General features: G+C 38.9%; 1 protein-coding gene across 2 annotated transcripts; it reads left to right on the forward strand.

The window, feature by feature from the left end:
• Positions 1 to 2001: 2001 nt before the first annotated feature.
• On the forward strand, positions 2002 to 42088 carry fndc1 (fibronectin type III domain containing 1). 2 transcript variants are annotated; one of them, XM_026142269.2, is made up of 22 exons: positions 2002 to 2169; positions 8260 to 8454; positions 9683 to 9751; positions 14913 to 15158; positions 16514 to 16612; positions 16802 to 16919; positions 17059 to 17246; positions 17831 to 17938; positions 18269 to 18457; positions 19177 to 21840; positions 21954 to 22069; positions 24812 to 24923; positions 26027 to 26371; positions 27063 to 27137; positions 28083 to 28241; positions 31899 to 32135; positions 35029 to 35137; positions 38310 to 38389; positions 38684 to 38713; positions 39210 to 39371; positions 39945 to 40067; positions 41395 to 42088. In XM_026142269.2, the coding sequence occupies exons 1-22, from the start codon at positions 2097 to 2099 to the stop codon at positions 41508 to 41510; spliced, it is 5613 nt and encodes a 1870-aa protein (XP_025998054.2). In that variant the 5' UTR covers positions 2002 to 2096; the 3' UTR covers positions 41511 to 42088. The 2 variants fall into 2 exon arrangements, with proteins under 2 accessions (XP_025998054.2, XP_025998060.2); XM_026142275.2 differs by lacking the exon at positions 27063 to 27137.
• Positions 42089 to 51407: the final 9319 nt, after the last annotated feature.

The raw sequence follows: 51407 nt of genomic DNA on the forward strand, positions 1-51407 counted from the left end.
ATATGAAAGAATTCAGTTTAGAGCATAATGCAACAAACTTGACAAATGACAAAAATGATCAACAAAGTAAAGACACAATAATGACAGAACTGGGACACACACTATACTTTAACACCTACTGATATAACTACTAGACAGTGAGTCTCTGTGGATACAATAAATCTGGTGAGATGGCCCAGTATTGTATCATAAACAAACAAAAACTTGCCTCTTCACCGATTACGGGAGTTCCTGGCATAAACAGCCTCAGGCGTGTGTATAACAAGAGAGAACACATTTCTACCACAGTCTCTCTCTCTCTGGTGTGAATGAGTGACAGTCTGTAAGTATCTTTTGTTTAAATTATGTATTGCGGTTTGCACTGACTCATGTATGAGAGAGATAGAGAGATGAGTAATAAAGTAACTAATACTGAAAAAAAAAAACAATTTAATCTGTGCAAATGATCCAAAGCCAGCAGCGCTGCAGACATCAAAGCTGCTTCTTGTTATTATTCAATTTTCAATCTTATTTTTTTTAATCTGAATTTTTGTGCCACTGCTTCCTATTATCAAAGTGTGGTTAAAAACCGCGCCCCTGGCTTAAACCCTTTAGTTCTCTTGTGTTTTCCTCGGGGGAGGGGGTCCAACCCCGTGTTAGAAAGGTTCTGGATGAATAACTTTGATGTAAAAGACATCAAAGTCATTCATAAATTAAGTCACATGCAAATGATTGACATTGTTTTCCAGTAGTGATATGAGCTTTAGCCAGCAGAGGGAACTGTTGGAAAACTGTTGGCTGGGCCCACACTGGTACAGATGGACATAGAGATGTTTTCATGACAATACCAATGGAGACACTCATTAAAATAACTGTCAGTTCAGTCAGTTTTACTACCATATTGTCGCAGGCTGTGCGGGACATTTGCTGTTATAACATTAAAGGTCGAGGGAATCTACAGCAGAACCCAGAAGATTTCTAAGAAATCAGAGAAGCTCTCTTATTAAAAAATGAGTAGAAAATCTTCCTGACTTCAGTGTGGTGGGCACATTGGAAAAGAAATAAACAATATATATTAATAGTTCAGTTATAGAGAAAAATGGATATAAATCAGTTTACTGTAACATGACATCACACTTTTTTTTTTTTTTTTGAAAGGCAAACGGTTCAGATTATATCCAAAACAACAGTGGATAAAAGCCATAGTATTGCTAGGTCAGTGTTTACAATACTCAACAATTAGTTCCAGTTTTCTCCTCAATGCCTCCTTTTATTGACAACAACAGTCTGCTCCATCTAGTGGTTAAATTAATTCTTCGGAAAATTGATGTAATTATGAACTTTGTCTCCACTGATTAGATCATCATGTGATGGAATTTTACTTGGCCCACGATTCTGTTCTCTCACACCTGGTGCACGGATGGTGTCATGGAAAGGTTTAATCCTGGGGTGGATCAGGTGGGCTGGAAGAATAATACCGATAGTCGTATAGACGAAACTTGAGAATATCATAGAGGTTTAAAAGGTAGATATTGGCTTTATTTTTTTAATTTTATTTCTTTTAATAGATTACTGATCCGTAGGTCTGTTATAATCTAGTACTTCTCAAGTCCTCCCATTTGTTTCATCTTTATACCTGCTTCCAGCCTTAAAGCTTTGGATGCAATCATCCTGGTTACCTCCAGAGGGAGACATTTTCTCATTTTCTCTCTTTCATATTAGTATTTTATCCAGAAATTAATGATTAGCTTAACTTCATGGAATTTAGAAAAAAAATATCTAAGTCTCCATGTTTGTAATCAGCACTCTGGCCTCAGTCTGTATGTTTTGTTTTGTTTTTTTGTTAGTTAGTTAGTTAGTTAGTTAGTTAGTTAGTTTTCCTCTTCATAACATTTTATGATTTGAAAAGCAGCCTCGAAATACTTGTTTCAAATCACAAACGACTAATGAGGCATTAATAGTGTGTTTGTGTGCAGGTTTACCGATGTAAACGAGAGGCAGTTCACGGCGAAGTGCAGCATTCCCATCGGCAGATGGGAGGGAAGAGGGCTGATGTGTCCCAGCCCTCTGCATCCAGCTGGTGCGTCGCACCACAGCAGTAGTTCGCCACACTCACCATGGCTTTAGCCACAGGCAGGACGCTCGTGGCACTATTTCTTACGCTTTGTGGGCCAGGATGCAGCTGGGCAGGTAAATCGTTGATTTACTATTTCATAAGCAGGTGCAAGTAGAGCACTTACGTGTATCTGATTATCCAGGTACTGTTGCTTTCTTGTCCACTCGTGAAGAGAAAGTTGAACTTATCAAAGAGGTCACGTGCCTTGTGATTGGATATTTAAAATGCATTCAAAAGAAGCTGTCATATTAACAAGTTTAAACAAAAGGAATCCTAGAATGTGCAGGTATTTGCATGTGTGCACGTCAGTGTCCACGTTTCCATTTGCAGAAAACAAAGTAGATTAAGTGCATCATATTTAACTCACTGGGACGTTTCATTTCAAGCGTGCAGTTTGAGTCATTATCAGATGTGAACGATTTCGTTTAAATGAGAGCTATTAGAGAAAATATGAAGTGACAGCATTTTTCACCCATGAAACTTTGTGGGGGGAAACTATGATGCAGGAGAGTTATGGAACAAGTCCTTTCCTTAGTGGCCACATCCGAAAGTAACTGTGATGCATGGTTAGGAGATGATGACAAATTTCTGGCGACATCATGAAATACTGTGAGTGGTGGCATATTAAATATGGAACTAATTCAGCTGAATGTGAAGATAAATGGCTTTAAAGTGGACTTTGATTAGTGACTAGAAGTGAAGGAGTTGATTTGAGTCACATCATCCATCAGCTATAGTCAGGAATGGCTGGACAGTGAAGCAGATTTTGAACCCAGGACACTATGCAGGTTTTTTGTTGATTCATAGGCTGGCAGGATTTTACTAGAAAGGCGCAGTGATATATCAGATGTGCAGCGAATTTTTGACAAGCACAGAGAGTGCAAACCACAGCTGCACATATGTTTTTGAAGTTTCTTAAGTGCTGTTTGTAAAATCAATTTTCAGGGAAAGTATTCCACATCCTCCAGACAGTGAAAACATTCAAAATATCAAACGTGCCACAAAGCCCAAGGAGTTTCACAGAGGACAAAGGTAATCTTTTTGGCTTGGGCTTAAAGGCCAGACTTTCCTTCACCCTCCCTTCCTCCTCGATTTTATTCAGTTCACTTATTTTGTCAGTTGATCTGTAGACTTCTATATGCCTCCTTCTCAAATGTAAGCGCTGAGCGCATGAGATCACTGCTTTCACTGAATATAGGCAGCTGCCATTTATTGTGGTCCTTTCTCTGAGTCACTTTCTTTTCCATCGTTTTGGAATTCTTTTCAGAGCGTCACATTTATTCACTTCCACATATTTACACCTGGGAGCCCCTGCAGCTACAGCTCACTGTAGATTGGACCAGTTTTGAGTTAAATGGCTTCCTCTCGGGCCTCTCGACAGTAGTTGTTAAGAGAGAGGATAGTGTTACTCATTAGCTTTCTCTGCTCACATATCATCAGCCCGTCACTCTGAAATTATTCACAAAAGAGGACGAGTAAGCTCGTGGGGATATCTGAATACCTCTACAGGGGCAGTGCAGGAAAAACGAAATCTGCCTATCAACTTCTGGAATTTACACAAACTGTGTGAAGAGCACGAGGGACAGGGAGTGAGGAGAAGGAATCATGTCCTTGCAGGTCACTGGAATTTCATTATTCTGCTCCAGTTCACATGTCAGGATTCTTCAAGGGAGACTACATGCAAGAGTTTTAGGATGAGGAGTTTCATAACTTCAACTTTTTTACTTCAGGAAAATAGAGACTTGCTGAGAGGCTTTTTCCCCCCTGCATATTTCTAATATTGCTAATGCTTTCCGTAATCTTAAATCACCTGACCCTATGCCCCTGCTCACCTGCACCTCGGCTGCATATCAAACCTGCCAGCAACAGCATGTCTCGTGTCATGATGTCGTCTCTGGGCACTGTTCCACTTGCTTTAACAAGTACCACCTGGCCTACGAGCACCCTGTCAAAGCTTGATTTGAGCATATTAGATGTGCAGCGAGAAGATAGACAATAAACCAACACTATGAGGCGTCAGACCTCATCACTAACTGCTTTGAATAATTCCTTAGAATAACTTTGGAAAGGTTTTTTATAAAAGCAAAGTCACATGTGAGCACCAGCACAGAAAAGCTAAATATGCTGTTAGATCCCAAATGTTCTGGCCTGCTTCTGATTGTAGATGTCATGTGCCATAAACGTTTTGGATATGGATGCGTGTAACCTGCCCAAAGCTAAGCGCTTACTCACTTGAGGCTGTCGCTTCAAATAAAATCTGTCCTCAGTCACAATTCAGTGGCAAATTAAGCTCAAGTAAACACAATAAACTGGTTGCAGAAAGTCAGGCAATTCAGCGATTGGTGTGACTGACTGCAGTCAGAAAGCAGTGATAAACTTTGGGCACAGTCTCAGTCTGGTGTGTTGGCTTTATCACAGAGTCGATTGCAGGAGAGAGTTTACTGGTCGTTAGAGGTGAGGCAGTGGTGAACTGGTAAAAAGAGAAATGTAGCACTGGGCAAGATTTCACACCTCCCACATAGATGAATGTATGTTCACACAGGCATCTGAATTCTTTTAAACGTGCAAATTCCACTTATTTTCTTAAGACTAACTATCAAAGAAAACGATATTTAGAGTAATCTTGTGGCTTTCTGGGAAAAGCCGGCAGTGACTTGGATAAGAAAACTGATATTACACACGTTTCTAAACACCATGTGGAAACACTTGCGATACGAGCTCTATCCAATGGTTGAAACATCTAAAGACAAGAGAAGCAAGAAAATATTGTGTTATTTAACTCCCTCGGGTCCCTGAACACATAAACACGAAAATAGGTTTCTTAGTCTTGTAATTAAATCTGCAGATTTTTGTCGATTCGTGTATTCTTTCAAGCAGAGCACAAATGCAAAAGACACGTCTTCCAACTTCCCACAAGCTCCAACAATTGGGTGGTTTTCTCCACAATTTTACACCATTTACAGCAATTTTTCGCCTCCAGCCAAGTACAGTTTAGATAATTTGTTTGTGGTGCTCTCTCAGTATTTAAAACTTACATTCAACAGCATCTTTTCAGAATACGTTTTTCATTTATTCTGTATAAAACACAGAACCCACTGTGAACAGAAAAGCCTTTCAGTAAAAACTGCTCACAGCATGCTCTGTTTATTATCAAAAGTTAATGGGACATTGTTTCTGAAAAGGCACGCTGTTGTTAACTCTTTTTTTTCTAATGCAATATTTCTGCTTATAAAAATGGTGTTTATATAAGTGGTATCAGAAACTTCAGAAAAAAGCTAAAAAAAAATATGGACAAACAAACCCAAAACATGTGCAAAATGTTCTTTTCTTTCTTTTTTGTGTTATTTGAGTGGTTCAAGCACATCTATTTTAAGCAACTTAAACAAAATACAGTTGAGCAACTGGACTTCACCTCAATCTTGAGTTTTAACTGTTTTTACTGCTATATAAGGCTCATATACCCACAACACACATGTGCAAAACTTGTGCTAAAATGATTAAAACCCTATAGCAAAGCAGATATGTCTATGCCACCTTTATCTGGCAATTCACTAGCAACTCTTATTGTTGATGGGAGTTTGTGGAAAGTGACATTTATTAGACATTATTAGCGAATTGTTTTGGGGTGAATGAGAGGTCAGGACCTGTGATTTTGATGCAAGGTAAGGTAAAAAAAAAAAAGTGTTCTTGTAAAAGCAGAGCAGACTGCAGGTGCTCCAGCACAAGTATTTTATAGAACAGTTTTGCAGCAGTCATTTGACCTCAGGGCTTACCTCCATGTGCTTCTACACATGCTCATACATGTCTGTGCGTACCTGTGTGTGACTCTTCAAGGGTGCATGTGTACCTCACGTCCTGTATCCATCTAACACAAGGGCCCATGCTTTTCTAGACACACAAGCATAAAAATGAAAAAGGCAGTGACATAATGACCTCAGGCCCTGCCCTCATTCTTAACATAGTTAATACTTTCCACTGTCTAACTCAATCATACTCTATCCATCTTTCCATTTCACATTCACAAACACAGCACAGACAGTGCTATTATATTACTGCACCAGTCTCCCATGGCAACTCCCTGAAAGCAAGCCTTGCTCTGTATGATTAGGATTGGTACAGCCACTATTGCTCAGCTTCTTCCCAACGTGTTTATTCTTGGATATCATTTGTGCATCTGCTGTCTCTGAAGACGTCTTGATTTAATCTGGTTTGCCCTTGGATCAAAAATTTCCTGAGAGGCCAAATGAAGGCTGTCTGGACAGAGGAAAGGATCCCATCCTATGTAACACACAGCCTTATTAGAAGCAGCCTGCGTCAGTGGGGATTGTCATGCACAACTGATGAAGCTTAGTCCACTGTAAGACTGAAATAATGAGTCGACTGTGTGTGTGTGTGTGTGTGTGTGTGTGTGTGTGTGTGTGTGTGTGTGTGTGTGTGTGTGTGTGTGTGTGTGTGCGTGCGTGTGTGTGTGTGTGTGTGTGTGGTGTGTGTGTGTGTGGGTTTTTTTTTAACTTAGATCACAAAATGATATAAGCCATTATCTCAGGAGTTGGTGATGGCTGAACTCAGCAAAAACAAATAGGAGACGATCTTTCAGCACAGGCTAAAGTCCTGAAACAACGCTAAAGGGCTATGAACAGCTGTGACCATCTGGATAACAGAGCTCAGGAGGCCTAAGTAGCAATTATATCTAAATGTTAAAAAGTGAAGATCCAGCTGGGAGAGGTGAATTTGTGATGATACTAAACCAAAAGTGCTCATGTAAACCTCTGCAGGGGAAAGCCAAGGACATCATGACTGTAGCATATCATCTGTTTAGCAAATGTTCCAATGTTATTAGGATCTTTCGATTTAAAGCTGCTATATTTTTAAAGAAAGAGTGCATTAATGGCCGTGCATCTCTGAAAGGAGAATCTGTTTGTGGTGTTTTATGATACAGTTTTGGTTTGTTCTTGCTGCTCTCAAATTTATAGCAGCAGCTACAGACAGCTGATTTCACTAAAAACTGAGTGCATGCCACCTGCTCTGGATTGATTGATTGATTGATTGATTGATTGATTGATTGATTGATTGATTGATTGATTGGTAATTTATTTCAACATGTGAACAAGGCTGGTGGATCAAACAGCAGACAGATAACACAGCGTACGCAGTGAATTTTAGAGCTAAAATTTCCCTGAGAACTTGGTGGACAGCAGACCTGAGTTGAAATAGGCCCATTAGATCAGCGTTTATTGGGTGGATAAAAAAAATACACGAAATAATAGAAATTGTTTGTTACCATTGATCCATGAAAATATAATAATTGGTCAGTTCTGTACTTCTCCGAATAAAGTTTTTTGTATATTTTTGTTTTTTAGTCATCAGAATTTAGATTTTATGAAGTACTAATTGTGATGTCACATTTGATGATCTGAGTGAGATCTGAAATCTGACCGAGAAACGGAGGACACTGGGCAATTAGAGCCAGTTACCCAGCTTTTGTATCTTTTCCGTCTGTAGGCCACACGAATGCAACCAGTGGTTTGCACCTTGTTGTTAACCCTCTGTATTTCCAGTCATGACAGTGTCTCTTGGTTGCAGACTTTGACGATGGTATGCCTACCCCCTCGAGTGTTTTTGACTGAATTAGATGGTATGAAATTGTTCTTATGAAGTTGTACTTAAAGTGAAAAGGCATAAAATACAAATTCAAAACTTTGTATTTTCAACTTCAGATACGATGTCCTCTTCATTTGTCCCGAGATAACAAGGGAACAGATCTGGTCTGGCCATTAAACTGGCTGTCAGTCATGTGTACAGTTATTTTTAAAAATGGTGAGCTGTGTATAAAAGCTATTGTAATTTTTATGCAGTTATTGCAAAGTCTGCAGCGAAGTCTGTTTCTTTGTGTATTTGATTATAGATGTGATGCTAAATATACATAAAATAGAAACAATATTGTATTAAATAATACTTGAAACCTGCAAGAAAGACTTTGGAAAATGTTTCCTGAGTTTGTAAATTCGGTTATAGAGAGGACTATTTTCTTAGGGAGATTTATTTTTGCCGAATTCATGTTTAATGCACTTCCACATTTCTTGCATGCTAAATGCTAAATAAAAAACTCTTTTAAAAAAATGTATGCCCCTGAAATGTATCTTAATGTGGTTTTTGTGTTGCAGCAGAGAAACTCCCACGACCACAAAATGTGAAACCAACATCTGTGGAGAAGGGCCTTAGGGAAAGCTGGGAGCCGTCTATCCATCTGGATGGAAGACCTGTGGACCGCTTCATGATCAGCTCCAGTAAACCCACGAGATCCCATCGATTCACTAAAGCGAGCAAGGACAGTCGCGCTCCTATGTTGGAGGATGTAGGTAAGAAAGAGTCAATAAAAGTTCAAAAAGAGGAGGATGAGAATGTGAGATGTTAAAATCAGATGGTCACGATTCCATAACCATGTTGAAGTTATGCCTGTAAGTGAACTGGAACTAATGGTAAGTGCTGGTAGAGCTGCTAGACAAAAAAAAAAGTAATCCAGGAGAATATAAATGGACACAGAGCATACAAATAAGGTTTGCCTTAAACCGTGAAGTGAGCTCTGAAATCTCACAGTTCTGCATTTTCTCAAGATAAATGCCAAGAATGAGACAAGGAACAAGAAGCAAAGTAGACACTCAAGACAGTGAGGTGTGTAAAAGTGCATGCGTATGCTAACTTGATTAATGATGATTAATCTCTATATGTGGATTAGTTCATAATTGGATGCACTGTCCTAAAAGTTTGCCAGAGGGAAAGCACACCAGGCCATCGTCATCCTAGCTCAGTAGACAGTGGTTGTTTGAGGCTTTAGAGAAGGGGCTTATTTTTAGGTTTTAATAGCTTCTTTTGGTATTTTCTAATCCCACATTGTAAAACTTAAGGTCTTTATCCTTCCATATACATACATACATACATACACTTTGTGTTACTGACTGAGTCCAGCCTGCTTTTGTCATTATTTCATTTTCCTCCATCCTTGGCACCATGCTTCATCAAAGTCTGCAGCCAACCCAGCCCTGCTCCTATAATCCTGTGTTGTGGCCACTTACTCTGTGCATGTGTGTGCGCGCAGCTTATGTGTGTCTGGTGGTCGTTGTGGTGAAGGACTGGGTGGTGCCAACTGATGAAGTCATGCATTGTCTGTGTTTTCAAAAAAAGTGTCTACAGATGCCTGTGTGTTTGTGTTCTTGTGTGTTGCCCAGTACAACTTCTGGTGGCCGCTGTGGTCTCTCCAGCTCCAGCACTGTTCACCGTAAATCTCAAAAATCTGGCAGCCGAGCTCAGTCTCAGCTTCGCCTTTCCAGAAATTCCTTGCAGATCATGTGTTGTTCCCTCAGCAGCATGAGAGCAGCATCAGCTGTCATAAATAACCCCATACTGTTTGCTTCAACATCATTAATGTGTCTGGAGCAACAAAGACAAAACGTCGACCTGATATGATATAATATGATATAGACTATGTAAACAATATTTTAAAAATCAGTTTGTTTTTCTTTTTATCTACAGAATGAACTGCTTCCTTACTAGTTGATATATCCAGATATCCTGTGTTTTTGTTTCTAGACCCTGAATGGGTTAACCTGGATGGCTTTGCTGTGTTGGGCGGTGCACCTGTCAGCAATTTATCAGCAGGTAAACCTAATCAGAGGGCATCATTACCAACATTACATGACAATGGGTTAAAAGCACGAAGAATTGTCTTGAATTCTCTTTCTTCAGGCAATAATCACCCTTTTCTTTATCCCTTTACTTGGTTCTTCCCCACGGGATGAATAAAGGGAAACACTCATTTGTCTCTGACGCCCACATTTCTGTCTATTTAGATAGATGTGTTTTTCTTGTAGGTGAACCATATTTTAAATCTGTTTTAGAGAGTGTTACCTTTAATGACATATGCCACAGTTATTTTTTTTTAAAAATTACCTGTCAGAGATTTCAGTAGACTGTGAAATCACAAGAAATCAGGAACAGACACATTGCTGGAAGCCAATATTGGCAGACTATTTAGAAAGTGAACACTTTGGGTTGCGGGTATGAGTGCCCTGTCAAGCAGGCCTTACTGATTTATCAGGTAAGTGAAAACTAACTGCAAACAATTTTGGTAATTAATTATAAGAGTAATTTATCAAGGAAATGTATTAATAATTGGTGTTATAACATTCTCAAAGGCTGTTAATGTCATTGTGTGGTCAGTCCAAAACGATGTAAGCAGTAGTGATAGCAATGCAAACATATGGCCCTCTAGGACTTATTTGTACAGTTCTGTGCAAAAGTCTTGAACCACCCCATATTTTTTTGCATTTTCCTTCCAAGGAGTCAGACTTTTTCTTTTCTTTAAGTGTCTTGAGTATTAGCTCTCCAAATTTTTGATGATCATTCAAATTTCTTTGTTTGGACATTGGCTCCTTCACTTGTTTTTCAAATCTCGTACCTAACCCTTTTCACACTGAGGAGCAACTTAGCAAAAAGACCTGAGTGATACATCTGGCCCTGCTGTATGCCAAGCCTCATCAGACGTAGTCTCAGTGGAAGGGTGGCTGTCAAAAAACTATTATTAAGGAAGGGAAACAGGGAGAAAAGGCTGGGGTGTGCCAAATTACACAAGAATTGGACTAAAAGTCGATGGCAACAGATCTTATTGAGCGATCAATTGAAATTTGAAATTTGTAGTTTAAATTATCGGCAGTACGTATGGAGGAGGTCAGGAAAGAGGTACAATAGACAGCGTCTACAGTCATCTGTAAAACATGGTGGAGCTTCTGTTGTGGTTTGAAGCTGCATTTCAGTCAGTGGTGTTGGAAATCGTGTCAAAATTGCAGAAAAATGTAGAAAAGTATGATCAGATATTGATCAACCATACAATATTATCTGGAAAGCATCTAATTGGCAACAGCTTCATTTTTCAGATTGACAATGATCTCAAACACACTGCTAATGGGGTAAAAGACAGAAAAACACCAGTGGAACACATTCAGTCATGGATTGGCCTCCCCAGAGCTTTCCTAAGAGCCGTTGTGGTCATTCCAATATTAATTTTCAAGCTTGGTGGAATTCTCCAAACTTTACATGTATTGTGCATGCATGTGCATATTTGCACGTTTCGCTGAATCTCTGTATGCTGTCACTATTTTCCATTTCCAAAGTATAAAAAAAATTAGTGGTGGCTCAAGACTTTTGCATAGTGCTGTACTTTTTTTTTGTGTGCAGCCCAATGTGATATTTGAGCTTATGTCATGTAAATGCTCATTGGTCTAATCAAACGTAGACATGCATCATACTGTTCCAGTGGACAGTTTAGTCTCTCTAAACCACTTAATCGTGGCAGGGAACGTGGAGAAACTCTTTAAAATTCCCTATTGAAAGGATGGGAAGCAGAAAGGAAACCCAGGGCCTTCTTGTTGCAAGGCAGCAGTGGTAACCGCAATGCTAGTCTGGAGTTTCAGTTTTATGTGTTTGAGGCAGAGCTGCTCCAGGAACATGAATAATCATATTTGTTGATTTACTTTTGGGAATGGAGACGCCTGGAAAGGCAGAACAAAGCCAAATGAAAAGTAAGAGCCAAAAGGAGAAGTAGCTAATGTTATAAATCTTCATTTACTATCAGCTGAGAGCTTATTAATAATCTAATAATCTAATTATTAATGATAATTGATAACTCGTTCCATGCCATTTACCAAGCATAGCACTAGAGCTAGCACACTTCCTGCACACTGACATTGTTATATAATGGCAGTGTATACCATCCTGAAGTTTTTTTTAATGCTTTAAATTTACTTTATATATGAAAATAACTGAAATGAGATCGCATGTGTGCAAACTGAATGTTCCTCTTTGTTTGATGAAACAGTTCAATTGTAAAAAAAAAAAAAAAAAAAAAAATCAGCATGTTAACATTTATTGAGCTTCAGTAATGAAAACAAATAACAATAGCATGATTAGAACAGGACTATTAATCAGTCACAGGCGCTTATCAAATGTTAAAGTGCTGCCAGGCAATTTCTGGTAATTTACAACTGCAATTTGATATGCGTCTTTTGGGATGATACTAATTTGCTCATCTAATTTATAAGTCATCTAAGGTACACAATGACTTAGCAGTCTGGTATGCTAATACATAAACTATGGCGACAACATTGGCATTAGCACTGTATATTTTCACTACAGGCTAAACTGATTAGCTCTGCTGGAAGGAACACTTTGCCATTGACTGGGAATTGTTTGTATAAATTAAACTGTGGGTAAAGTGAGTAAGTATGAGACCAATTTGTTTGCAACATTTAGACTTCTTTTTTTAAGGTTGCAAAACGTCAAAGTTTTTGAGGAGCGTCCAAGGACATAACGGAGACATTCTTGGGGACCTCAGTCTGAACACTGAGGTGTGCCTCGCTCTGTTTTTGCTATGATATGCCTGTCTGTCAGCAGGCAAGCCTCATAGCACCTCGGTCCACTGAGCTTCCAGGAAAAGACATAAGGGATCTGGCATTACCAGCACTGTCAAGTCAGTGGTTTAGTGGTTCGTGGCATTGTGACCTGGGCCAAATTATGTATTGTGACAGTTTTCCAGACAGAAAAAAGGGAAGACTGATTAAAACCAAATGGGGATATTTCTGTTTTAAGCTACTCTTGGTATCAGAAGAAACAAATGGAAAGTGCTTGGGATGAAAATTAATTGTCAAAGGGTCATGGCTAGTTGCCATATGGTGAACAATGTTTACAAAAAATACAAAAGCTATGAATGAGACACTTTAAAGTATTATTTTTGGGGTATTTTACGCTTATAGGATTAGTGCAGGTATAGGTAGAAGAACACAATTTTTGTTAGCACTTAAACCAATAGACCTGTTAAAAATAGCTAATTGTGTGTTGTAAAACTATGCATACCCTTACTGCTTTCACTTCAATTATAGGGTAGGCAGCAGCAATGTGCTGCAAATCGAAGGCACTTGATTAATTGATCATCGGCAAGTGTGAGCACTGTAAGCGTGAGCACAGAAAGCAGAGCATAAGAACAGAAATATTGGCAGCTTGATAGTCTGGAGAGTTCAGGCATCACCCATGATATTAAACAACCAGTTGTGGCTGTCGATTATAAGGCCATTTCCAGACAATTTGAAATCCATCATTCTGCAGCGAGAAAGATTATTCACAAGTGGATATCATTCAAGACAGCTGCCAGTCTTTGCAGGAATGGACATCCCAGCCAATTAACCCCAAGGTCGGAGAAAATGCAAAAAACCCAAGAGCTACATCTTAGACTCTACAGAACGAAAACACTGAACATGTATGACTTGTTTGGAAGGTTGCCAGGAGAAAGCTGTTGCATCTGAACAAACCACAAGACTTCTGTAGCAATGTACTTTGAACAAACCACACCAAAGTGGAGATGTTTGACCACAATACATAGCACCACTAGTCTAAAGCATATCTGTACAACCACCTCATGCAAACTGTCAAATCACGGGGGTGGAGGTGATGATTTGAGCTTGTTTTGCAGCCACAGGATTTGGTCCCCTTGCATTCACTGAATGGACCAGGAACTCCCCTGTATAGTATAGCTGCTGAATCATGGGATGTACTTCATTTTTAACAGGATGTATATACTGTTATGAAAACTCTCTTGTTCACATTTTTGTATGCTTTTATTTGTTTACAGTTTTTTTAAAGCCTTGTTAAACTGAAAAGTGTAGTGGGAAAGACCAACACAACATTTGTCCACATTAAATCTGTGATTTGAATCACACATGACACAAATTCTTATTCTGATTTCACAGTTCACTTACTGGAAATGTGTGAAAACACGCAAAGCTGACAGGAAAAGCAAGAGAAGGATTCAGAATGGGGTTAGGGCATTATTAAACAAATAGCCAGTACTGTCTGAATCCAAAGGGAAGACATTCATTCAGCTGTGCTGGCAGTACAGACAGGAGATACAGACATTAAGTAATAAACAGAGTGATCCAAGTTGATCCAAGTTGAACCAGAAAAAACCCCAAACACATGTATTTTCTTCATGGTCTTCTATACATTGTGTTTCCTCATCACATCTTCTTTGTCCCCTAACTACAAAACTCCTTCTTTTTAAGTCACTTTTAGATATGGTGGCCTCATGTAGACACCTATAATCTAATTTGGCTCACTCTACATGTTTAATAGAAAATAAAGTCTTACATTAAAGTATTGATTAAACCTTTTTGAAATGCATCATGTTCACCTTTTTACATCAGCTGACTTATCAGTACTCCCCCAGCTGTGCACGCAGCTGTCCTGATGGGAAACAGAGTGGACCTTTTCCATCTGAAAGTGATTATGGTAAACAGAAAAGGGAGGAACAGATGGAGAGAATGGAAGAACAAAAAAGAGGGAGGGGCAGATGTTTTTTGTTTTTGTATTGGAAATGCTATCGCTAAGCACTGCAGCCAGATGAGAGGGATTGTCTGACTGTCTGAGTCAGTGTCTGAGATGTTGTCCAAGATGGTTTGGATTGAAGCGGGAAGCAGAGCACCAGAAGTTATAGCAGATGACAGGGTACATGATGCAGTTCTTCAGCATTTCCCTTCTGTGACAACTGGCCAGGCTGACAGGCGGTGTTGGATGAGTGTGACAAGTAATTATGTGTTTATCAATAAGCGGATGTGTCTTGAGTGGAAAAGTTATGTGGAAACATTTTCCATGGAGGATAGTTTCAAAAAGGCCCCAAAGGCAAACTGAGCACAAAAACCAGATTATGTACATTGGGATTTTAAAGTTAAAATGAACAGTGCAGTCTGAATTTTAAATTTATTATATCCATCAGCAGGTCCAGTAAGATCTTCACAAACAGTGGTGCCCCGAAATCACTCCTCCGTAAAACGGGCAACCAGGATGGACAGGAAGGCTCAGCTGTCGCCTAATGTCAGAACACACAGGAGGGCACCTCAGTCTTCCTCTGGTCCCAGGCAGCCCGAGAGAGTTTTGGCAGGAGTTCCTCTGCTGGAAAGGAGACGCCAACACTACGCCAAGCCTCAGTCTGATCAGAGAAACCGACTCGCACGCAAACTAAGTAAGAGGGCCATTATTTTATACTACTGATCACTAAATGAAATGATGAAATGAACAAAGCTTTAGGTTTTAGTCAAATATGATGCTGAGTAAGAAATGTCAACATGTCCTTATAGTATTGGAAGATACGTTGTGGTCAAACGTTTACATAGTCATGAATTTCATGCTCATTTTGGACTTTTAATTTCCTTGAACTTTTCTTTTTCCAAGGGTAGAATGATTTTAAACCAGACCTCTTAAAAAAACAAGCATTGGGTAGAGAAACTTGAATTGATTTTGGATTTTCTCTAAGCCACACAGTGCCAAAATTACAGATGCAGGCTCAAATACATACATACACACAACTAATATTTGGTTAAATGCCACTTAGCAAGTTGCACCTTGACCGGACATTTTTGGTAGCCATCAACAAGCTTGTGGCATTATTCTGGCTGGAGATTTGATCACGCCTGTTAGGAGAGTTGATAGAGTTTAATTAAATAGATTGGTTTCATAGCACAGAGTGTAATTTACAAATTTTCCTCATTATTTCATTCACTTTGTGTAGTGCACCAGCACCACTGGCAGCAAAACAGCTGCAGACCATGATACTACCACCACCATGCTTGACATTTTGTACAGTGTTTAGGTTTAAGAGCTCTTGTTATTGTGACCAAATAGCTCAATCTTTATCTAATGTGACTATAAAACCTTTCTGCAGGAGGCATTTTGGCTTATACATGTGGGCAGCTGCAAATTTTATTCGAGCCTGAAGGTGTCAGTTTTGGAGAAGGGGTTTCTTTCTTGGTTATGACCCTCTCAGTCCATTGGAGAAGCGGTTTCTGTCTCCATGGTGATGGAAACTGATGATCTAGGTGTTTGCAGTTGTTAAGAAATGGTTCCAAGAGACCTTCCCAACTTGTGGAAATCTACATATTGGAGCCTGTACATAAACTTTTAATCCTGTGTGGATTAGAGAAAATCCAAAATCCAATTAAAGTTGTGCACTTACTGCTTGTTTTTAAAGTATGTAATAGATGCTTTTGAGTCATTCTACCCTGGAAAAAGAACAGTTCAAATAAATGATTAAAAGCCCTAAATTGCTATGAAATTCATGCCCATGATTACTGTATGTATGTATCTTTGACTGTGACTTTAGGTGGCACACAATAATTTCCTGTGGCAAAGATTACTGAAATAAACCAGCAATAAAAAGGTTAACAACATCTAGAAGGCATTTGGATTTGTCCTAGTTTCTTATTTATTTGTTTGTTTCCTATTGAAAATAATTTAGCTAAGAGGATACATTTTTTGTACTATCTTTAGTTTCCAGAGTGTAAACCCTGGCCGTGCCTGGTATCCCTTTTTTATTCATAGCGTCTGAGTCCGTTCATGTGGTGTCACTGCAGGCACAGAAGGCCCAGGGTCAGAGCAAACCTGCCAACAGACCAGTCACAACCAAAACAACCACACCAGGTACCTGCAGGTTTATAGAGAATCATTCTGTATGTCTTTTTTTCATAGTAGATATAGAAAATCTGCAAAAATTCTGCAAAACTACCTTGCCAAAGTTTAGAAGAAGTCAGGGGATGATGTATATCCAGTGACTTTAATATTCGTTTGGATCCAGACATTTGGGTTTTTATCTCTTTGTGTGTTGTCTAGCTCCACCTGAACATGAGGCCCAGGACATCAGTGTCAGGGTCATGTCTCCTAAATCAGTTCTCATTTCGTGGGTTGACCCTGCTGTCGAGATGGAGAAAGTTGCCCCTGGGGCATCCAGGTGGGCCCTGTTAAAGTGTCAGTTAACAAGGGGGGAAAAAAAGAAAAATGATGACAAGTAGAGAAAAAATAAAACTGAAGTCTAATCTTTCTCAATGGAATAAGGCATTTTCTTCATTTTCTTTTTATTCTTAACTCAGATCATACACAGTTAGGTACAGGGAGAAGGGTGAGTCAGCACGCTGGGAGTACAAGGAGAGCACGCAAAGGAGAATTTTGATAGACACCCTGTCTGCTGACAGCATGTATGAGTTCTCTGTCAGAATCTCTCAGGAAGAAAATCACAGCAAGTGGAGCGACTCAGTCTTTCAGAGGACTCCAGAGTCAGGTATGTGTTGACTCTGTTTGCTGAGAATTACTTACATGATATCTCATAGTGTATGATGCAGTAGGAGTCTGTAACTGTGTGAAAGAAGTGAAGGGTTATAAAGAGCCAAAACCACTGACTTTTTTTTAATAAAATGAAAACAGAAATGATTTTTTTTTTTTTTTTAAAAATACAAAAGGCAATTCATTCTTGCACAACCCTTTTAAGCTTCTTTCCTCATACCACATCTCTTCACATTCGCTGCCTATTATTCCTTTTTGATATATCAGCCTAGGTTTGGCTGCTGCGCTCCCATTATTGAAGCTTTTATACCACGTTTCAGCTCCTGAGCTGCAGTTCATTGGAATGTCAACATTTACTGCCTGGCTCACAGTTTAGGTCTCCGTCATACACAATCTCAGGGGGCACGATCTGACAGTGTATGGCAGCAATATTTTCCTCAGTTGTAGCCTTCTGGCACAAATATCCTTACTGTTTTTACATGCTTTAAGCAGCAATTTCCTCACCCTTTATACTTTCTGTTGCCTATGCTACTTGTTTTCCATCCTGTCTTTCCATTCACTTTTACTCTTCACTTTCACAAGCACCATCTGGGCCACCTGAGAACTTTGAGGTCAAGCCATTAAGAGGAAAAGGGACTGCTGTTGTAGCAACATGGGATCCACCTGAAGAGCCCAATGGGAGAATAAAAGGTCAGACCATTATAATGAAACTATTGTTATTATCATGATGGCAAAACATAACAATTATTCATTTTCGTGCCATGATTACTCCACCTACGTTGGTGTTCTATGTTGGCCACGGATCTTTCACCCAGTGACAATATTTGCATTGTTTATGGATGTGTCCTACAAAACAAAGTGCAGCATGCTGATGTCACAGGGCTAATCTTTGCTGTGAGTTTACTGTCACTGTTGGAACAAATAAAGAAAGCCAGCTAATGCTTTCCAGACATGTTGAAATAGCATCAGTATTTTCTCTTGAATGATCTCACTACCTTTCCAAACTTCTCTTTCAAACAGAGTTCATCTTGACTTATGTCCCTGCCATGAAGCCTTTTGAAACAAAAAGCGTGAAGTACCATGGAAGCACCACGACAGCCACCATAGATAACCTCACACCTGGAGACCGTTATATTTTCACCATTAAGGCCACCAATAGGAAGGGACAAGGACCACAGAGCAAGACCTTCAGTGTCGCCATGCCAGGAAGTAAGCATATTTGATAATGTAATTATATAGTCACTGGGGAAAACAGTCCTTGGAGACTATGCCACATGTGGCACAGCAACTTTGGAGTTGTTGCTTCAAAGATGGGGACCAGGTCTGTGACCACTTACAGTCAGTTGCTGTCTTCAAAACAACCTTGTCTACCCTTTTGCCATCTGTTGCAAATCTGTTGCTGTCTGAATACACAGAATTTCACAATAATCAGAAATTTACATAACTACTTATGGCCATAGTCCAGCCAGAACCTTATAGATTTAAAACATAAATACCAAAAAATTTCCACAAATAGTAATATAGTTGCTGCAGGACTCTCAATTTAACTGATTTAAATTAAAATTTTGTAGGCACTTGATAACCAGGCTTTTGTTATAGGGATATAACCAGAATGCAACCAGTTTTCAGCAGTTATTTCCAAACATTTGCCAATCTGTCTTCCAACTGGTCCAAGTCAGATTGTGCTTTTTGGGTAACAGGTTGCCTTCCACTAGGCAGTTGAATATGGTTGACCTCTGGGTATCTTGCAATTTCATGCAATCATTTGCTGAAAGCAAAAAAAGATGTACCGCCTAGTTCCTAGTTGCAAGGACGTTGCTGTCCTTTTTCCTCCTGTTGTGATTGAGCTATTAGGCATATGTGTGCATTTGAGCTTGAGACTTGCACATTCTAAATTTTCATTGTCATTGTTATTTTTTGTCTCCTAGCAGGCAGCAGTGCTGCCTCAGCATTTTCAAAAAGCAAGGACAGCCGCAGGACTGGCCACACGCCTTCCAAACAAGATACCGACCATGATGACATCCAGTCAACAGAAGTGCCAGAAATACCAACCATACAAAAGCAGCCACTCCCTGCTGCACCTGTCAACAGGCGTTTTCGTCCACTTTCCCAGACACGCTCCTATCACAGCATCTTCTCTTCCGTCAGGGGGTCAATCAGGAGAGCAGGAAACAGAGGCTCTAACAGAAGAAGGGCTAAGAATGATGAGGAACAGGAAGAGGAAGAGGAAAAGGAAAACAAAGTACCCACAACACCACCTCCAGTAGAAGAGACTACAACAATGGAATTTGTACCAGAGCCTAAAGATAATGATGTTTCCCCTGAAACTGAGGATGAAGATGAATATGATGAAGAGCCTCTGACTACTAAAACCCCCTCCCTCAAAGTTTTAACACCTTCTCCAACTAAACCTGCATTTAATCGACTTAATCCACCAAGAAGAAGGCCATTTAAGATTAGGGTCCATCAAAAAGCAGGATCCAAGGATGCATCCACTGATTCATCTTCATCCTCATCTTCCGCATCATCTTCTTCTTCTTCTGCTTCATCATCATCATCATCCTCTTCTGCTTCATCATCTTCTTCTTCTAATTCTAATTCCCCCACCTCCACTTCTTCTTCTACCTCTTTGGATTCCTCCTCATCTTCCTCATCATCCCCTTCTACGACCTCACTGTCCTCTCCCTCACAAGAATCTGCAGCAAGCAGAAAGGACTATGTAGCTCTCACATATCCAGAGTCGAAAAACACCTTTGAAAAGTCCAGCATAACACATGCAAAACCCTCCACATCACTTGCAAAAGTGAACAGTTCACAGCAGACACACGTTACACCTGTAGGTAGAGGTTCCACTTCAGCAGGACGCGCCAGTGGCACTGGTTTTGGTTCTAGATATGGTTTAGGCCGAAGATACCCTGGGAGCTTGTTAAGAGGGAATTCTACCCGAATGTTGAATGGTTACAAACCTGCTGTCAACTCACAGTCGAGTTCTCCAAGAAGAACTCAGAGTCAAGTAACTTCAAGCATACATAGTTCAGCAACGTCACAGGCCACTTTACCGGAAAACACTCAAAACCACGAAAAGTCAAGCACTCTCAATCCATCAACATCAAAGTCAAAATCAGGAGGGACTTCCAATGGTGAAGATGTCTTGGAGTCCCATAATTCTGACAAGTCACGTTCTACTTTAGAATCTAGGTCTCATGGCTCGACATCTTTGCAAGTGACAAATCCATCCACTTCACAAAGAAATGCGAACCACCCTTCCACTGCAAATACATCAGGATTATCTCAAAGAACTTCACAAAGAGAATCTCACAGTTCTGCAAGATCACATGACACACACAACTCACAGAGTTCTCACACATCATCTGAGGGAGACACATCAAATGTGGAAGGAAATGATGACACTAACTACAAAAACACAGAAAGAGAATTAACTAAAGTTGAGGACTCTGCTTTAACTACTAGAACACAACCGACAGAGAAGCCAATGAAGAAGGACAAGGAAAAAGATGAAGGAACTAAAGAAAAACCCCCAGTTTCCGCAGGTACCAGAGTCAGGCCTTCATTTGCTGAAAGATACCCTTGGCTAGCTAGTCGTTACCCAGGAAAAGTCATTTCAAGTGCAAGGATAGCATCTCCAAGACAGGATAGTAGAGTTCCTTTGACCAGGATGTCATCTTCTGTTGGGGCTGGCAGACCGGTTTTGAGGGGGACAACTACCAGGGTCTCAGGGGCTACAGGTGCTGCTGGAGTGCCCTCAGTACAGGAAACCAGTGAAGATCCAAGTGCTTCTTCTACTCGTGACTCACTAAAGAATGGTTTTGGAGCCAGTTCGGTTAAGCCATCACTGATCAATCAAAATGTAGGCTCTGGCGGCACTAGAAACCCAGCTACCTCATCTTCATCATCTTCCTCTTCACCATCCATCTCTTCAAGTCCTGATCATCATCATCACTCCTTAAGTGGGCACAGAGACTCTGGTGAGCCAAGCCATAGAGAACTTACAAATGACAAACATAGCAATGAGGATTATCTCAGTGAGAAGAATGGGGAAAATGATAAAGTTGCCGATCCTATAGAAGCTCAAGAGAAGCCAGCAGAGTCTGATAAAAATGCAGAAGACAATGCAAGTGTGGATACAGGAGAAAGTTCATCCAGGACCAGACCTGGCACTTCCTCTGGAGTCCCTCTAACTAATCGTCGACCTGGTGTAGGGGTGAATGGAAGGGTACGCTCTCCTCTCTTACCAAACAGGCAGTTTGGTGGGTCTAGGCTTCCCCTAAGAGTACAACCAGCACAAAACTCTAGACTGGGCTCTTCAACATCTGACTCTACCTCATCATCATCTGATTCAGCTTCTTCCTCAAATTTACCCCAACCAGTACTGACCTCAGAGAGTGACATTAGCAGTGACACTACGGTGACAAGGACAGGGGGATTGATTGGAGGCAACTCCCACTCTACATTAACCTCATCATCCTCATCTTCATCTCGAGATAGCTTTAGGAACAATGGGAGTAGGCCTCGCTATTCCATCAGAGGGAAACAAAATAATGGCAGAGGAATCAAACCTAGCAATGGAAATGGTAACGTTAATTCCTATATGCAATTATGTGAAGTTTTTGACGTCAGTTTAACTCACAAATGTTTTAAATAATTTTATAACATCATGCCTCTGCTTATGTTCTGTACCTGTCAGGTAAAAATGGACGACCCAATCTGACAGCAACAGATGATAAAGAGTCCTCTTCCTCTCACGGAGCCAGCAAGGCCACTGGTCAAAGGTTTATCACTGGACCAGATGGAACAAAATGGGTAACTATATTTAATACACTAACCTTAGTTTTACCTGTTCCTGACTCTTTGAGCTGAAGTATGTCCAATATGATACTTGTTGTTACAGTTTAGAGACCAGGACAGATCATCAGAAGGAACTGAACATAATTTATTGATATACAGAATTCACTTATGCTATTTGGTGATTAGACTCTGAGTCTGCAAGGTAGAATGAAAGATGATCATGGTATTAAGAATGGAGGCTGATTGGTTTGAAGGAGGCAGGATGAAAGATGATTGGACTACAGCAATGAAGTCAGCATGTAATGAATAGAATAGCAGCCAAACACTTGGGGAAACCAGACAACTGAGTGAATACAAATCCTCCTTATTAAACTTACACAAAAGCTTAATTTATAACAGTCAACAAATAAAAATGTAAAAAGTAAAGAGTTAAGAAGAAACACATTTTACCTATGAAGGTTTTAAGTAGTGATGTTCCTAGAGGCTAATTTGATAGCCATTTGATGGAGGGAAAAAAATCAGACTAGTCAACTAGTCTAAAAGACACAAAAAAGGCCTCAGATAACATTTGAAACTGAGCATACTTTAAATAGACAACTATTACGTTCCTTGCTAATCAAATAATGTTATACAATAAGTACTGTTGAAATGTTCAGCACTTTATATTGGGTAGCACATGCACACAGTGTCAGATTAGTATGACTAATGTTAGTGCTGCTTGTAGCAGAAGCTCTGGTTTCTTAAGTGGGAGCATCCACATGTTGGTGCAGCCTGTGGTTACACATTGGTTGGTTATATTTATTTTTTTACATCAAAATATAGGAGATCTACATCTCAATGTCAATCATTAACAACTTCTGTTTATGGAGAGAGTGGGAGGGTGGGGTGTAGCCATCAGTTAGTGCTGTAAATTCTTTCAGCCAGTAACTGCCATTACCGAAATTAATAAAATAAGAATATTGCATGCAACCGACTAGTATTTCTGGTGCTGACTAGCAAGGGCAGCGACTTTCAAACATTTAATCGATTAGTCATCAATAGCCTTAGTAATGAGTCTTGACTTGTTTGTCCACCAGAGGCCATTCTGCAACTTCCCTGTGGCCCGATCAAAAGTTTAAGATCACTTGAAAAATGGCAAAAAATCACATTTTGCATGGTTTGATCTTAACAAGATTCCAAGTAGAGCTCTGACCTGCAACAAGAAGAAATGGGAGTGAGACTAAACATTTTTTGTGCGTGCAATTTATTGAGAACAATAAAATTAAACTGAAACCAACTGTTTTAGAGCTGATCAAAAGTTTAAGACCACACCTCCACAAAACACGTAACCCCCCCCCCCCCCCCCCCAAAAAACAGAAATCCAAGTTCCATACATGAACTCAGGAATGAGTAGCTCCACCGTTATTGTTGATCACTTCAAAAATTTGTTGCAGCATGCTTGATGCAAGGGTTTCCATGAGGTGAGTGGGAACATTTCTCAAAGTGGTAAAGACGGATGCACGAAAGGCATCTACTGTCTGGAACGGTTGTCCTTTTTTGTAAACTTCCCTTGCCATCCATCCCTAAAGGTTCTTAATTGGATTTAGATCAGGGGGACATGCAGGATGGTCCAAAAGAGTGAATTCTCCTGGAAGAATTCCCTTGTCCTGCGGGCATTGTGTACTGTAGCGTTGTCCTGTTGAAAAACCCAGTCATTACCACACAGACGAGGGCCCTCAGTCATGAGGAGTGCTCTCTGCAACATCTGGACATAGTCAGCAGCTGTTTGACGCCCCTGCACCTTCTGAAGCTCTGTTGTTCCACTGAAGGAAAAAGCACCCCAGACCATTATGGCACCCCCTCCACTGTGGCGTATAGAAAACATCTCAGGTGGGATCTGCTTGTTGTGCCAGTAATGTTGGAAACCAACAGGACCATCAAGGTTACATTTTTTCTCATCAGAGGTTAAAACTTTCTTTGACCTTTCAATGTCCTATGTTTGGTGCTCTCTTGCAAAGTTCAAATGATCAGTTCTGTGGCGTTCAAGAAGACAAGGCCTTTGAAGACATCCCACCTCAGCAGTGAGGATGCGCTCCGAGAGACCCTACCTGACAGAAAATGTGTCAGTTTTAGTTTATTGTTTTCAATAAATTGCATGCTTTAAAAAAATGTTTTGTCTCACTCCCATTTCTTCTTGTTGCATCTTGAAGCTCTACTTGAAACCTTGTTAAGATCCAACCATGCAAAATATGATTTTTTTTGCCATTTTTCTTTTGACTGGGACTATATTTTTGTTAAAAATAAAAAATAAAGCTATTAATTTAGACTAAAAACTGGAAACAGAGTGGTGGTTAGACTCGAGGAGTTTACCCACCCATTTACGCAAAATGTTCTGGGACTGAACAATGAAAGTACAATATGTTTGTTGTTCAGAAGTGAGATGAGATGTAACATAAGCTGTGTCTGTGGTTAGAATTCGTCACCTTTGTACTTTGTACTTCGGCTGATATTAGTTTTACTCTCAGAAAAAAAAGTAACAGAGCTAATTGTTCAAAAAGCTGTCTTTCAAAGTAACAAATGTGGAAAGTTATTCACCTCTTTAAAAAGTCTTCAAAATTCCACAAGTCAGATGTTCCCACTTAAACTGTTTACTGTATGTCTATGTTTATGAGAACCCGTTTTGAATAGGACTATGACTTTCCTAAGCATCACAGTCAGGATGAAGCGTACTCCTCACATGAGGCTCCATCAATTTTGCAAACATGTTTCTTTCTTTAGGTGGTAGATTTGGAGCAGGGGATACTTATGAACGGGGATGGAAGAGTTCTCCAGGACTCCCAGGGCAAACCCAAAAGAGTGGTCCTCGGAGAGGATGGACGCACTATTTTTGGTGAAATACTTAAGCCATTTTTATCTTAACATCTACAGCTTGGACAATGTATTTAAAAAGTGCAGTGAGTCCATTATTGGCTAGATACAGACACAACTTTTGTATGTTTGCCTCTGTACACTGCCACAGTGAATTTTAAATCAAACAATCAAGATGCGATTGCATTACAGTCTTCCAGGTTTAATCCTTTGGGCTTCATAAATATTTTGCAATAATAAAATCATAAAATCTTTATGTACTGAACTAGAGTTTGCAGCCAAAAGCTTCATGGTTTCCATTTTTAGTGACCATTCTGCTGGATCAGTCTCAGAATCATTAGTGAACATCTGTTGATCAGTCTACATTACACCTTAGGAGCAAAACAGGATGTTTTGGCGCAGATTTCAGGAATTATAGCCAGTTTTATACACAGCCCCCTATTTTATCAGCTCAACTGACTGACAAGAAGTTTCATAACCAGATGAGGCCTGTCATGTACAGTATGACATGACAAATGAAGCAAACATAATGTCTGAAGTTCATCCAAAGTTGATTTTGTATTTTAGAGTTTTTCTCTGTAATTTTAAATATAAAGCCACAAGAGACAACAGTTATAAGCAATAGAGTATAGGGTTATAGGAGTATCCAAATAAAGAAGAGTACTTAACGGATCATAAATTATTTGGCATGTAACTATGTCAAAAACACTTTTAATCAGGCAGGCGTACCAATGTTGAGGTCTACAGTCAGAGATGCATCTGTCAGATTATTATTTATTTGTTTGTTTATTTATTGGTATTACTATTGCAGAGGCAGAACTACAAGAGCTGTATTGTTGTGGACTTGACTGCTTAATGAAATATCAGCTGAAAGTGCTTTAGAAACTTTGACCATTGTCAGCTGTCTGGATGCAGGTTAAAAACAAAACAGCTGTAGAAAAGCATTCTTTCACACCTGCTATTTTTTAATATTTCACAGTTATCACAAGCTTAATCTTTTTTTTTTGCGTTACAAAAGAAACTCTGGTATTTTGCACCTTTATGCATTTTAGTGCAAATCTGGTTTGTATTGAAGACACAGGCATTAATATTCAGCTTCATTTCTACCCAATCACACATCGCCAGATCACATGGGTAGTCCTCTGGTAAGCCAGGACGGTATTGCGCTGTTTGGCCATGGGAGAGATAGTCAACCTGTGATCAATCCAAAAGACAAGGTCCTCATGGTTGGAGGGAAACGTGTACTTGGATTGGATCGGCCTCGCCCCAGGACCTCCACCACCACCACCACCACTACTACCACCATGGCTCCTACTACCACACCTGAACCCACCACCACTGACTGGACCACAGAGGAGTTTACCACTGGATTTCCATACCCAACCTGTCCACCTGGGACCTTTTCCAAAACAGATGAATATGGTTATCCCATTCTGGACTCAGATGGAATCTTGGACTGCTATCCAGAAGGTATGTTTTTAACTGAAAATTCATATGCTGCAGACATTGTCATAAAATGCTCATCAAAACAGAAATATGTACAGCAGGAATAGTAGAATATACTCCAGTTCACCTACGTACACTATTGTTTACTTAATAGCTTTTCCACAGAGCTGAAGTCAAGTTCAGAGCCAGAATGTTCACATAAAAAACTATGACTTCACTAAATCTCTCAGTTGTATTATTTGTCATGACCATCTAGCCCAAGGCCAACAGTGCTTCCCGTTTGCAGCCACAGATCCCACTATAACCCTTTAAATGTGTATATAAACGTGTGATCGGGTCAGTTTGTGTGTCTGGATGTATAAGTGCCTGTGAGTGTCTATGTGAGACCACAGAAACCACATGGACATCTGGAGGCTAACTATAGCCAGAGTCCTGCTGGTTTAAACACACTATGAAACCATCAGTTGTGCATTGCATTAATGTTATTACACAAACAAAATCAAAGAAACAGACTTAGACAAATGCATAAACACAAAAAAGTAAATTATATAGATGCATACAGAGTAATTTGAAAATATTCAAGCTATACCAACAACACTATACTAGACGATCAAATTTGCAGATTATAACATTATAAGCTAAAATAAAATGCACTTCGAAATGTGTCTGCAGTCATGTGATATTGATGCTATAGCTTGTTCTACTTCTCTGACAGAGGACTCCTCAGGAATGGAAATGGACTTCATGCTTACAATGACCAGGGTGCCTGATGCTTTAGTTCTTAAGAAAGGTATTGGCTGAGTTTGGCTTCGGACCATCATAGCGCCACTGGGCTGGGACCAACTAAACTGCACTGTATGCTCACTGTTTGTTGTCTGTTACGCTGCACTGTTTGTTTATTGTCTGTTTATTTGTCAGTGCATCTGTTTGCAGGCTATTCCCATCTCTTCCCTTTTCCTTGCTGTGTCCTTCTTTGTTTCTCATTTTGCTTGTTTTGGTCACGGTTCATTGCTTGGATTTAGGATATTTTCCATTACACGCTGTATTTAATCACTTTTCTTCCTGGATACACACTGCATGTAAACTGACTTGCTGAAGAGAATGCAATGCACTTGCATTGAATTCAATGTTTTAACATTCTTTTGTAATGTAATAGCTGAACTCAAGCTCGAGCTGCAGAGGTTGGTTGCTGTTAGCAGTTGCACTTTCTTATTTTATTACAGTAAATTTTGAGATCTAAAGGAATCAGTTGCATGTGACATTCTTAGGTTTGCTACAAAGGTCACAGTAAGTGTTGCAGTATTTTCTTAGCATTTCCCTGCCGTGCCTCATAGCTGGTTGCATGTGTGTGGACCATGATGTAATGCTAAGGTCCACTGGTGCAGCGCAGGAAAAAAATATGTGATGAAAGAAGAAGCCCACTGAATCCCGCCACATTGGTTTGCTTTGGAGACTTTTGAAACAGTTGTTGTCTTCAAGTCTCTCTCCCCACCCCCCCCCCACCCCCATCCCCCTCCTCTACTTCCCACATGGAAAATATGGGTAGCAAAAGTACAGCTTTGGGTGTTGGGTCACACATCTGCCCTCAATTAATTAAATCTGACATTCTCATTACACAGATCATGGCAACTCTTACAAAGGATTAATGAAACACAGCAGCAGATTATTAAACTAGGATATAAATAACATAAATCTATTTGGATCAAAACCTCACCGACACATGTGCTTTTGCTAGATGAGCTTGTTGTCCAGACCACCCCGCCACCAACCACCACCACCACTACTACCACCACCACCACCACCACAGAGATCACGATGCCAAAGGTGCACATCAGACCCATCAACAAAGGCCCTTCAAACGAGTTTGACCTGAGTGGGAAGAAGAGGTTCACAGGTACTTAAAGTCTTTTTTGTATATCTTCTTACAAATCCATGCTTGTACATACTCGTGCCTTAATGCGATCTATGCAGTTTCACAACATGCCACTCTTCAATGGCAAATATTACTACAATGTAAAAAGAAAAAAGTGTGTGATATGACTGCTTTTATGAGGAAGGATCACACAGTGTGATGAGACTGAAACTGGACACTTCATAGTGTCGTTCAGGTCATGTTTTTCAGGTCATTGTTGGAATTTGCAGAGCCACAGCTATAACAGTTCTTATCATCAAAAAGAAAAAAAACCTCCACAGACCTGCTCATTACTAAAGAACAGAGATAAAGTAGATAATTAGATAACATAAGGAGGCATTTGGAAGCCTGTATTTCTATTTTAAAACCAGGTGTTTTAGGAGTTAGCATAGACTCAAAACAGCGCTATGATGAGACTGAATATTTGACTGATATTTCTCCAGAAACATGAGATGTTTAAGTAGGTAATGGTTTGTCAGCACCATGTTTACAATTGTTTTCTGGTGCTCCAAGTGGCCACAGAAAATATATAAAAATACAATATATAGGCAAAAGTATTGTCTTAATCTTTGAATTTGTGTGTTGCCAGTCCTGTTACAACAGATGTGTAAAGTACAGGGTCATGCAGTCTCCCTTTACAAACATTTGTGAAAAAATAGGTTGTTCTAACAAACTCAAATCAAGTGATGTGCTGTAATAGGATGCCACTATAGGCTCCTATAGGTGGCAGTACTTTTGTCCAATAGTATAAATCTACATATAACAAAAAATCTTTATGTACTGAACTAGAGTTTGCAGCCAAAAGCTTCATGGTTTCCATTTTTAGTGACCATTCTGCTGGATCAGTCTCAGAATCATTAGTGAACATCTGTTGATCAGTCTACATTACACCTTAGGAGCAAAACAGGATGTTTTGGCGCAGATTTCCACTCACTACACTAAAATATAGACATAATATGTTAGTTCAAAGACTTAAATTACTTTAGCTTCTCCCATATTTTAAGTTTAATATTACAGATTTCTATATGCATGATATACCCTTTAGTTAAACAAGCATTTACACTGCACTCTCTTTTTCTCCCACTTCCTCCAATTAGCTGTGAGTATATCTTTATTTGGGTTACTGTGAGTTTAGTCAAGAGACAGCTCAATTTCTTATTCATATGGATGGAGGTCTTACCCTGCTGTAAATAATAACCGGAGCTCTGTTTTATTTTGTAGAGGAGTAATACATTTTGGACCTTGATTTTGGTTTTCGTATCAATAAATAAATGCACGACCTTCTCAGGTTGCACGTTGACAACGTGCCACAAAAAAGAAAATATACAACCACACCTTAATTGGATCATAATAACTACGTTCAGGAAGGACATTTTATTCAGGGTCTTTAGACTTCATCCTTAACTATGGCCCCTACTGTCTTTTAACTGTTCTTGCGTGCTTTCTTTGGCCTCTCATACCCCGTCACCTCATATGGTTTCACAAACAGACTGAAATGTTCTCTCAACAGAAATAAAAGCAACATCTATGTTACTATTCCAAACACTACGTAATGTTAAAGGTCCTTTTAATAGGTGCCTTTTTGTAATAGCATGTAGACTCTAGCCACAGGCTTTAAAAATAAATTACAGCATTTCAAGAACATGATCAATAACTTCTTTTAACTGTGGATGTTTTCATGGTGAACATACGGAGAGTTTGAAAACAGACTGTTCTGTAATTAGTGCAAGACAGACTTCATAAAGTGAGAGCTGTTAAGTAGGATGACTAATGATAGTCAAAATTATTGCAATATTCAAACTACAAAAGCATCAGTTCCTTCGTGTCAATAAGGATTTCTGCTTCGCTGTGGACTCCAGATACGCCTAAACATCTGCAGAGCAACAGAAGATGTTGTACAAGAGTTTGTAAAGACTGAGTTTGTAGTTTTCCTCATGGCGCGTCTATTGACTTTGTGGAAAAAATACTGGGAGTGCACCTTTAAAGTAGAGTTGTGGCAGCATGAAGCTGTTGTAAAAGTTTTGTAGTCACTGTGGCCAATGAGAGTCAAGGTTTATCTATTCTGCTTGTGAATGAGCTCAGAGCACAATTAGCTTCTATATAAGACATAAATAAAAGCTTTACTTTAACTTACTGACAGATTTAATGCAACATGTCATTATCATTTAGAATGATCTTTTCAAGAAGCATTGTGAAGGGAGAGATTTATTGCTGTGTTTTTATCAGTCATGTCAAGCCACAGTGAAACGATAGCACAGCTTCTCTCTCGGTACACGACGACTGTCCTGCGACTACACACCTCACATAGCCATCTGAAAGCTATTACTTTCCTGAGTCCAAAATGGAAATCATAAAAGTTAAGGCTGCTGACCTCAGCAGAGAAGGAAGAGTCTTTTGGCTCAATGTGGAGACTTCCTCTTTCCTATTTATTAGTTTAATATATCTTAGGTCCTCTTTAGCAGCCTGCCAGTTTACTGATATGCGTTTCATCAACCATCCAACATTGACTTCCCCTTCCTGTCCTTGCCCATGCTTGGTTTGTTTTGCATTAATCTGGCAAAAGCAGACATGGGACAAAAAGTATTAACTAATCATTTTCAGCAGTTGTGTGAATATGCGTTGGACTTACTTCCAGATGGATGGAATTTGCCGCATTGGGCAAGAAAATGAGCATCAGGATATTTGGACTATTAGAATGCAAATTTATGCCTTACTAGACTAATATTACAGCTGACATTATATGAACTTTCCTCATACTGTTTCCCAGTGACTTTTGATACACATCAGACTTACACACGCCAGTTTTTGCCTGTGTGATTTTGGATTTGTTTGGGGGTTTTTTTGGGTTTTTTAACAAGCAGAAGAAGTCTCTGTAGGGAAGTGCTTTAAGCAGTGAAAAATGAAAAATGAACACATGAGGAAAGTAAAACATTTGGATCATCCACAAGCACGGGCCTCCACAGATCCTAGACATGTGGACACAGCCTTACAAGCACCCTATAGGCACATAAATCTGCTCACTGCGGTGGCAGATGATGTATTTCAGCGTATGAATGCAGAGAACAAAAGCCATATGACCACATATCGAAGGCTTTACCAGCCGAAACCCACGCAGTTTAACTGTCTGAGGGTTGATGAGTTGATACTGACATGTGCTAGACTTTCGGCATTCAAAGAGGGCCAGTCATCTGGGGAGGTGGGAGCGAGGCCAGACTTCAGTGGTTCCCTCCAAATCCCAGTTTGACTAGGAATTTTGTGATACTTGAAGTATTCACAGCTGTAGGTTCAGCTCTCCTTTCCAGAATCACTGAAAACAAGTAAAATTTTAAATGGAAAGGACAGGGAAGGGACAGTCAGATGAGCATGTGGCTAGAATCTGACTTCCTTATTACAACTCAGAAAAGAGAATTATAGTTTTCACCGCATTTGTAGAGGGAAAATAATAAATCAAAATTGGGTAACCAGAAAAAGTACTAGAATCTTGTCATGTCTTTTATTGTGTGCATTTACAATAAATATTTTAAAAATTACCAACGTTATATGTTTTTTTTTCCAAATTTTCTATATTAAGAAGATATCTTCCTCAAATTTATGTTATTAAAATAAGTAACCTAATCCTACATTTATTCTTTCCATCAGCTCCATACGTAAACTACATCCAGAAGGACCCGGGAGCACCTTGCTCTTTAACAGAGGCTCTGGAGTACCTTCAGGTTGACATCCTGGAAAACTTAATGAAAAATGACAGCCTGGCAACCAATCACAACCAGCCTCCCAAAAACAAGCCTCATAACTTCACTGTGGTCGCTATGGAAGGCTGCCACTCCTTTATCATCCTAGACTGGGCCCGCCCTCTCAAGGATGATATGGTGTCAGGTAAGAAATGTCATTAATCAAGATGGTTCTGTTATTTTACAGTGACTATGCATCGGTAGTTTTGTTTTGTTGGCTTTTATACATATTTTATCAGAGACATTTCCACGTTTTGTTTTTTTTAAATTAAACGTGGTGGAGCAGAGGGGACCCCCGTGGGGGCCACATGGGAAAAACCTAACTATGAGATATTTGTTTGAAAATTCAGCAAGTTCTAAAATTTTTATTGTGAACAAATCTCCCAACTTACTACTAACGAACTAACAAAATGCAGTGTTAATGACAGTCATAAATATGTTTAAATGTATTGAATGACAAAAGTAAAGACCAGTGTCTGTGTTTTAAATTCACCTTTGCACTGCATGTGATTACATTATTTGAGCGTTATTATAAAATGTTACTAAAGAAATGAAATGAAACTAAAGCTTTGAAAACAGGAAAGCTGTAGCTGATTTAAATTTGGTCAATGTTACCCTAAAGGTCGTCACGTCTCAATAGGTTTCAGTGCAGTTGAAACATTTTCCGGCAGATCGTTCAATGTGTGCAGAAATCACACATAAGCTCTTCACTTTTAAACTGACCTCAGTTTTGTGCGCAAGATCATCGCCCGTGACGACCAAGTACTTTTAAGCAGTTGAAAAGTCAGCTGAAGAGACAGACCAGGAGCTTGCTGTTGATTTTGTTTGACAGTTTGTCCCCCAAAGTGAGAATTTTAGTGAGGACTTCTACTGTTCAGTATTGAGGCATCTGATGGGAGAACTTTCAACAACAACAACCGGAGCTGTGGTGCACTCCAGAGTTTGATTGTGTGGCAGATTAGAGCACACTGTGAATACAGCTGTTTTTGGCAACAAAAACTACCCGGACCACTAATTAGATCAATCAAATCAGTCAAATTCCAGCAAAGTATTGCTGTGTTTACATTTTTCTGTGACATCCACACCTGTTTAATACATAGTCTGTTTCATCATATTCTCATCTGTTGTGGTTCACCAGATACCTTGAACATGTTATCAGCCTCCCTCCAGACTCACATTTTAGAACTCAGTCCAGCAGCTTATTGGGAATAAATTGTGAAAGCGCAGACGGCGTAGAACACTTGGAATAGTGTTCCTAAACTCCCACCGCTTCTCAGAGAAAACCAGAATTCATCTGACCTTGAAATTGACACATGGAAAAAGGGAAAAGAGAGGAGAGTGGAGATAACGGCCTTCTGTATGCGCTATCAGAGGTAGCAATCTGGCCAGCAAGAGAAGCAGTATGTTTTCTTTGGCAGGCAACCACAGACTCATGGTCATGCAGTGCACAGGTTCATCATCTGATGTGTATAACAGATAGGTCTGTGCTGTCACTAGTCTTTTCTTTCCTTGGATTCTTACCCACTGTTCTTGGTTACTTAAAGTTTTATTAGACTTTTGTGCCTTATCTGTCTGTGCTTTTTTGGCATCAGTGATTACTATTTCTCCCATTTAAACTGTCCTAAATAATAACTTCAGATATCTACTTTTTTCTTGCCCACAAATCTTATTATAGAAATGAAAAAAAGGAAGAATCGATCGCAATAAGAAGGATTTTCCATGTGCACAAAATCTGATGTAGTTTCTTCTTTAGTATTTTGTTGACCTCCATTGTTGTCACAATTTCCTGTGTTTCCTTTCCTTTCCTTTCCTAATGGTCTAGGCTACTATATATTACTCTAGATATACAATATACATTAACTGGCATATATATATGCGGGATTAGTTCACACATCCAGAGCTAATCACAAAGGACTGTTTTTGTAATTAGGGGGTGTTTGCACAACCATGCATTACGACTTGCGGGTCATGGCTTTTTTTAATAACTATTGCATGGAAACAGCTGTTAGCATCTGGTTTTGTGAGTTTTCACCTGTACCCAACTTCTGGTTCCATTTACTCTGATGCATTGAGGGCATTTTCTTTGAAGGCTTTAGACAAAACATACACTTTATTCACTGAATACTTTAATTGTTGCTTTTGGCTTAAAGAACTACCTTCAAGAGACACAATTTATACCCATAGTAGGAGAAATTGCCCTCTATAGATTACACAGACAGACAGCAAAAGCAAGGATACTACTCTATCAAACCTCGATTTAACTATGCAAAAGGAATGAGGAATAAAAACTCAACAGAAGAAAAACAAAGTAGCTAGTATTTCCCTTCTCATCTGTCAGCAGCCAGCTGTGTTGGTCCAGCGCCAGTAAAAACAGAAAGTCCTGCTCAAAAGTCCAATAGAAACAGTCGGTAGTTTGACGTGCAGCTGAACTGGTCTCCATAGTTTTAAAGTGAGCGATCGAGGGCTGTGTGACCTCAGGTATTCACCGGATTCTGAGGATTTGTCTGTGTGTCTGAGAAGAAGAAGAAAGCAGACAGAGAGGAAGGCAGGCTGGAAGACAGTCGGTATGAGCAACAGAAAATGCAGAACTGCAGATTTTCTTTATAGTGTTTGAGACCACCTACTCCCACAAAGGAATAGTTTGACATGAACTGTAAATATGAAGCTGCCACCAGCCACTAGGAGGCTTAACCTCATCACCGCAAGGTTGGCTGGGCTGCCAGTGGAGACTTGAGGAACTTATTGCACGCTGCCAAGAACTTCTGGTATATGGCCCTTATTTTTACACCTTGGTTTTGAACTGTGTCAGGTTGGCTCTTTCCATATGTTTCAGTCTTTGTGCTGTGCTATGGTAACCAAATTCTGGTGGCCAAAAAAAGAAAACAAAAAGGATGTAGGTCTATTTCTCAAGATATCAAACGTTTCCTGTTATGCTGACCCTCAAATTGATATAAACATAAAAATTCTACATCTGCTTTAGAGATTTTCATTTTAATGACTAAGGAGACCTGCAATTAATTTTGTGTTATTCTCTGCAGGCTACATGGTCCAGAGTGCCTCATACGATGACATCCTCAACAATAGGTGGTCCTCTAAAGCTGCCACTGGGACACACCTGGCTGTGGAAAATCTCAAGCCCAACTCTAGGTAACATATTTTATTGTGTATGTTTACAGTATGTTAATGTTCTCTAGATGCATTTGCACGTACAATGTGTGAACATCCAAAATACTTTCCAGCTGGAGCAGTGTACAAGATCATCTCCCATGTGGGAGTCATAAAAACAAAAGAAGCTTATTTTACAAACAAAGACTTGCTTAGCTCCATGAATCTTTTACCTTGACCTCTGCGTGACCAAATATGCATGTTGCCTGTGTGTTCTGTGTGATTGCATGTAGATGTTTTTGTTTTGTTTTGTTTGGAACATGGCTGACTGTGATCAAATTAGTTTTATATTATTCAAAGCATGTACATTTTATGCAGTAGTGGCAGGAAAAGTCTTTAAAGTGGAAAACCAGCAGTTTGGTTAAGAAACAGATATGAATCTTTTTTTGTGACGTGCAGTAAAACTCAGATGAGACCCGAGAAAATTCAGCGGAACATAAATACAGCACATATTATCTGACACTTGCACAGAGATACAGCCATCTCAGTCTGTTTCAGTTATTAGAGCATGTTTCCACAGCCGTGTGTTACGAGACATGGGTTATGGCTGTCAAAATAAATGCATGGAAACATGAACCCAAGACAGAAAGAGAGTCTTGGATTCCTTTGTTGTTCACCTGTGCTTTTAGGGGTTTCTGCTAAAAGAATTTACGATACTCTAAATGGTGCAGTAACTTATACCTAGTTGCAGTAATTTAAAAATAGATTAATTTTTTCGAAATCGATACACAAAGTTTATGTGTTATTTAGTCAGTTGGTGCATTTAGGCCATCCAGATAATCTTCAGCAGTTCTCAATAAATTTAGTGATTAAGTACTGGCAAGTGCAAGAAGACACAAAAGTGAAACTACTTTATATCCTTTAGCAAAAACAACATGTGTGAACCATGCATAGTTCAAATGAATGCTATTAATGGACACTAAAGGCTTTTATATAGTATATTGCACAGTCTAAAGCAAGAGTCTTTTTAGGTTTGTGAACTGTCAAAAAAACAGATGAACACAAAAAGCTTTCCAAAAGTATGCAAAGGGTTTTTATTCCCGCCAACCAGTTTATATCCAGGATCACGGAATGGTTTATGGGATAGTGTTGGCATTTCCCATGCTGGAGGCTCCTTCATGGTTTCCAGAACTACTGAGCAAATTTGTATTGCATTGACTAACAGCATAACTGCATATAAGTGAAACTTATCCTTTTTTTTGCATCCACAAGTTTCCCTCTTTCTATCAGTGAGTCATGTGGTGGGTAATACTTTATAATAACTACACAAGCATTAATAAGTTATTAGTGAAGACCTCAGATGGGTTATGCATGAATTTTACAATAAATATTTCTATGTTGCGTATTGCTTTGTGCTCTTCCTGTTGTGTCATTTATAACAGCTTTGTAAGGCATAAATAGGTTCACTTTAGAAAAACTCGTAACTCCTTTAATAGACCATGAATTACAATATTAGATAAGTATTAAAAAACCTCAATTAACATTCTCACAAATAACTGATATCTTAATCATTACATGTATAAATGTATATCTATGTACTCTGTTAATTACTAAGACTTTTTAAATTATTTCATAAACCATTACAGCTCCTAAAAAGCTATTTTTTACTTGATGTAATACTTAAAAGTGCTGAATCCATCATTTGTAAAGTATAAAATGCTGACATTAGTCCCTTTATATGAGCTTATTTAGCAAGAACCTTTTATGTCTGTGTTTATAAATGACATATTACAGAGAAGTAATGCTTTATAAAGGATGACTTGAGTATTTCCTAATACCTTACTAACCCTTAATAGTGTGCTTTGTTTTAAAGTATTGCCATATAGTGCATACATAACATATATATTCTACTTCCATTGTATATAAGGTTTTTTTAAATGTAAAACTGGCTTTCGTCAAACAAAAGTCTAGCAGTTTTCACTCTAAATAGCTAATGAATACCTGAACTTGTAAAAATGGAAATCTGCAACCATTTAACAACATGTAGTAATTCATTTAAAGCCTTTTTATGCATAGAAATTGACAATTTTCTAATTTCCCTACTTCTGGTTTTCTAAGCATCTATTTCTCCTGCTGTATGTAAGAGAAGTTTACAGAATACAAATTGGTTGTGAATTTCTTACATATGTGAATATTTTTGAAACAGTTTAAAATTGGCTTTTGTGGGTTCATCTTGTGGTTCAGCTGTCATTTATTATGAAAAGCATATTATGAGGCCAGGCCAGATTTGGCTTGAAAAGGTACAACATGTGCAGTTGCCACATAGAATTTCTTTTTGAATGAAGATCTCTGCATTGAAAGTTTCAAATAGCAAGCAACTTTGGTCCTTGATACTGTATTTATTTTCACAATGTCCTTTTTTTCCTACCCACTCAGATTTCTTCTCATCTTTCTTCTTCCATGACGTCATCTCTCTATAGCTGCATTGCTTTCTTCTCTCCCTCTCCCGTGACATAATTTGGTGAGCCTCTTCATATGGCCGTGGTGATTGGATCCAGGCTTCATGGCTGTATGTGTTGAAAGTTTTTAGACTTGAAATTGACAGATGACGAACTTACTGTGTGTGACCTTGCACAGTATACGAAAGCTCACGCGCACACATCATGCACAGTGGAAAAATTTGCAGTCTCTCAGTGTTGTCACTGCTGTTTTTTTTCAAATGTGACAGGACTTTATAATTCCTCAACCACCTGGAGATGAAATGAGATCACTGTTTGGCTTTGTTTTGCACTCTGGCAAGAAAGCATCTAGTAACGCTTTTGGGTGACAAATTTCTCTTTTGATTAGAGTCTCTCTCGCTTTCTTTACTTTTCCACATCCTTCCTTTTTGTTGTCATTCATTCTTCTACTTTCCTCTCAGCTGTTAACCTTTGCTTTTATAGATGTGTCTTTTTCCTCTCAACAATCCCTTTTGCCTCACCTCAGTCCTGCTCTCCTTTTCCCTTGAACGTGAGAGCCTTTTTATTGTGCTGCGCTCACTTTGGATTCATACAAGCATAAATCGGGCTACTCTTAAATCTTAAAGAATGTCAAGTGATCTGCTGCGATCGTTATCATTTTCCTATTTTTAACCAGTAACAACAAACAGGTGGAGTGGCACGTTAAATGCTAAAACTTTTATTAAAGCTATACTTTGTGCTCTGTTGTCATTCAGGTACTACTTCAGGGTGCAAGCGAAGAATGTGTTTGGTGTGGGACCATTCAGCGAAACGCTCTCCTATGTTACTGAATCAGGTTGTATTCTGTCATCACCTGCAACTGTAAACTTTGAGATACCCTAATGATTAAAGTTCAGACTGACTCTACATTTTCTTTCCTTACTGTACAAAAATAGAAGAATAATTCTCGCGGTTATATTCAGCGCACAATATTCACACAGAGAGTCGCCCTTGAAGAGAAGCCGACTTGCACATGTACACTGCATTACACGGTCTATTGGTTTTTCTTTCCCATCATCAGGTGAATGCATTAAACTTGATATGCAGTCTTTTTCGCCCCTGGTGTTTACTTTCTTTTTTGTTTTTTCAGATGACCCTCTCCTCATTGAAAGACCACCTGGTAGGTCTGCACACTAACAACACATTTCCAACTTAGAGACAAGTTATACTGAAAAATAATGAAAAGTTACAGTAATTTAGGATGGATTTTCTCTTCCAAAGCTTTCCTTATAATAGTAACATAGCTAATGTTGAACTTCTGTGATAATTAACTGGATATTGTGTTCACTATTTTCTAGTGTGTGACAGTTGCGTTTGTCTATTGTTATCCTTTGTATTTATGTTTATAACAATATGACCCCAGGAGTGATCTGGCCACAAGTGATTTTTCATAACAATGATATTTTGACTTGGTTAAAAGGCAATAATGATGATAAGTAAAACATTTAAATGCTTCTGTGTGTAGGCAAAACATATATTCATCACTTGATGAATTCCTGAATAATATAACACTTGACATATAAAAAAAAAGAAACCAAAAGGTAAAAATATCAAAGAACATTTTAGGTAGAAATGCAACTTAATGCTCTTCTTCCTCTATTCCTTAATGCAATCAGGAGGCGAGCCAATCTGGATTCCCTTTTCTTTCAAGTTCAACCCAGTCCACAGCAGCTGTAAGGGCAGCCAATATGTCAAGCGGACATGGTACAGGAAGTTTGTGGGTGTGGTTCTGTGCAATTCCCTACGATACAAGATCTTCATGGGAGACAGTCTAAGAGGTAAATATATTTCTGATGCTTAAAAATCTGAAATAAAGACTGTTTCTATGGAGGAAGAGGTGTGGCAGTCACCACCGACTAAAGTGTGATCACACAACCAATGATAAAGGCTATTAGGATGCAAAGCACATAGCCACAGACCTGGAGTTATAATTGGTAATTACTGTTCTTTGCTAAACCTTTTCTTTTTGGCTACCTGCTTACCTGCTATAAGAAAGATGACAGTGGGAAGGAAAACCTCCCTTTTAACAGAAGAAAGAAACCTGCCAGGCCCTTCATGAGCCTGGTCCAAAAGGAAAGTTTAAACCTAATCTCAAAAGTAGAGAATGTTTCTTTCTCCCAAACTGGGACCTGGTTCCAAAAAAGAGGAGCCTTAAAGCTGAGGGCTCTGCCTCTCATTCTGTTTTCAGAAACAGGTCTGAAAGAAAAGTGCTCTATTCAGGTAAAACGCTTCTATAGTTTGCCTGGCTCTGCCATTATTATTACACCATTTGGCAAGATTTATTATGAATTGCCTCCCACCATAGCAATGGGAAATGTTATAATAAAGATACCTCTCCCTTTTACCCACAGACCCATTTTACAGTATAGGAGATACATTTGGCCAGGGAGAGGACCACTGCCAGTTTGTGGACTCCTACAGGGATGGAAGGACAGGCCCAGCCTACTTGTCAAATAATCTGCCCACAGCACAAGGTAAATAAAAACAGACTGTGCATATTGTTTTAAATTTGCAGCCTGCACTGTTAGCCCTTACTTATCATTTGTTTCTATGCCGTCTGCCTTTCTGGCTCTGTAAAGGGCCAGCTGGTTGATTTATACCCATGCAACATATAAAGATGCAGAATGTTGTTTGCATGAATGCTCGTTAAAGTGATTTTTGTGTTGTGTTTTAGCCCAAATTTCACATGCTTTTCATTACCCCAATTTTTCTAATTAAACCATAAGTTCTTAGATTAAAGTCATGAATTGCTGGTAGTTATTAGTTTCGGGTCATTTTGGTACACCATGAAAATGCTTAAAACTTGCTCCATATAAGCAGTTGACTATATTTATGGTAAGTATGCAATCTTCTAAGGGTATTTTCTTATATGCCAGGCATTTTAGCATTGTGGCATCAGGCGAATGTACGATTAGGAGTGTGGTGTGTGTGTGTGTGTGTGTGTGTGTGTGTGTGTGTGTGTGTGTGTGTGTGTGTGTGTGTGTGTGTGTGTGTGTGTGTGTGTGTGTGAGAAAGAGAGAGAGAGAAAGAGAGAGAGAGAGATGTGGTGCTGAGCAACCACACAGATGTGTATCAAACCCACCCCGTATTATATATACAGCTGTGATTGACCTGGCAAGGGAAAGACCAGTTGGGAATATGTATGAATGGGAGGGAGGCCAGTCACATTGTGCTGGAGCAAATGAAACAGGTCTCAGATTTGTCTAATTCCCACATTAATGGCAGTTATCTCTGAAAGTTTTACAATGTAAGAAATGATCAAATTCACAACCTCCGGGGTAGCAGCTTCTCTGTGCTGCGGTGCTGTCCTTTTCTATCAAACATTACTGAAACAAGAGTAAATAGTGCATTTGTTGTGGACTATTTCTATTACTATTGTGGAAGCAGTACCTTTGCATCAGAACAGGGTATGTAGGATTGCCTAAAACACCATATCTATTATGCTCAAAGAATATGCCACTCTGCGCCACAATGAGAGTGTCTCTGATGCGTTCACAAAACTGCAGTTCCATAAAAATAGATGCATTTGATAAATTCTCAAATAGTGTTATTGTTTTCAAATTCCATTAGAAACCAACTTACATGTCATTTGCCATAAACTCATGTCCACTGATGTGCCAGTGGAGAAATGCCATTCATACCTGTATAGGTTTTGACCAGCGCTTTTTTACTACTCACACATTGAATTGTTGCACATTATCTCATTTTGTTGAGCAGTTTAATGGATGGGGATGCTTCTATTTATTTACCTGTCTAAATGAGGATGGCTTTTAGCTATAAATAACTTTTTCTCTATTGCAGGATACTATCGTTCCTACAGACAAGAGCCAGTTACATTTGGGGTTATTGGCCGACGCACGCCCCATCCATTTGTGGGCTGGTATGAATGCGGGGTGCCCATTCCTGGAAAATGGTAACACAGTGAGAAGAAAAGACATTGTTGGGCAACTGTTCTGCATCCTGCTGCAGGCCTTCACCTTTTCCGGTCCTGCCCTAAAAATGGACTTTTGCCTGCCACTACAAAAAGACACCACTTCGAATTTGTTACAGCTTCACACAAAAGGAGAATATAGTACTTTTAAACAATTCAGTGTATATCTTTACAATGCACTTTTTATATAAAGCAGTCTGTATATGAGGGGGAAAAAGAAGCATGTGTGCTCTTGCTTAGTTTAACTCTTGTCTCAGAGTGCCCTATTTCCAACCATTCCAGTGACAGGTCCCCACCCAGTGTTATTTATTTGACCAGTAATGCAGTGACATTGGACCAAAGAAGAAGCTGCAAAGCAAACTGTAAGAATGGGCACTTGAGGTGTGTGTATAGGTCATTTTTAATCATGACATTTGTATTTCATAATGTAATAGCTTTATTGTGTTCATAAACAATCATACTGTTTTTACAACTTTTGGTATTCACCAGAATCCATTAAAAGTTACTGTGTAAGTTTTGTATGTGTACGGAGAAAGAATAAAAGACCAAATATTTGCTCAGGAACTGTGGGAGATTTAATAAAGGTGGTATGGGAAACATAGCAATCCAAAAACATGAATCATATTGGACTTTCCTCTCCTGACACATTCTTCTCTAGCAAAAGCTTTTACACATGATCCAGAGCTACTTAATCAACTTAATGGAAGATCAGAGTATCAGATACGGTTTAGCTGAGCCAGTTGGAACACCACCTATTATAATCTCAAAAACAACACATTGTGGAGAGCAGCAGGTGCACAAAGAAAAACTGAAAAGCAATCATAGTCAGTGAAAACTAGTCAGCTTCGACATGTACCTCTGTGTATTGCAGAGTTCTGATAATGTCATTTTACTTGGAATTTAACATTTAATCCAAAATAGAATTTCTGCGTGTTAGCACTACATAGTTAGCATTATATAGTTAGTATTATGTGTTTAAATATTGCACATTTTCGCATTTACACTCACCAGTCTTTGCCTTCAGAATTGCCTTAAATATTCATCTTCATGGTATAGATTCAAAAAGATTCTAGAAAAATTCCTCGGGGGTTTTGCTTCATACTGACAAGACAGTAACAAAGAGATCCTTCAGATATTTTTGTTTTGCACGTCCTCAAAGGAAATTTCCTACAGGCGCTCTTTTGAACTGAAATCTGGTGACTGTACAATGAAATCATTGCCATGTTCAAAAAGCCTGTTTGAGTTGATCTGAGCTTTTGACATGGTGTGTTATCCTGCCGGAAACAGCCATCAGAAGATGTGTACCCAGTAGCTATGTAGAGGTGGACATGGTAGGATGGAGCCATGCTTTCATGTTGTTTCTGCCTAAAATTAGAATTATGCAAAAGTAATCAAGACTTTAACATCAGGCAAAATATTTTAAATCTTTTGTTACCCAATTTTGGTGCAAATTGTAGCCTCAGGTTCTTGTTCTTAGCTGACAGTAGTGCCACTTGACTTGGTCTTTTGGCGCTGTATCTTACCTGCATCAAGGTTTGACTTGTTGTGTGTTCAGATGCTCTTCTGCATCTTACAGCTGAAAGCAGTTTTACCTTTCTCCTCTGACCTCTGGTATCAATGAGGTAATTTTACTCAGAGAACTGCTGTTCAGTGGAAATTTTCTCTTTTTGGTCCATCCTCTATAAACCCTAGAGGTGGTTATGTGAGAAAATCCCAGTGGATCAGCAGCTTCTGCACATCTGACACCAACACCTTAAATCACCTTTATCCCTGCCTGCACACACACACACACAAACACACACCAACACACACCACACACACACACACACACACATATATACATATACCAACACACACCACACACACACACACACACACATATATACATATACATATATATATACATATACATATATATGTATATACATACATATATATATATATATATATATATATATATATATATATATATATATATATATACATATATATACATATATATATACATATACATACATATATATATATATATATATATATATATATATATATATACATATATAAATGAAATAGCATAATTTCATTATGATTACATTATTCATGTAATAAAGAGGAAGAAAAAAGGAATCACTGATGTATCTGAAATGTATACTTTGTTACTTTGTTAAATGTTGTTTGTTACCAGCCCCTGACTTAACTTTTGATAAACTACTACAATGTATAATTTCTTCTTCTAAACCATTGTATAAAAATGGGTGATTGAACACAGTTGTATTTATATTTAAAGCATCAGAATACCTATTTTTTTAACCACAGCAGCTTGATGTACGAATCACATCTCCAGGGTCGGATTTGGAAAGACTTTCAGTAAGATTTTGTTGAGCCAATTACCACTGGTATACTTTGGATAATGTAAAAATAAATATTAATCTAATTATCTGCCTATCTTATTGTTACAAAATTCAGAGAAAGTTTTTTCAAGGAATCAACTTTATTTCCATACTCAAAACCATCTGCGGTGCTCATATTTTGCTGTGTTATTTGAGTGGAAATGATTCTGCTTCTTGGTGAAATAACTGACAGAAGAAAACTTAATCCTAAGTGGGTCTGTGCCACAATAAACCTGGTGGAAAGTATTTCACCAATTAAGCTGAATGAATAGAAAGCTTTCTTTGTATTGATTGCCGATTATTCAGTGCTGCGTTTTTTTTTAGATTTTGAGGTGAATCTTTTGTGGTTAGATTTATTTTCCAACAGCAGAACCACAGCTACTCTTTTGAGAGCTTGCCTAAAAGTCATTGCAAACATTTTTCAGTCATTTGTGACTGTAAGGAAAATGATGATATTAACCATCTCTGTGTCAGAGGAAAACCAAGTACTACTCTTACAAATCCCCATCGTTCTTATGAGAATGGAAAACACTTTTTCTATCCCTGCAAGATGAAAAAGATTGAAATCAATCTTTACTACTCATAATACTACTTTGGCCATCCATCCATCCATCCGACCAAAAGCCCAGACCTGCTTCTCCCCAGTCACCTCCTCCAGCTTATCTGGGGAGATACCAAGTCATTTCCAATTCACCTGAGATATAAGGGTGTCCTGGGTCTGCCCTGGGGTTTCTCCCAGTAGGACATCCCCGTAACACCTCAGATGGAGTAGGAGCTATACTCTGCTTAACTGCCTTACCCTTTACTTGTCGACAAATCAGCATTCAGTCAAAGCATAGTGTCATCAATGTCGAGCACTGTACAGTTGGGATTTTGGAAGACTGCATGGAAGCACGTCTGCATTGATTAAAAACCCCTCTCTAGGCTCACTGTAGGCAAACGCATCACTTATTTTCTTGAGGCAGTCATTTTGCTTCCTTTTCAAATATATCAAAGGTCCAAACATAGTCTCTTATCTGAGGAGCACAGGCGGTCAATTGTTGAGCTTGGCTCAGATTTGTTATGGCAGTCAGATTTAAAACAATAAACTGTAAGAGTTTTCAGTTAAGGTCTCTGCACAGAGCAAACTGCTGATCCTTTTTTATAAAAAAGGGGCAAAAGGCCATGCTAGCTTGATTGAGTCCAGACCCAGCTGACTTTCCACACGTGGCTCTTGCATTATAAATTTAGCTACTTCTTAAACCAGCTTCTCAGTAACAGTAAGTTACCCCTCCCCTGCCATTGCTGTAGTGATTTAGAAAGAGCTCATTTCAATATATTTGGATGTAACACTTAATAGTTTAATTGCAGAAACATTAAGAATGTATAAAGAAACAAAATGTGGTTTCAAAAGAATGCAGGTCTTCTGACTGTTTTCCACATGCAGCTTTTTTTGTTTCTCTTTGATAGAAGTGGGTCACATGCTACTTGGACTGGAAAAAGTTAGACTTCATTCTAGAGAGCTGAAATCATCGCAAGAAGAACGAGTTGAAGGCTGAGGAAAGAAAAGCAAAAAGAGCAGAGAAGGGTGTGAAACATACTCAGAAAAAAAAGTTTACAGGCAATGCCATGTTTTATTTCTTTTATTTGTGTATGGAAATATTTAGGCAAGGAGCATTTAATAAGTTGATTTTTGTATGATATGATTGCAAGAACTTTGTTTCTCCTTTGTAATATACACCTTGTAATCAGCCAGCAAATCACAGCATGTTTTAAGTTACATTAATTTCACACAGTAATAAAGTAGTAGCTGCATTGCACTGAGGGGAAACTGCCATCTGCCTTTTGCTTGAAGTTTTCTCTACCTTTAACACAACTGCACATCACTGCCAAATGGTGACACCTGAGAGAAGCACATGTTCTTTGATTCAAAGTGTCACCAAAAAGTTTTCAAATTAATATTTTAGAGTGTAAAACCTGCATTTATTCAGTTGACTTTGGGACTGATAAGCTGACCACCACTCCATAGAGTTTTGGTCTAAACTGTATATGATGTCCTAATCTATCCTCCAAACTTCCACACGTAGGCAGAATGAAGCACTTTACCTCTTTGTTCTGGGAGTGGCTCCTTGTAACACCTTCTTAGCAACTGCCTATAAGCTCTTTTAGACTATTGTTTGGACCATGACCAGGTCCTCAACATATTTGCTGGCAGTGTAGTCATGTGCGAGAAAACACCACCATCTGCCAAACACTAATACCTTTGTAGAAACAAATCCTGGCATCTCTTCACTGACATATGGAAGAAGACCTTAGCAAACAACTGAAGTACCCAACCCAGATACCAACATGGCTGTAACCAGACATAATCATTGTATTGAATCCATGCTGGGACCCCAATGGGCAAAGAAAATTAAAGAAAGCATGCCAGGTACCATGAACTAGCAGATGCACGCTAAAGGAAAGGCCGGCAATCCCACTGTGAGCCAGTGCAGGTTGGCTGCCAAGGATTTGCAAGGCGTTCACTCTGCAAAGCACTTCTATTGCTAGGCATCACTGGAAGGATAAAAATAGGGCCATAGATCAAATACTGAAACTGCAGAGAAAACTGAAGGAAAAAATGTCCATCCCGGTTTTCCCTCCAAGGCACGAGCGATAAGCAGAGTTCTGTCCTTTCCTTCTAAGATTCCTAATTATTTAAAGTAACACTCAGGTATGCCATTCAGCGTGTTAGTACGAGCTCGGGAGCAGCTTGGGAGAACAAGAAAACAGAGACTGCTTTAGGTTGCCTTCCCAATCGACTCAAAGGTTTATTTGATACACAGCAGTTTATATAGAGGAAAAAAGGTTCGTGTGTCAGCTTTCCCAGTTCAAACCGGTACAGACTAAATAAGGAAACGTCTTCCTGCCTTCTGAGCAAAGTATCCCTTGTGTAGTTTATCAGTTCAGCTATAATTTATGATCATCCCAGCAAAATACACTCCTAGACATAAAATACAGAGTTCTTTCATTAGTGAATTCTGAAACAAACCACCTAGCCTTTAACGAGCCTTTTCCAGGAGATAAAGAAAAAGGGAGGATGGGAGTAAGGAAGTGGTCTCATCTCTGTGGTGTTTTCGACCTTCTGGTACCAGCTTGTGAGTCTTACACATTAATTCTTGGGTCACAGAGAAAGAGAAAAACAACTATTAAATGGGCCTTATTGAGTAACTCTTTTCTGTATAATATCACAATAAAACAATATCCTGTAAATGCTACTATGGTATCAAAATATCACAACAAAAACCAAAAGGTGGATTAGGATCAAGAGTGCGTACTTGTGGATAGCTTGGTGCTGGGATCCATCCTGGTTGGTTGGGTCTCCTGGAAAAGCCCGCCTGATGGTGAAGGACCTGAAACCCCTGATGAGTCCAAGTTATGAGGTTACCCCACCAAATCTGTGAGATGTATCTTTCATCAGTGCAACAAGGTGTACCACCGTCACAGTCAAATGATATTGCCTATTTATTTTAAGTCATTATCAAGCTGATAGCATATTATTAATTTGTAATCATGTTTTTGACTCATTTTTTAATTTAAGTCCAACATAAACTTTCAATTGTAGTTCTTTGTCTTTACTAACTCCTGAAGGTTATGCATCTACCTATTAAATGCCCTACTCTGTTCAAATGTCCACAATGTGCTGTTTGGAATGTAACCTTAGTTTCATGGTAAATCTACAAGCAACAAAATACTTGGGGTTTCTTTCTCTGATATATTTATTGCTGTAATTGTTTTCTCCCTACGATGGAATATTAAGTTCTTTATAGATTTAAAAAGTTCAAGGTAGCTTTAAGCAACTCAATAAAAAATGTTACCTGCATCAGAAAGGAGGCCATGCTGGCAAGGATGAGGACATGCAATGAATCATGGTACTGGAGATCACAAACAAGAGCCATAAACAACAGAAAAACAGAGGAAATGCCCTTCCCCTTTGAACAAAGTCCCTAAAGCTCTCAACGAAATAAAAGATCTGGGAATTTTTCAATTGCTCACAGACATAATATTTACCAAACTCCAAGATGACATAATATCCAGGACACACTGACAGAGACTTGGTTGTTTTCCTCTCAGCTCACTGTTCTTTTAATTGGGCTTGGATTAAAGTTGCGGCTCTGTTTTATTCACTGCTCTGAGCTTGTTGTAAAAGTGAGTTGGGCCTATGAACCCAGCCTGTTTAGCCTTGAGCTTTGAGCCTTGTGATTGTATCATTCTCTTGGCACATAATTCGGCCATACATAATCCTGGGAAAGCTCTGCAGGAGGGACGAGCAAGGTCAGTGCAAAGGAGCGAAAAATCATTCTTATCCTATGAAATGATTGGCACTTGGTCTTTTGTTATCTCCATTTAACAGACTGGGTTACACAGAACACATTAAAATCCAAAATGTGAAATATGAACCTCAGTGTCTCATTTACTATAAGAAGAGGTATCTTTATTTTCCTATTTTTTGCCAGATGCTTGCTGTAAAAGGTTTGCTTTTGGTTTGTCTCTATAATGTACAATCTTAAGCGAGATAAGATGAGTAACTGCAGTAAATATTTTTTTTCTAAATTAAAAAATCAACTCAATCTGGGGGCAGAAATCAATGGAAACTGGAGACTGTGGAAATCTTTAAGCTTAGTTCCTGTTGCCAACATTCATCCAATCCACTTTTAAACAGTTACCACACTCGTAAAGGAATAGTGTATCGTTTTATGTGTGCAGCACGAGCGTGCACACACCCAGACACAGTGTATCCATAACTTCAGAGGACATCATGCAGTCCCCACTCTAACAATTTTCATCATATCCCCAGCCTTAATACCTAACTTTACATTACAATAACCTCAAAATGTGCATTGACCTTAAAATCCAAGTATTTATACTATGGGAACTTGCTTGTTGTCCTCATAAGAAAGCCATGTTCCCATCATGTGATTGTGTGGACAACACAATCACATAAGAACCACAATCTAAAGCGGTAAAATTCTGATACTTTTTTTAAGGGAAACTAATATCCAAGATAATCAGGTCATGCAGAGAGAAAGTGCTCTATATCCCGATTCTGTCAACGGGTAAACTCATTTTATGACGTGGATGTCTAAAATTACTTTGCGCGATGGAAATAAAGCTGGAAAAGTAGGGAAGATTTTAGACATCATTAACTCAAGGACAGCAGGGTATTTTCTTACACTTAAGCTTTGACATTCATTGTTTCTGACCGTCCTGTGTGCCTGTGTGTGAGGTCTGATGTGCTTTTATGTTGCTTGTGAGTCGTAATATTCACCGACAATGACACATACCAAAACACGTATGCTGCTCGTAAACAAGTGCTGATGCATTAATGCATGCAAAAGCACACCATTATGACTCCACAGGTCAAGGCAAATATGCGAACAAATCCTCCCTAATCCAACGGCTTCTGGATAATATTCACTTTTTTGGCTATTAAACCACAACAGATGGATTTAATTTAGGGTTGCTGGGTAATTATTATAATTATTTGCGAGCTACCTAAAGCATTACATCATGTTATGTTACACATGTTGGTTATATAGATCTACAGTAATAAAGCAACAGTGAAAGGCCTGACTGTTTGTTTTTACATCCAAAGTCCATTTTAGACACTGTGATTGACTAATGAGGCTCCTAACATCTTGACTGCCAGGACTGAGAGGCATTTTAGCTGCTCCAGCTTAGTTTAATCTTTGTACAGTGTTAGCTATTAGAAAATCCATTTCAAGGAAACAAGGAAACAGCACTGAAGCTCGAGTGAAAAGAAATAAAGCTACTAATATCCCATTTCATTGAGAAACGCTCCAGACAGACAAAAGATGTCACATCTAAATCATACAATTAGACCACTCTAATACTAGCAAAGAATACTAGACAGTAATAAAAGGCAAGCTTCAGTTTTGTCAAACTTGGGTCTTGGCTTTGTAGTCATGCCAATTCTTCTAATTAGTTTTAATGCAAAACTCTGAAAAAGGGAGAAACAGAGTGGTCACACACGCCCAGCTCAACCAAACTATGCAGATGAGAAAATAAATGCAAAAGTCTTACTCAAACTCTGCATTGTAAATATGTAAATATTTAAAGACAAGCATCCTCTTGCACTGTTGACCCGCTGTACTTTCCACAATTGTGTACACACGAGTTTGGGTGTGTTCACGAGCCAGTGTTCAGATTATCTGGCTGCCTAGCTAAATTAGACCCACATTTTAATAAACCAGAATTTGTCATTAGGAAGAATGATCTCAGCGTCATTTGATCTATTGGCAGAAATGTAACGTAAAATTTAAAATTACATTTTTATTCATGCACAATCACCTCAAAATATCACTGTTGTGTTTTTGTCATTTAAAATGAGCCTTTTCTACCAAAACAGGCAGATAGCCGTGTTGCACGGTCATGTTGTTACAAAAGCCCAGAACAGGAAAACTAAAGAATGACTACAGAGAGGATCTTTCACCTTTTTAGCAGAGGTATTTATGTGGTTGCAACCCAGTTATTTTGATTCACTGTATCAAGGGTACTGTTGTTTCACACAACAGAAAATCTCTACTTTAGTGACTTTTTCATATTCAGAATGAAGTTCCTTAATGTTAAATATTACTATTTATCTATCCTATTTATCCCAGAAAATACAGTAAGCTTTAGATAACTGTCCCTTGCCTATAGTTTCATATATAACACATCTAAAATTGGTATCAATTTTCTGATCTTAATTTAACAGGAGTAAGTGGGTTTCTCAAAATGTTCACCTACAGTAGTGTGGAAAAGAAAAAATAACTTATTCCGGGGATATAAGTCTTGAAATGCTGTATTTCAGATATCTGATGCAACATTCTATTAATTTAACCAATGTTAAAAAATGTTGTATTCCAAACAGCTAAGCATAGAGTACATATACAGTTTTGAGGAGAAGTTTTTAAACGACTCTGTGCAGTCCTGTGAAAAAAAAAGGATCCCCTTATTGAATTAGTAGGGCAAGTAGCAGCCATAAGCTGCTAATCAAAGCACTTCATTGGCTGATCATCAGCAAGTTTAACCGTCTCTATGAAAGCAGAGGTTTCGGCAGTTTGTTGGTCTGGAGCATTCAGGTGTTAACACAATGTGTCCATTCCTCACAGAAATGATAAAAAACCCAAGAGCTACATCAAAGTTCATGACAGCATAATTAGAAAATATAAATTGCTTGTTTGGAAGGGAGGCAAGGAGAAATCCTTTGTTCCTCTAAAGAGAACATGGCAACATGGCTTAGGTTTGCAAACTTGCATCTGAACAAATCACCAGACTTCTGGCAGATGACATGACAGATGACACCAAAGTGGAGAGGTCTGGTTAGAATTCACAGCACCATGTTTGGCTGAAACCAAGCACAGTGTATTGGCACAAACACTTCATACCAACTGTCAAAAATGATGGTGGAGAGGTTGTGATATGGGTGTGTTTTAAGGCAGCCATGGGACCTGGATAACTTGCAGTCAGTG

Source organism: Astatotilapia calliptera, chromosome 15 (genome assembly GCF_964374335.1).
Source record: "Astatotilapia calliptera chromosome 15, fAstCal68.1, whole genome shotgun sequence".
Classification (NCBI taxonomy): Eukaryota; Metazoa; Chordata; class Actinopteri; order Cichliformes; family Cichlidae; genus Astatotilapia; species Astatotilapia calliptera.

Excerpts from the sequence above, each read along its gene's own strand:
- fndc1 (XM_026142269.2), top strand. The coding sequence starts at position 2,097 with ATGGCTTTAGCCACAGGCAGGACGCTCGTGGCACTATTTCTTACGCTT. Across the intron at positions 2,170-8,259 it reads GCCAGGATGCAGCTGGGCAG|CAGAGAAACTCCCACGACCA; the intron begins GTAAATCGTTGA and ends TTTGTGTTGCAG. Across the intron at positions 35,138-38,309 it reads AATCTCAAGCCCAACTCTAG|GTACTACTTCAGGGTGCAAG; the intron begins GTAACATATTTT and ends GTTGTCATTCAG.